Source organism: Nelumbo lutea, chromosome 3, assembly GCF_056320005.1.
Source record: "Nelumbo lutea isolate HS-2025 chromosome 3, American lotus-T2T, whole genome shotgun sequence".
In the NCBI taxonomy this organism is placed as follows: domain Eukaryota; kingdom Viridiplantae; phylum Streptophyta; class Magnoliopsida; order Proteales; family Nelumbonaceae; genus Nelumbo; species Nelumbo lutea.
The window spans coordinates 54,195,027-54,267,115 of NC_142686.1; the positions used below are offsets into that span (position 1 = coordinate 54,195,027).

General features: G+C 38.2%; 1 protein-coding gene across 1 annotated transcript; it reads left to right on the forward strand.

The window, feature by feature from the left end:
* Nucleotides 1-10,586: 10,586 nt before the first annotated feature.
* On the forward strand, nt 10,587-60,465 carry LOC148865028 (serine/threonine protein phosphatase 2A regulatory subunit B''beta-like). The gene is made up of 13 exons (XM_088977084.1): nt 10,587-11,335; nt 14,261-14,503; nt 14,643-14,748; nt 14,964-15,063; nt 18,730-18,835; nt 19,019-19,109; nt 32,174-32,315; nt 36,676-36,823; nt 36,919-37,028; nt 45,659-45,815; nt 45,904-46,029; nt 46,149-46,303; nt 59,777-60,465. The coding sequence occupies exons 1-12, from the start codon at nt 11,186-11,188 to the stop codon at nt 46,287-46,289; spliced, it is 1,620 nt and encodes a 539-aa protein (XP_088833210.1). The 5' UTR covers nt 10,587-11,185; the 3' UTR covers nt 46,290-46,303; nt 59,777-60,465.
* The last annotated feature ends 11,624 nt before the right edge of the window (nt 60,466-72,089 follow it).

The following is a 72,089-nucleotide window of genomic DNA, read 5'->3' on the forward strand; positions in this document are numbered from 1 at the left end:
ATCTCACAACTAAATAATAAAAATGAAAAATAGATAGAAATACTATAAGCTATAAAAAAATTTATTAAAAAATCAGGAGACATCCCTGATATTATATATAGATGCATCATATATGCAAAAAAAAAATAGGTGTCATAATTAAATAATAAAAAATTTAAATTAGATAGAAATATAAAAGATTATAGAAGAAATTAAAAAATCTAGACACATCTTTGATATTATTATTGTTATTATAATTATTACTAGTAGCAAACCCATGCAATGCACCGACAAAACAAAAATAAAATAAACATTTTTATTATTATTAACCGGCCCAAATGATCTTATTCATCTTCACAAGGTTTACCAAGAGTTTAAACACTCTCTTATTCTTCATTCACCTAGTTAATGTGGATACTAGCTAGATTTCTATTCTTTTGATTGAATGGTTGTAGAATAAAAGCCGAGAAGATAATGGCTAGGCCAAATTTTGTCCTCACTTTCATAAATTAAGATATACTTCCTAATACAAAATAAACCATGGAATCAATCTTCATTTTTAATAATGATAGATGAATAGTCAAGAGATTGTAAGGGGAAGCTTCTTTCTCTTTTTGTTCATACATATCTAAAACCTAAAGGCCCATAACATTGAATTAGTTTATCAAGTTTGTTTAGTAATGGAAAAAAAAAACAACTTGCTATAATAAACAATTGCACTTGCAAATAATAAAAGCAATCACTCCCAAGAACTACACATACAACCATAAGTTCTTCTCTAAGCCCAAAACTATCATGTTCTTTATTCCAATTTCAAAAACTGCCATAACTTCTTTCCATTGTAGTAATAAACTTTGTTTAAACTCTAACATTGGCTTTAAAGATACCAAGAGGAACAACAACAACTTCTTTTGTTAGAAATGTTCTACCATATTCAATTATGACTTTAACATATTATAACAACAAGGATTCCTTTAACCCTAGAGAGCAAAGACATGGATAAGTAAATATTACCTAAAAGAACTAAAGAAGCCATCAGCAGAATATTCAAACCAAAAGAACCAATGCATTAAATAGAGTGAGCAACTTATGTAACTCATTTGACCATAATTTTTTTTAAATAATGAATAAAGTGGCTTAAACAAAAACTAAGGTGAAGGCCAATTTTTCCCAATCAAAATAATTTAAGTTAAACCCAACACAACCTAGTATGGCTTGGGTAACTTTAGTTTGAATTAAGTAGCTCATTTAAATTTCAAAGTCTTCTCAGTAGGGGTGATGTGTATATCTTATATATTATATATGCATGTGTATACTATCATATATTATATAAATTTCAAAGTCTTCTATTCAACATCATTTATTATTTTTCCAAAAACTTTATTAAGTCTAGGATGAAATTGATGCTTTCCTATATATTAGTATATAAATAAGTAAGATGTTATGATATAATTGGGCCAAAAAATATAAAAACAAATCCAACTGATTTGTTTGCAGCTTTATCTAAAAGTTTTCTTCTACCCTCTAATCTAAGGAAACTACCACCAATCGAAAGGTAGAACTTATCAATGTGATTTGGTTTTACTGTTACAATGCTAAAATGTGTTTTATGCATGGTAAATTTGTTATTGTAATTGAATCATTATAGGTTATTGAGATTGTTTCTATTAATCATTGATGATATTTGTGCAAATAAAATCATGTAGTTTTATATATTGTATTTGCAAGATAAGAAGCAACGAATAAAAGTAGACAATCATCACGAGGAAGTCGTTGAGTACTCACCCAAGAAGTCAATAGAAGTTTGGTAAAATGATGGGTGTCGAGGCCGATCACATGATAAATCCTATTTTTCTCTTCTATGATATGACTTTTCAAATCTTTTTTTTTTTTTTTAGTATTCCTAAGTGCTTTAAAAAGAAGGAAAAATACCTTCTATCAATAAGCATTGCAAATTAGACACGAAAAACACACACATAGAGAGATTTGTAAATTTGAGAGGGATATGGGTAATAAACTCCATGGATAAGAAAGGAATGCTATAGGAATGGAAGAGAAAAAATAGATGAAAATTTTGAGAGTATATCAAAATAAAAAGGGAATAATACAAGAGTAGAGTGGGAGGAAAAAAAACAGACCAAATGAGAGGTGAATAAAAATTTGTCGGGGCACTTATGTTGTTAAAAGTTAATAACGATCCCTCATCATTAATAATATGAAAGCATCCATATAAAAATGGATGACCATTTTTGTCTTTTTGACCGCGTGTAAGAATTGAGAGGGAGAAGGGCACGTGTAAGTAATGTGGTGGGAGATACCTAGTCTCCACACTTTCCTCTTTCTTATATAAGTATAGATTATCTAAAATTGCCACATCCATTCCACATGAACATTTACTAATTTTAGCTTGAAATAACTAGTCATGGCATTTAGGGTGATGTTTGGCATTGATTCCAATTTCTCGATAATCGATTTCACGTCAGATCCACATTAGCATTTTAAAAATCAGTGATTATTTTCTATCTAGTTGGTCGATTATGCCATTTTTTAGGAAATCAATAGAAAATCAGTCCTAAGTGAGGGATCACCACTTTCAATGATTCCCCAATTTTCTTCTAATTTTGATTTTTTTAGGGTGATGTGGCATCCTATGTGGCAAGAGGATAGGTGATCCTATGCTTATCAGATTCACTCTTGCACCTTCATTTCTAAGGAAAAAAACCCTAATTTACTAGGCTTACAAACATAAACAAAGGTTGGAGATGTCATTACCCTGTTATGTTTGCAAATCGACCATTTTTCCATAGAATAACCACCATCCACATGTGAAAATAAACAATAACAGGTGGATATAATGATTTTTCACTATTTTTTCATCTATAAATGGAGCAAGCCACCACTGAAATGGATAGTTGGTGGCTTCCATATTCGTCCATAGAAATAGTTTTAAGTTCTAACATGTTCTGTTTTTTTTTTATACATGACTATTTTGGATGATCCTCCACCACCTATAAGTTCCAATTCTTCAAACATCTTCAATTTCCTATTCTTTTACACTTTGAAATATTCAATCCATGTATTCCATTGGTTTTTTTTTTTTAATAATGGCAATGTGCTCCTTCAATTAGTTTTAGGAATTATGGTAGTTGCTATCTTTATGACTCCAACTATGTATAAGCTTGACACAACTTAATTAAGCCTTAATCCCAATTATTTAGGACTGCTACATGAATTCTCTCCTGATATTATGAACTATTTAGAGAACTATGAAAAATCTGACTAGATAATATCAACATTAGTATGGGCTCTGAGTTTGGCTAATCTAATATATGCATAGAAAATTAGATTTCTAAAGCTTAGTACATGTACAACTAAGTCAAATTTTAAGTTGGCTATTCATCCATGTAATCTAGTTTATTGCTAGTCTCAATAGATGACAATGTTATTATAGTTTATCCTATTATTAATTAGATTGTCATCAATTAAATATATGATAAAATGACACAATATGAATGCAACTATGCAGGTGCAAAGAGTCTTGATACTATCAATTATTCTTTATGGTATCATAACTAATGGATATTGAATGCCTCGATTAGAAGGTAATATATTCAAACACACTTACCAACCTATTATTCTCATATTTAGCTATTAAGTTTAGTTTGAACCTAGTTTTTTACTTTCAAGCTAACATGAGAGCCTTCATATGCTATAATGCCGATGCAAATTTCTATTTTAACATTCATAAATTATCTTTTACTAGGAGTCATCAAAATATGTAATTTGTACATTTTTTTGTTGACCAAAAAATCACATAAATTGTTTAACAGTTAAATGAAATGAATATTGTACTTCAGAGGCAGTTACATTAAGCATATATAAGCATTCAAGTATTATAGTTAAACACCATAAGCAAGTTATACAATCAACTAATAGCACATTAGGACCAGCAGTTTGATCTTTACTAACATAAAAAAAAAAAGCTAAATGATACCACAAAAGAACCAATCAAGAATAACCAAATAGCTCAACAACAACACACCAATAACTCTAAGATCCTTAAAGTTAAACAAGAAAATATAATGACTATAACCACAATTTGAAAAAAGTTTCATCAAACTAAAAACACCCTTAAGAGTAGACAATCAAAACCAAAACTACTTGCATCAAAGATGAGGAAGTGAAGGGATTTCTAAAGAAATTAGAAATTAAGGAAAAAAACATTAATAGAGAGAACTCATGTTATCAAATTGAAAAAGAAAGTATAAAACTGAAAAGAACAACCCTTTTAAAGCAAAATTTTAAGCTCAAAATTCCATGCCCATATTAATTACAATAAAGACTCAATATTTGGATTAAAGGGCTATGATCAACTATTAATTTTCATAAAGAAACAAAGTTTCTGTAAAATTTCAACCACCAAATTTTACTTGATGAAAACAAAAACCACCAAATGGAGGAAACACAAAAAATGGAAATGAAGAAAAAAAATCAAATAAGCCATACTCCTACAGAAACCCTCTCCTACTTCTTAAGTCAATCGTTAATCCACCTACACTGCACCCTCCAAAATCCAAACCCTTGATGCTATGTTTGGTTTAAAGGAAAAATTTTGGAAAGGAAAGGAAAGTTAGGGAAACTTTTACAAACCTTGTATAAGTATTCGTACATTTCTTTTTATTTCCCTATATTTTCCCTCAAACCAAACATAGCCTTAATAAACACATCTCCTATACACACATTCACCATCCAAAGATTTATACTCTTGTTATCTTACATAGAGAAGATATGGACCATATTAAGCTCCAAAACCTTCCAACTTAAAGCATACTCAACAAAACTCTCTTCTTTAGAATTGTCATTCATTTCCTACTCTCACTCTCTATTATTTTTCTTCCTCATATTCTATACTTCATGGCTCTCTTTTTATCTCCATATATTCATTTTATTCTCATTCTAGCACTTCTTCAACTGCATTATTGACAGAAAATACATGTTCCTCCTTCCTCATATCCTATACTTCATGCTTTCCATCTTAAAGCAAATTTATCACTTCTTTCAATCAATTTAGATGGTTTGAAATATGAACATATAATTAATAAGATTTCTTTCTATTAGTGTGTCAAACAAGATAGAACTAAGTAATAATATTAATGATGGTAGTAAAGTGGTGGTGGATTCATCAACAATGTGGACTGACTTAGATGATGAAACATTTATCAAAATAATAATGGATACGATGAATGCCAATAATAGGCAATAATAGACCTACATCAAGCTTCAACAATGAGGATTTGACTCACATTATAGAAAACTTCAATGTCCAAATAAGACCTACACCCATATGCAATTCAAGAACAAATACAATCACTTGTACTAACATTTGCAACAAAATCATAAAATTTGTTCCCACACTACTATCATGGTAAACCCAATAATTGAAGTCAATTGCCAATGAGGATCTATGGCAGAACATATACGAGGCAAGTATGTCATTATACTCGATATAGTGTCCATGTTATATTAGTATAAATCTTAATTGTATGTTATTGTATGCAAAATCAAGTGAACAAAGAAGTTTAGGTCGAAGAATTACCAGTTTTTGGATGAGTTAGAATATATCTTTGGTTTAGATCTTTATGTTAAACTTCCATGTTTATTTTTACTTTATGGTTTATGTGGTATCACATGCTTTGGACAAATGTTAGATTCATACATTCATGTCAAAGTTAACTTGGTAGTTTGTTATTGAATTATTGTTTTTTTGCATTATATCCATCTAATAATATTTATAATTGATGATATTTGTATTAATTTATATATAGCCTTATAATGCAATTAACTTGGATGATATTAAAAATGTATATGTATGTCTTAATGCAGTAAAGGTGTATTCAAGTGATGATAGTTATGATAATTCATTTTTATCGAGTGAAAAAACGATAATGTATTGTATACTCCGTCTACTAGTAGAGTTATATATTCCACAGATTATTAAACAACTATGTATGACATCTTCTTTAAATGAACATACAGATTCTAAACAATGGTGTAAAAAGGCATAAGAAGCATACATTTGGAGGTGCACCCAAAATGCATAGAGGCGCATAAGAGAAGCATTTAGACACATGAAGTGTACACCTCATGTAGAGAGGCGTGTCCAAATGCATATGCTTTGACCATGCCTTGGATGAGAGGCATATGCCTCACATGTTTGGGATTTTAAACATTTTATAATTTTAATTATTTTAGTATTTTAAGTTTTAATTGGTAGGATCATGATTATATTATGGTTCCCATTGCATTTTATTATTGTTTAAATGTAAAAGGGAAAAAAAACCCTTCATCGATTCATATTGCAAGAAGAATTTATGGCTCGACTAAAACCTGCAAACCTACTCCACACTTTGATCAATCTCTCAAACTACAATAGTCAGGTTTTGTGTTTTTTTTTTATTTTTCTTTCTTCTTCTTCTTCAACGTCACATATGGGTATTTTTGTTTTTCTTTTTGTTCTTATTTGCAAATGAATAAAGGGCTTGAGTGAACCTGTATAGCTATGAAACTACAAACCTGCTGACTATTGTAAAATGTTAACTTTGACCATTAAGTTGTAATGGCCATGTATGGTTATTTTTATTCTTTTTTATTTTCTTTATTTATTATTTTTCTTTCATTCTTTTTCATTTTGATAGCTCTATTTTCAATCATGAGCTTGAACAATGCCACATGACTCTCTTCGGTCTCACACTTTTTTTCATTTTCTTATTTTTAAGACATTAAAATGACCAAACAGCTACACCACACTACTAACCGCAGCTTCAACCTTCAACTACAACTCATCAAGTAACTTTTATGTTCCATCTTCTCTTCTTTTAATAAATGAATATTTGATTGTGCTTTCATTGAGTGTGACTAAATAACAATTTCAATTTTTAAATTGGAATCACTAAACCTTAAACATGTTAATTTAATCTACTAACTATATTCTATTATTGATATAAATTATAAAAATTAAAATAATCTAGCAAAAACTTTTTGTATTTATTCTTTGTTTTATATATATATATATATGTATGTATATGTACATGTATATATATGTATGTATTTATGCATGTATATATCAATTTATCAATTATATATATATATATATATATATATATATATATAATTTATGTATATGTATGCACTAACTCATTTCATGTTTCTGAATTACTTGAATTTGAATGCTTGTAGAAAGTAGAAACTTGAAGTGATGGATTGAAGTATTTAACTCATACTTTTTTCTTATTTGATTAGGTGTTGCAATTTGATCATTTCTCTAACCTCTATTTTATCTAGAGCATGAATATCTATAAAGGATTTTGCATGTAAGTATGTTGAATAAGATGAGGGGGGAAAGGATATATTTATTATGCATGCATAAATCGATTAAAACATCATTTGGTTGGCATCAAATGTGGAATGGGTTAGTGCAAAGGATGCCCTAAAGGGGTAAAATTAAAATGTCCAAATGCACTAACTAGATTTCAAATGGACTAAAAGAAGAAGTCAAAATTTGTGTCTAGTATTGAGAGGTTTAATTGTACACCTTCTATGACTCCTCAACATGAAAGTTTTGTGACTCCTAATTCTAGATTTAAGGAATCTATTGTGGAAAGTGGAAGTTGAAGTAAGACTCACAATTGTTTCCACCATAACCAATGGACCCAATTGATCCATTTGTTTTAGTTGAGCCATGCCAACAAACATTAAATTCATAATGGAAACAAAAAACAAGAAAATAATGTTGATAGGACTATTAAAAGATGCTTTTATGCCAATGGTTTATCTCTCAATTTAGCAAATAGTTGTTATTTCAATAGTATGTATAAGGCAATTGTAAATTTTGGTTCAAGTTATAAGCCACCATCCATGCAATATCACACTGGGATCTTGAAATAATAAGTGAATAATATAGATTAATTGATGGAGTAATATAGGAAATCATGGAAGGAATATGGTTGCAAATTTATGTTTAATGGATGGACTGGTAGAAAAATAAATCCATTATCAATTTTTTTGTAAATAGTCTAAGTGGTACAATATTTTTTGAATCTATTAATGCATCAAATTCAATTAAAAATGGGGCGCTTCTTTTTAAATATCTTTATGATGTTGTTGAAGAAGTAAGAATGGATAATGTCATTCAAGTAATCACAAATAATCAGTCAATTTATGTTCTTGTTAGAAAAAAAAGTTGATGGAAGAGAGTTTGAAATTGTATTAGACTCCTTGTCTTGCACATTGTATAGATCTAATGCTAGAGTCCAATGAAAAGATGAACTTCTTGAGTGAAACAAATTAAAAGGCAAAGCAAGTCACAAAATTTATTTATGGATGGTCTTAAATTTAACGAGTTTCACAAAAAAAATGGAAGCCTTTATACCTACTAATTACTTAGTTTATCATTGTTTATTTGACATTGCAAAGCATTTATAAATAGAAGACAACCTCTTCAATCATTGTTTGCATTGTTCATTTTCTTATTCAATAAAAAACTATTTCATTTATATTAAAAGACCTTAAAACCCAAAATTAATGAAATATTTCATTATAAAGTCAAGCTTTCTCAAAAAAGCTCGAGCCGGGCTTGAAAAAAATCAGGCTTGGTGTTTTGGGCTTGAGCCCGAGCTTGCAGGCCTAAATTTATGTCCAAGCTTGACTTAGAACGAGTTGGGTCAGGCTAGCTTGTTGGGCTACCTATAGCCCATGAACATTTATAGTTCCAATACTACAAGGGTCTATCACTCTAAAGGCTTGTAAGAGAAAGAAGAAAAATATTGTTCAAGTTATAAAGCTCAAGTCCAAGTGGTTGGCAAGAAAGGGGAAAGTGCTTTAAGACCTCTCCAACTATAGATGATGAAAGTGTAAGAAAAAAGAAAAACAAACACCTAGATTTCATAGTACAAGATTGGTGTTCTTCAAATAAGTAGTTTATGTTTTAGGGAGAAAGAGTTGCTTAGAATCCGTTTGGTTCGCAACGAGAATCGAAGTTGAAATAGTCTATTCCCATTGTTTGTTTGGTTCAGACAGGAATGAGAATGTGATTTCATTCCCAAGGGAGGGGCAGTGAATGACCATTCCCTCAAATGGGGGAATGCCATTCCAGTAAGAATGGGAATGGGATTCCAATTCCGCTCAACCAAACAACTGGAATCGGAACAACTCGCTCCAATTCCAATTCCAAACCTTTATTCTCGCAAATGTGATTTCATTCCCAAGGGAGGGGCAGGGAATGGCCATTCCCTCAAATGGGGGAGTGCCATTCCAACAAGAATGGGAATGGGATTCCAATTCCGCTCAACCAAACAACTGGAATCGAAACAACTCGCTCCAATTCCAATTCCAAACCTTTATTCTCGCAAACCAAGCAGGGCCTTAGATTTTAACCTATTAAAACTGACAAAGAGTACGTACATAGTCATTGAAATTTGTGCTCCAACATTATATCATACCATTTAGGGTTATTTGAAATAAACCCATTTGGGGTTTGAATGTATTCTATTAATATAAAGAAAGCCCGACCTGACCCGACTTGTGAGTAGGTCTAATTAGAAGAATGAATTTTCATAATCTAAACTGCATAAAGTTGTAAGGCTTTGAATATACTTATATACCATTAGATCAAACCTTATGTTGAGTTTGTAATTATCATAAAAACACATGTGGAATTGATTCAAGATCAACAATACATGTACTTTAAGGCCTTGTTGGTTTTTCAAGATGCCACTTACTAGGTAAGCCAATGTTAGAATAGACAAACTTGTCCCATTATGTTTTGTAAACTTTCCTAGGCTAGAAAGTTACATACCCACCTATGACTAGGTATTATTTACTTGAATAAATGAAGAAACTAACTTTACCATGGGGTCCATAGTTTATGGAAAAAAGAACACCATAATCATTTTCCCATTCACCAACTTTCCCCCTCCTATTTATTCCTATTTATTGAAAAACGAACTAGGCCTAAATATTTTTTTATTGGTTGCTTTTTAATTTCACATTGAAATTTTGGATGCAATCAATGCATTAAAAGCAATAAAACAGATCTGGTCATTGCAGTGAAATACAATGCCTTAGATCTGAACCTTTCACTCAATATTTTAATGCAAAACTAACAAAAAAGGGACCTTTGGTAAACCCATACAAACCCATGCAAAACTAACAAAAAAGTTTTTAGAATGATATGGCAACAAACAATTGGAGGGTCCATGTAAAAGATGGTTCTAACGGGCTATAGAATGCAAACTCAATCGAATGTGCCCAAAGCCCAGGCCTGGTCCAGCCTAGACCCATACAGACCTAAGCCAGGGCTATAGCCCTTGTTATAGGTGCTAACTGCTAGGCCCAGGCCTTGCCCGCCCATGGTCTCACCCCTTGGGACTTTGGGTGGGACAACAAATACAACGCGCCAGGTACGGACTAGGGAGGTGCACTGGTGCCTGGTTGGTTGGTTGTATAATCGCCAGACCGTATATTATACGTCTGGCATAGAAGAGATATACGTAACTAATATAATAAAAAAAAAAGAAAAATGGAAGAGATGTACGTAAGTGCGTATGACTCGTCACTCGTGTGAACATTTATGAAGTTTCAGTTGTTATATAGTCTGTTTGTTTCGGGAAGTCGCATGTTAATTGGGTATTTATTTTTTCTGCTCTCTCGTAACAAGGGTTTCGAAGTCTCGATTCTCTGCTCAAAAATGGCAAAATCTCGGTGAAACCGCATCCGATCTCTTGAGAGAAATTCGGTGGAGTTCCTCCATTTCGATACCTCCATCATTATCTCTCCCTGTCAATTTTTCGTTCTGGAGAGGAAGATCGAAGAGTTCGGTTTTAATATATGAAGCATCGGAGCAGAATCAAAAGTGGTGGTTTTCGGAGGCATTGAAGATCTAGCTTTTGTTTAAGTTTGTAAGCTGGAAATCTGGGTTTTCTAGTAGGGGCTGTGTGGCTAGAATTTGAGGAAATGGATGATACTACTTTCATGGCGGTGAAGAAAAATGGGTTGAATTGTCGGAAGATATATTAATTTATTCTGAATTCCTGAGTTTGAAGAATTAGGTTTGTTTTTTTTGCCGGGATTTGTGATTTAGGCTGCGGTATTGAGATCTAGGGTTTCTGTTTTGTTGCGGCGGTTGTATGAGATACATAATTTTGTTCTTATGGATATGGAACTCGTAGGGGATGTGGAGTCCCTTGACCCAGACTTATTGCAGCTTCCGGAGGTGTCTCCTTTGGCACTTAAATCGAATCCTCTCATCGCAGAGGAGCTCTTTTCTCAGTGGCTTTCCCTTCCGGAAACTGGTCGACTGGTATTTGTTTTGCAATCCTTTTATTTCTTTTAAATTTTACAATGGTTTATACCACAAAAAAAAAAAAAATACAATGGCTATCCTGAGTTTTGGTTTTCGTTGGTTCTGCGGCACGTATGTCTTGCTCGATGCTCCATGTACTCCCTAGCTTATTTGTGGTGTTTAAGTTTGTTTTATGCTTTTTAGCCTCTGATGGCAATAAGATGAATTGCTTTTGGGAGTGAATTGTGAGAAAATTGCAATGATTGCATGATGACAGTGGTAACTATCAAATGAGTGTAGTAATTACAAAACGTTATATCAATTTACATATGCTCTTTGTTGTCCAATGAGCCAATCCGAAAAGAAAAAACGAAAACACTTTGATGAAGGAGCATCATTGTTCGTTATAATGTCAGCGAGATATGATGTATTTCGATTAGAATGTTGATGGATCTGACAATCCATTTCCAATTAGATTAGTCAATCAACTTGATGAAGTTGAGCTACTGTTGATATGTTCATGAGGTGTGTGGCATCATGTTCCTTACTGTTGCTGCATCTTGAAGTTTCAAAATAAGACTTGAGGCTACAGGGGGATAAACAGTGTAGTTCACCGAAAAGAAAAAAGAACATGGGAAAAAAGAAAGAGAGTTCAGCAGACTTATTTTAAAAGATACAACCAAAAAACTTTCCTTGGAGTCTGGTCCCAATTGTACCGGAAAACTCTAGATTTGGGATTCATTTGTTGAACCAATATGGTCTCCATCCCTCGTTTGATATTATTTCGGTGAATTCCTTCACATCTTGAAGTTTCAAAATAAGACTTGAGGCTACAGGGGGATAAACAGTGTAGTTCACCTAAAAGAAATAGAAGAAAAGAAAAAAGAAAATGGAAAAAAAAAGAGAGTTCAGCAGACTTATTTTAAAAGATACAACCAAAAAGCTTTCTTGGAGTCTGGTCCTAAATGTACCCGGAAAACTCTAGATTTGGGATTCATTTCTTGAAGCAATATGGTTTCCATCCGTGGGCGTAGTTTGATATTATTTTGGTGAATTCCTTCACATCCACACTTCACATTTTCAAGTTCCAAGAGCTAGGAATTTCCTATTCTTTTTGTCTTTCTCCAGAAAATATTGAAGTCATTTTTTTCATGGATCCTCAACAAAAGAGTGTAGTTTTACTGCCTCTAGGAAAGCAGTCAAAGCACAGGTGTTTTCTGTGAGCCCTGAAATGGGACCTTTGATCTAGTCTTGGGTATATAACTATTGATTTTTGAAGTCACAATATTTCTCTTAAGTGTTTAATTGTATTTCCTTGTTTCTTTTGTAGTTTTTATGGTTTATGATTGTAAATCGAAGCCATTGCCAAAGTATCTGATATGTACTTGTTGAGAGATCTGTACCATCTCAGTGCTTAAAAACAAGGTTTTTGTTGTTTGTAAAGTGGCAACCATGCAATTCTCAAGAAGGGAAAAGCCATGTAGAAGATTAGGAGCAAGGGTGGGTTCATGCTATTGATTTTGATGGTTCTTGTCTTTGTGGTTTGTAGTGTATATGGTGATAGATGTGTGCCATCTAGGTGCTTACTTGAATGCAAATTTTATTTGATGTGACATGTGTTGACAGACCTCAGACCTAGCAAGCTCATCAACAATTAAACTGGATTTCCTAATTTCCTTGGGATTGACCTAATGTAAGCTGGAATGAAGGTTCTTGTTTCTTTCATTTCATTTGAGCGGTGAAGAGAATTACACTCAACCTGAAGGTTTCAGCAATAATAAGAATGAAACATTGGAAGCAGGTCAGCTCTTTGAAAAAAAAAAAACTCGGTGCTAGAACTTGAAATGACTAACAGGAAGACTAATGATGTGCTGGAGCTTAAAGGATAATCTTGCAATTAGAAGATTTAAGAATCAGAAGAGACATCAAACAGTATTGGTGTCAAGTGTTTTTGCTAGACTAAAAGGAGGGCTATTTGGGCTCGGTCCAAGAAAGAAGGGTTTGAAATACAGGAAGTCAGGAAAAGCTAGAAAAAGAAAAAGAGAAAACTGATGCTGCTCTTATCTTATTCAGTTTGTGGGTGAGAAGTACTTGATCGGGGTCTTTGTCTTGTTTCTGGTCTGCTGGCTAGCCTTGGTTTGTGTACTGTTTCTGTTAAGATTGAAGGTGGGTTGTGGGTTTGTTATGTGTCTTGGGATGTTGGTTTTTTATTTCTGGGAAGAGTTTCTTTATGGACTCTTTTTTTTTTTTTTTTTGTATGGGGGAAATATGCTGGTAATTTGAGGGTGGGTTTGGTGTCTGTTTATTTTTCTTCTCTTTTGGCTGACTTCTGGCCTCCTTTCTTGTATTTTCTTTCTTTCTTTCTTTTATCTTAATAAATTTTATTTTATTACCTTAAACAAGAAAATATTTCCTAGGGTATTCCGGAAATGTGCCTATGTTTAAGCAGAGAAACTTAATGACTATGCTCAATGTTGTATAGGCTCAATCTTGAAAGTTGAAACCACCTTGGTTAGATGCATCTACCAGAGATGATTCCCCTTGCTAAAGCTCATGTGTTTTGATATTTAGATTCTGTAATTTGTGGTTATTTGAATATTTCATTTTAGCATTATTATTCCTCTTTGGTATTTGAATACTAGTATTACATCTTTGATCCTATATAGCATATTTTTTTTTTATCTTTTTATAATTAAAAAGAAAATGCATTAAATGAAAGAAAAGAGTACAGGGAGTATATGGGTGAGGGACCTTTTTTTAATTTCCTTCTTATGTTACTTCGAAAAGATTTATATTGTGCCATAATGTTTATGGCTCTATATGGATTGTAATGACTTAACAACATTTGTTATGTGAGCATCAAGTAAATTGCAATAAGGCCTGATGATTTTGTTGAAAGTTTTCTTATCCGAAATTATTTGTTTCTTTTGGAATTATATGCAGGTAAAATCTTTGCTTGATGATGCAAAGGCAGGTACTCCCTTAAATGTCCCAGGCAATTCCACTAGTGCAAATGCTGCTACAAGCAGTTCATTGCCTTCCATGTTTCCTGCTGGAAGTGCACCCCCACTTTCACCAAGAAGCACATCAGGTTCACCACGTCTTATGAAACAGAGGGCAGGCCCTTCTTCTTTAGCTTCTCCACTAAAATTAGTCAGTGAACCAGTAAGAGAAGTCATTCCTCAGGTAATGATTGAAATGAAGTGTTTCCACCTCCTTGATTTGGAAATACTGGATTTCTTTTTCTGCTTAATCTTATGAGGACCAGATTTCATGATATTATGTGTGGAGATAGGTTTTGATAGAGAACTTAAAATGATTGCAGTTCTACTTTCAAAATGGTCCTCCTCCTCCGAATGAACTAAAAGAGCAGTGTTTGTTTAGAATTAATCAGCTTTTCTTTGATCATATGGATGGACTGCAAAATCATGGTTAGTTGTGCACTTGGGTGTTGTTTTCCTTTTTTTCACTACTAAGTGCATTTTAAATTTGGTTCTTTTCTTTTGTTCTTAATCTTTTATTTTTTTTTTGGGGGGGGGGTGGCTTTGGGAGTTGAGGGTGTGAAGTTTGGGTGGTGGTCTTTTCTGATGAGGGATAAACTTCTTTTCTTTCTTTCTTTCTTTCTTTTTTTTTTTTTTAATGACAGAGTTCAAAGCAGTTACAAAGGAAATCTGCAAATTGCCTTCATTTTTCTCTAGTGCCCTTTTCAGAAAGATCGACACTGATTGCATTGGAATTGTAACAAGGTAATCCAGTATTCATTGAAAGTGTATGCTTTATGTAAATGGGTTTGGGTTTTTGTGCCAATTCTGTGCTTCCTTAAAGATTTCCAAGAAAGCTATCTGTTCTTTATTTATTTGCTTGAATATGTAATAACACAATTCTAACATTGTTTTGGAGCCACCTCCATGTATGGTAGGGGTCTAACATATTAAATAACTTTTCATTTCCACAATTGGGCTACTTGACCTCCTGGGGAAGAAAATCCAGCAATTGGAAATTCACTGAAATCAAACCAATAAATGAAGAAGTAAAACACGATGATAGAGCCCACTATGAAGCTTAGGAAATCATGAGAAAAGTCTAGGGTCAAGTGGATTAAGGAGGGGGATGGGAAGACAACTTTTTTTTATTTTATTTTATTTTATTTTTCATGTAGTTGCTAATGGGAACAGAAGAAAGAATTTTGTTTCAATGCTGGGATTGGAGAATGGGGTGGTTCCCAACAGGAAGACATAGCAAAAGATTTTGAGGATGACTTTAAATCAATTTATAGAAGGCCTTTAGATGGAAGATGGAATGTTGAGGGCCTATTTTGGCTTGTGGTACACAATAGTTATCGGGAGATGCTGGATAGAAGGTTTGAGTTAGAAGAGATTAAGGCAGCTGTATTCTCAATGGATAAATCAAGGGCTTCGGGCCCGGATGGATTCACTTTGGCATTATCAAGATTGTTGAGATGCACTCAAGGATGATTTATTCAAAGCTTTTAGGGAATTCCATAATTGTGGGATAATTAATAGGTGTCAATATAACTTTCTTACCCTTGATCCCTGAGAAGGTGGAGGCTCGCCATCCTACGGATTTCAGGTCTATTAGTTTAGTGACCAACATTTACAAAATCATTGCAAAGATCCTGTCCCTAAGAACTAAGAAGCTTCTTCTCTCTATTATCTCCCAGTTCCAAGGGGCCTTTGTTTATGAGAGAAATTATAGATCAGATCCTTATAGCAAATAAATGGGTGGAAGGGCAAAGAAGAATGGGAAGGAAAAGTGTCGTGATTAAGCTGGACTTGGAGAAGCCTTATGATCTTGTAGATTGGGACTTTTTGATTGAAGTTATGAGGAAAAGTGACCTTGGGGAGAGGTGGTGCAAATGGGTCAGGGGATGCTTACAAACTTGTGATATGTATACAAATGTGTGTATGCAAAATTAACACATACACATATGTATATAGTTGGGACGGGCTCAGGCTACCTAAGGGCTAGGCCCTAGCCTGGCCCGAGAAATAAAAAAGTCCAATTTCTTGGGCCCGAGCTCAGCCTGAGGGCTGAAAATCCAAGCCTAGCCCATGTAAAATTTTGGGCTGGGCTGGTTTGGGCTTGGGTTGGGCCCGCCCAAGTTGCACCCCTACAAGGGCGGCTATTTGTTGGACACTCTAGGAAGAAAGAAATCAAGAATTCCTTTAGAAAAAGAAAAAAAGTTGGGAGGCACTTGAAGCCATAACTAACGGAGTGGTTCATTGGGTGAAGACTTTGAAGCTGTTTGAAGATATTCCGGCTGGTGATTTGATGAGAAAGTGGAGGGAAGTAGTTGATTCTGCTCCTCTCAAGGAGATTCTTAGGCCATATTGGTCCCGACCTACAAGTGGCTTCATTAAGCTAAATTTTGACGGTAGCAGTGAAGGAAATCCAGGTCCTTTAGGCATTGGAGGAGTTTTCAGAAATGAGGAAGGAAGAATTATTGCTCATTACTCCAGTCCAATAGGGGTAGGTGATGCTTTCAGAGCTGAAATATTGGCTGTCATGGAAGGAATTCAAAAAGCAAAGGATTTGAATAATAGTAAGCTATCAATTGAGGGAGATTCAAAGTTACGTATTAGCTGGCTGCAAAAGGAAGCGGATGTGGAGTGGTGGGGCTACATGTATGAGAAGAGAAGAATCAAGTGGCTGCTACAAGGGATGGAGGTTACTCTAAAATGGGTTGAAAGGGATGCTAATTCTTTGACAAAACAAGGGGTGGGAAGAAATAGACTCTTTTGGGCTTGGTTGTAATTTTTCATCTTTCTTAGGGAGCGATAAGATATTTTATCTCTTCCTTTCTCTTCTTTGTACTCATTTCTCTTTTAATTAATGTATTCTCTTTCTGTTATTGATCAGGAAAAAAACACTTGTGATTCAAGAGTGAGTCTAGGGGGATATTGACTGCTGGAACATGGTTTAGGAATGATTAGAGGACTAAAGGTAGGTATTGCTTGGGATTGGAAAGTTCCTGGGTCAAACTGCTGATGCAGATTCTCTGTAGGGTTATAGAAAATTGAAAACAAATTTGTAGAGGTTGATTTTCAGTGAAAATTTATAGAGATGTTTAGTATGTTGGAGTGTATAAGGTGAGTTCATTTGAAGGCATTCTAAGCATGCTTTATAGAAAAAGACAAATAGTTCCCCAAGTTTGACTGTTTGAGAAACCACCAAAGTTCTGGAGACTAGGGATTTTGGGTGGAGTTTTAGGGTGAAATTTGGTAGGGTGGAAGGTGTAAGTACTTATGGGTGGTGACCTAATATGTGGGCATTTAGAAATGATTCCATATTAAAAGGTTGAAAACTAATGAAATGGAAACTTTGCTTGTTGAGGAAATGAGCAACACTTTTCTCTTCTTTCCATCCTCTTCTTTTTTTGGTAAGATGGAATTTTATTAGCGGAAAAGAACAGAAATGAGAGCAACATGATTTCTTAATACATGTGGAAGACACTGACAAGCCTCAAATGTACAATGAGCCACATACAATATAAGTGGAAAAGAAAATGAACAAAAAAAAGAGCTTAGAAAGGAAGTCCTCCAATATGACTAAGACCTACCAGCTACTCTTGGAAGAAAGTCGGCTGATCTAATGAGCAACTCTTATTGTTATCTTCTCAATGATGTTATTACTTCCAATTTTTTCTTTTAAGGTTATGGAATCCCTCTATTCTAGAGTATTTGATAAGATTATTCCTTGAGGGCTTCTCATCCTTCTTTATGGTAATACAAATACTTAACATTAAAAAAAGATTGTTGCTCTACATGAAAGTTTCTTGCTGTTTGATAAAAACAATAATATAACAACAATTACTAGAATATTTATAAAAAAACAACAATTACTAGAACTAAAACAAGAAAGGCAATAATGTTGTTAATGATAGCTAAAATCTCCAACTTATTATTATTGTGAGCATCCATATTGGCGGAGGTTAATGGTTTTAAGTTTTATGGGACCTAATAATTTTTTTATCCTCTTTTTGATGCGTACTTTCTTTCTTTTAAGATGTGTGCAGAAGCTGACTTTCTATAGTTGTTTATCTTTTTGTATGACTATGTTTTTGTATTCAATATTTAACACAATTACAATGGCTTCATCAATATCCATACAACATTAATAAGTTTATTTATTTTTATGAGAAATAGAGTTAATTCTGTTGTATGTGGACCCTTTCTTACTCATGCTAGAGGGATTTCCAGAGAACTGCAGTTAACTAGGTTTTTATCCAAGATTGTGGGTATTTTTAAGACTGAATTTCCATTTATGAAGTTTAGTAGGCGGCAGTGGAAAAAGGGATATTGGATGGTTAAGGTTTTCTTAAAACTCTTTGATAGTTTTATTCTCATGTAAGTACAAATTGTGCTGACTATGCCCTCCTAATATTTTTGTAGGGATGCATTTGTTGATTATTGGGTCAATAGGAACATGTTGACAATGGATATAGCAACCCTAATATTTACAATCTTAAAGCAACCAGATCACAAATACCTTACCCAGGTCCGTTTTTGTTTCTGCAAAACTGTGGTATTTTCACTTGCAATATATTGAACTTGGACCTATTTCTGTTTCAGTACAAAGGTTTCCTTTGGAACTTTACTTCTGATTTTGCAATTGTTTTTTGTATGTTTGATTTTGCCCCTATCTCTTTCTTGTATTTAAACTTACTTGTCTTGATTGCAGGATGATTTCAAACCAGTTCTTCGAGAACTTTTGGCCTCTCATCCAGGATTGGAATTCTTACAAAGCACGCCTGAGTTTCAGGAAAGATATGGTATGCCTTTTACTTTATTGACCATTTCTTATGCTGCAGTGCCAGTTATGCATTCTTTGAGTTGCCATTAGGAAATATAACCCTTTCTCATGTTCCCCCTCCCCTTAAAAGGTAACCTATAATATATATACCCATAATATATTCATTAGATAAACAAGTTAGTAATGCCAAAATTTTTGCTTTAACTGCATCTGTATCCCCAATCCAATAGGACCACAAGTGTACTAAAATGACATCTATTATGATCATTGAAGGCCCCTCTGCTCCTGGATGGACCTGTGTTACCAAGAGATGGTCAAAGTAAAGTGTAATCTATCTACCCAATCCAATAGGTAAAGGGGTTGATTGGGGAATGTATGATAGGTTTCTTTGTAGATCATAGAGCGAAATACCCATCTGTTTCTAGATTCCTCACATGACAGCATGTATAACTGCCTTCCAATATAGTTCTCCTCTGGTGCCTAACCCCAGAAATCTCCATTATTGAAGCGTGGAAATAGTTCCAGGGGCCTCTCATTCTGTCCCAATTAGACCCAAAAAGGAATGCTATAATGTTATTGTTACTTTGCAGTGAATGGGTAAATTTGGAGCAGTTTCTACATTCTTTAGACACATAATTTGAGGAGAGGTAAGAACATATGGATATCCTTCTCTTTTATTAATGAGTAAGTTAAAAAGTGGTGATCTTTCCTTTTACAGCCTTCCGCACACACATGCAATAAAAGGAAGCATACCCTAGGTGGAACAAGAAATACCATTTTTATGGTAACACGTGTTCCTTGAGGTTAGAAATCAATATATGGAAAAAAGATTTAAAGGAGAGTTGAACATGGAAATGCTGATATTTGAAGGTATTCCAGGATAGTGGTGGGATGGTTGACCTGGAGACTGTAATTTGAGCCTATAATTAGGGATGAATTCAAGAAATTCAAATGGTTAACTTAACTAGCAACATGACACTAAGGGTTACTCCATTGCGACCTGGGTGACCAGGGTTCAAATCTTGGAAACAGCCACTCTGTATGTGCAGGGGTAAGGCTGTGTACATCTGTCCCTCCCCAGACCCTGTATTGTTGGGTGCCTTGTCCACTGGGCTTCCCTTGCTTAATTAGCAACATGGCACTAAGGATACAATGGGTTTGAAGCTTGGCAAATGGGATGAGGAAAAGGTAAATAGGGAACAATTGTACTGGGTCAGTTAGTTTTTAAGATTTTTTGAGAGGTTGCACCTCAAAAAAATCTAAAGTTGACAAGGATGTTTGTATTGTATATATCTTTTGTTGCTTAATTAATAAAATCTAAAGTTGACAATCAGAAAAAAAAAAGATTTAGTTGTAAACGGACCTAATGATTGGAGCAATTAGGGGTAGGAGGGATAAGCAAACAACTTGCTCTGTCTCGACATTCCTAAAGGGGCATCTTAATGTAGCTTAGAGGGAAATCAAAGAAATTTGGTTTTCTGGCCATTACCAATCCCAGGTCCAATAAAAGAAGTGAAAGTAGGATATTTTTTTGAGCATCTCTCCACAACCGATGCCAAAATGGAGAGAATAATGCCAAAATGCTTAATTGCTCCCATGGAAGTCTCCACATCCACTTCCCCCAAAGAGCAGTTTTTTAGTGATTTACAGCCCAATCCAATACTTCCTTTTGCCTCTGCCCAAATAGGGTGGTTTCTTTTTTCTCTTCGTCTATTTCTATCCCATAAAAACTCCTTTGCAGTTGTTAAATAGGGTTCCTCACCTTAGTTGGTATTTGGAACACAGAAGGACAGTAAATCGGTACATTTGTCAAATCAGCCTTAATGAGTGCATTTTTCTCCTTCAGAGATGTAGTTCCTCTTTGACATGACATATACACAATCAAGAAAGGTGAAGGTATTATGGAAATGTAAGGGGTGCACCACTTTGGTGTATTTGAGGTGAAAGAAATGCAAGAATATTTGAAGGGAAAAATATGTATGTACAACAGCTGACAGATCTCATGGAGAGGAGTTTATTAAGCTGAACTTTGATGGGAGTAGCTGAGGTAACCCTGGACCTTCCGGTATAGGAGGTTTGCTGAGAAATAAAGCCCATAGCATTATATCTTTGTGTTCAGGTCCTGCGGGTGTGGGAGACTCTTTAAGGGCTGAATTACATGCTGCTGTACAAGGAATCCAGATTGCAAACCAGCTAGGAATAGAGCATCTGCTTATTGAAGGGGGGACTCCCAGGTGATAGTTGGTTGGTTGCATGATCCGGATTCTGTGATCTGGGGCTATAGAGATCACCTCAAAAAGTTTAAATGTATAACAAGGGATATGACAATTAGAGTTCAGTGGGTAGGCAGATCAGCAAACTCAATGGCTGACTCACTGCAAAACAGGGGGTTTATCGGGCTGCTTTATTCTTTGTAATTTCATTTGAACTTATAATTTTGTAACCAGTTTTAAAGGAAAGGTCGCATCTCGTGCCTTTCCCTGGGTTGCCTGTAACTCTTATTTGGTGGATTAATAAAATCTTACTCATTTATAAAAAAAAAGGGTGATAGAGCTCAAGATGAAGATAGCACATTGGGTTATGATTTTGGATGAGGTCAAAGGGGTATCTATGAATGATTTGTTGAGAGGGTGGCAACATATGGTGTCTGTGAGTAGAAGAAAGATGATCCAGAGAGCAGTGTGATTCCCTCTTGAAGATGGAAGTTAAAATTGGGTTTTGATGCTTGCAGGTTTGGCAACCCAGGTTCTTCAGGAGTTGAGGAGTATTGAGAGATGCTGGTGGGAAGATTCCACTGAGATACTCAGGCCCAGTTGGTTTTGGCAATGCATGGGGTGTGGAATTAATTTCAGTCTTGTAGGGTTTGAAACTATCAGCTTCTTGTAATCTGGATAATATCACCTCTGCTTGATCGAGAGGTGGAGTGTATACTGCTGCTCGACAAGCTAGAGAAAACTAAAATCTGTATAGCGAATGAAGATGGCTTGTGGTGAAAAGAGTGCAGGAATGGAAAGATTTCGGTGAAATCTTTCTACTTGGCTCTCATCAAAGAAGACATGGCCAGTGATCAAATAAGTGTGGTGTGGGGGAATCCAGTCCCTGCAAGAGTAGAAGCTTTTGCTTGGCTGGTCACTTTGGACAGTGTTCTCACATCAGAACACCTGAAAAACAGGGGATTCAGCATGGCTACATAGTCGGAGGAAGAAATTGCTTTTCACTTAAGGGTGTCAATGGACCGGTTTTGGATTAGACTCCATCCAGTCCAAAATCTATTTGGATGGATTGGACGGACCAGCAAGACATATTGGATTGAACCAGTCTGGTTCAAGATATTTATTAGATTGGATTGGACCTGGTCCATCCATAATAAATTTATATTGGATTGGGTGGGATTAAGCCAATGTCTGGTCCATTGATATAAGATAAGAATATAGGTGTCAATGGACCAGGTTTGGGTTGAAACCAATCTAAATCAAAATGGATTTAAACAGATTAGATGGTCCAGACATTGAATTGGACCAGTCCAAAATGGTCCAAAATATTCATTGGACTGAGTTGGACCTGGTCCATTTATAATGGACTCACATTGGACTGGATCGGATTGGACCAAATCCAGTCTAATTGACACCCCTGTTTTCGCTCATTCTTCTCTTGCAAGTGGGCAAACTTTATTTGGAGATATTACTCATTTCTTTTTGAAGTTCCCATTTTCCAGCCATCCTCGACAGCGGAGATATTTGTTTCATGGCCAAGGTTCAGAGGAAGCAAGAAAGCTAAAATTGTATGGAGTTGCATTCCATCTGCAGTGTGTTGGACACTTGGTGTGAGAGGAACAGGAGGTTTTTTGAGGAAAAAGGAAAGAATCTTGAAGCAGTGGTGGCTTTGGTTGGAAAGTACGTCACAAGCTGGGTCCTTTCTCTTCAAGAATTTGAGCAAACAAGCAATTCAGACTTCATAGAGAACTTCTGGGATCTTCTTGAGATTCAAGCTTGTATTGCAAATCTTTTTTTTTTTTTGATCAGAAAAGGTGATTTTATTAAGAAAAATGAGATGAGAATTAGTACAGAAATTGAGTAGCCTCGGCTACCCCATTAGACTTTTAAATTTCTACCTAAGATTTTGCTTTACAGCCTTACAACTGAGCCCAAAAACAATGTTCCCTATTAGCCCCTTGCTTTGCTGGCTGGTCCACAAACCAATTTGCTGCTCCTGGAGTCCACTGAAATAATAACTGCATGTCCTTGGTAATGTGATTAAGTTTCTTGATCTCATTTCTGAACACCCATGGAGTCTATCCATTCTGCTTTAGCCAGCTTATAATTACTTTGGAATCACCTTCTACAATCAGCTTTCTCACACCTATTTCCATGGCTTTTTGTATTCCAAAGACCACCGCTTTTAGCTCAGCTGTAATGGAGTCTCCCCATCCAATAGGGCTCGAATACTGCCCCTCTATTTTCCCCATGTCATCTCTTATGACCCACCAATTCCAGCCTCACCCGGGTTGCCAAAGCTGCTCCCATTAAAGTTTAATTTGAGAAATTCAGGAGGATCCCAATTTCTTAAAACCTTTTTTTTGCTGATGACGAGGATGCTACAATCCTCCAGTTCCTGATTATATCATCCACAGTAAAGTCTGAGATCAATCTCATAGATTTTACCCATGAGATCACTTTTATCATAATCCCTTCTATCTGTAATTCCTTACACCTTTTCTTTCCTTAAAAAATTCTCTGATTTCTTTCCTCCCATAACATCCAAAGCACTTCTGCCCGTGTGCATCTCCACAGAGTTCTTCCTACTTGTATTGCAAATCTTTTTAATTTGGACTGGTGTATTGGCGTTTCGCCTTGGCACCTGATCTGATTGTACTTGTTTTTCTTTTTAATAAAATCTTTTTATCCTTACTCTTCAAAAAAAAATGTTTAGGGGGGGCTGCCAAGTAGTGATTTTCTGTCTATGTTTAGGAAAAGAAACTCCATGGATCTTCAGGTATGCTGTCAGAGAAATTATATTTCTGGGGAATTAAATGAACAGCTCGTCCAAGTTTCCAACTGGATTGCTAAGAGTGCAAATGAGGTTGCGGATGAACTAGCCAGGGGCACCTCATGGAACTGTAAGAGTGTTTTTTTTTTTTTTGGCGGGGGGGGGGCACAGGAAACTGATCTGTAATTCATATGCTATTATTTTTCTGTTAGCTTATATGCTGTTGTATATTGTCTTTGGCATTTTTGTCAACAAGGTTTCTCACATTAATGAATGGATATCAGTTACTTAAAAAATGTAATTTCTTCCATGTTTCCTATCTTTTCTTGTAAGACTAGTAAAACAGCTAGGCTTACAAGAGATAAAAGTGGAAGGAGACTCAAAATTGGTTATTTGCTCGACAAGACAAATGAATTCAGCACCTTGGAGTTACAGGCACATTTTCAGGTAGATAGGTTACCTATCTTAGGAACTTAATGCCTACATTACATGGATTAGAAGAGCCACAAATGGGACAGCAGATGTATTAGAAAAACAAGGGGTTAACAGACATCAATTATTCTGGGAAAAATTGTAATATGTGGTATTTGGGTTTGGTTGGAATTTCCAACGTTGTACTAAACTTATAATTCTTTTCTAATGTAATAAATTTCTTCTGTTGATAAAACAAAAAAACTTCTTCTAATAGGTTGTGTCCTCGGTTTGTAACTTGTATTTTCCTTGGCTATCTGTCTACACAGATGTGAGATAAATTTTATGGCCTAGTGTTGCAAAAAGTGTACGTCTATGGATTTTACATTTTTTGAGCTCCATTCCTTTTTCCCTGCCTCCACTTATGGGGAGAAATGTGATAATAGTGAGAATGTGAGATGAGACAGTTTTTTCTCACTCTGCAGCCTTCACAACCTGAACTCTAGGTCTATAATCGTTTTCCTAAGAATTAGCCATAGACACATCAGCCCTCCTCTTCTTGAATCAGCTATATCTGAATTTATTCTTGGTGATATTGATTTACCTATTGTTCATTACGCTTCCACTTTTGCTTTGTCTCCTTTTTCATTTTTGATCAGCACTGTTGCTTTGTTGCTTTGTCTCCTTCCTATCATGCCTTTGTGTCTGCCATGTATAGTGTATCTATTCATAGAAGTGTTGCAGAGGTGTTGGAACTACCTAAATGGAAGATTGTAATGTATGAAGAGATTTATGCCCTTCATAAAAATCACGTGGGTTTTTGTTGATCTTCCAAAGGGAAATAAACTTGTAGGTTGCAATTGGGTTTCTTTGTGAAGCATTGTGTAGATAGGTCTATATAGAGATACAAGGCAAGGTTAATTGCAAAAGGGTTTCTTTAGATGCATGACATTTATCTAGTTGCTATGATGAACTCTATATGAGTTCTCTTATCTTTGGTTGTAAGTTTTTTATGGCCCTTTCATTATCTGTATGTGAAGAATGCTTTCTTGAATGGGGATCTAGATGAAAAAGTATATATGGTCTAGCTACTAGGTTTCCAACTCCAAGGCAGTGAGGGTAAAGTTTGTTACTTGAAGAAGTCTTTGTATGGCTTGAAACAATCTTCTATGGATTTGTTTAGGATATTTACCAAGGTGGTCCAATTGGTGGGTTTTAAATAGTTTCAAGTAGACCATATGTTATTTGTCAAGAGGATGGATGACCATGTAGCTATCTTGATTGTATATGTAGTTGACATAGTAATGACAGGAAATTGGGAGAAGGAATCCAAAAGTTAATGTATTTTATAGTATCTTAGTTTGAAGTTAAAGGATCTTGCCCCTTTGAAATACATCATTTGCATTGAAGTTGCAAGGCTGTAGAAGGGTATTTTTATCACTCAAAGGAATTACATCCTATATCTACTTAAGGACACAAGGAAGTTGGGGTGTAAGCCACCTGACACTTTTATGGATCTTCATAGACTTGGGGATAATAGCAGAGAAGCATTACTAAATCCATAGCAATGCCAGAGACTCATTGAGAGGCTGTTATACTTGTCTCTGTCTCGGTCAGATATTGCTTTTACAGTGAGTGTCCAATGCACTCACCTAAGGTCTCTCTCTTCACAGTTGTATAATGCGTCTTTGCTTCTTGAAAGTGAACCCAAGTAGAGGACTTATTTTCTAAAAACAGGGCCACAGTATAGTGGAAGGGTACACTAACACTGATTGGGCTGGATTTATTGAAGATAGGAGGTTCACCACAGGCTATTGCATCCTTGTGCGGGGAACTCTAGTCAGATGGAGGAGTAAGAGGCAAATCGTTGTAGTTAGATTGAGTGCAGAGACTGAATATGGGGTCATGGCACAAGGAGTAGCTGAAATCTTGTGGTAAAAAATCTTGTTGCTCAATTGAGTTTTCAAACATCAAGTTCAATTTCACAGTATTGCTATAATGAGGTAGTTAAAAGTAGTAATTTCATTGTATTGTGATATAGTGGTGATTTTGGCTAAGCAAAGAAGTAAGCGATTAGAACAAGGTTGGATAGGTTATTTGTTGGCATTTCAAGTTAAAAAGGCCAATAATAATTTCTCACTTCGACAAGCAAAGAGCTCTTTTGGATGTGCTTGATGAGCCTATTGTAGGTGTTGCTGAAACAATCTACACACATGGTGGTCAAGTAATGATCACTAAATGGTGCTCACTCTCAAAATTGAAGGAAATATTGTCAGGAGATGGAGTGACTGTAAGAGTTCTGGGTTTGCCTTTTAATCATTGGCAGGTGGAAACATTTTAATCGATTGCTTCTTTATGTGGGGTGGAGTTTTTGTTGAGGATCTCCACTCGAAAGCAATGAGATTAGTTAACGAGAAACCAGAATGTATTCCTAGAAAGATTGAGGTAATTTCATCCGAGATTTCTATGAATGTTTGGCCTGATGATGTCCATTGAAGTTGTCCTGTGGAGTGAAGGTTGTAGGAAGGGATATGAAGAGTTTGAAAGGTATGTGTTATGTGGCAAGCTTGGGTTGGCCTATTCAAATGAACAGGATCACAATGTTCAAGGAGCCCAACAATGGGTTGGAAATGAAGGTGAAGCGTGCCAAATAACCATATTGAGTATTTCTCAAAGTAATGTGGGACAACGCTTGGCATCGCTTTTGAATAGGAGCTAGCGAATGAAGTTGATGTCGCTTGTCCTGATGCAGAAAAGGATGGATTGGGGGATAAGGAGTTTAAAGAGGAATCTAGTGAGAAACTAGGGCATGTTTGATTGGATTCTTTAATTAACCAAGGCCAAACATGTGAGACCTTAAGTGGTCATATGTTTGGAGGAGATCTTAAGGGTGATTGAGAGTTGGATTCGAGGCTAAATACATCATGTGGGCTGTGGAGGCTTAAGTCACTTGGCAGGTGTAGTATTCATGTGCCAAGGTTTGGGCCTGGGCTTGTGTGGTTAAAAGATGGGCCAAATAGTAACAATAAAATGTCAAGGTCGATGTTTAAAGAAGGCTTAGGTGGAACTTTCATTAAATAATAAAGAAATAAGTACAAAGCAGAAGGGGAGAGGTAAAACCTCTTAACCTTCCCCTAGAGAGAAACCAACAATTTACAATATAGCCCAAAACAGATGTTCCCTTACCACCCCTTGTTTAGCAATATTATGCAAAGGAGTTAGTGCTTCTCTTTACCCACTGTAACTGAATTTCCAGGTCTTGTGCTAACTGATTATACAATTGTTTTTCATTAGCATACTTCCATAGACCACTATCTTCTTTTGCAGCCAGCCAATAACCAGTTTTGAATCTCTTTCACCAATAAGCTTGTGACAATTCAACTCCTTAGCATTCTTCATTCCTTCCATTACTGCTAAGATCTCAGCCCGAAGTGAGTCGCCAACACCAACAGAACCAGAAAATAGAGCAATGACTTTTCCTTCATCTCTAAAGTGTCCAACTATGCCAGATGGCCCCGGGCTACCTTCACTACTGCCATCAAAGTTCAATTTAATGAATCTAGGGGCTGGTGGAGACCAAAGGGGGGTCATTTTGGTCTTTGCAGGGGCTGAATCAGCCACATCCTTCCAGTTTCTTCTGCTCATATCTGTGGAGATACCTTCAAACAATTCCATAGATTGCACCCACTATTACCACTCTAATAGTAACTGCCTCAATAATGTCCTCCTTACTCCTTTCTTTGTTTGAAAAAATTATCGAGTTCCTTTCTTCCTAGACTGTCCTGCATATAGCAGCCCTAACACACCTCAATAGAGTTCTACTCCTCTTCCTTGGCTATCTGAAGAAAGAAGAGGCAAACAAGCTTTGTACATTCCAATGGGGGGTCATGTGCAATCAAATAAGGAGAGAAACCAAACTCAAGTATCTTAAACAAAGGAGCAATATATTAATAGGTGAAAGCAGCTCTCACCATTAGCCTTACAAAGGATACACCAATTGGGAGATAAGCACCGGTTAGGTCTTTTTCTTTGGAGCAAATCACAAGTGTTACACCTTCCCAGCAAAAAGCCCCAAACCTAGGAGGAATTGGTTTTCCCCAAACATCGAGAGACTGGAAAATTATTTCCAAGGCTATCAGAAGGCTGCACTAAGGCTTTGAAAATAGAGGCACAAGAAAAGACACCAGAAGAAATCAAAGTCCAAATCCTGCTATCCCCTCACCCCGGATTCAAAACCACCCCAGCCAATAACTGAATTAGAGCTGAAACAGAATGGATTTCAGAGTCCCTAAAACCCCTTCTAAAACCGAAGTCCCATTAAAAACCAAAACCTGAGTCAGAAGGGACCAAAAAATTGGACACTGGCTCATCTTTAAAGGAAGAAAGGGAATACAAAGAAGGGAATTGATCTTTCAAGCACACATCCCCCATCCACTTATGCTCCCAAAATTTCACCCAGTTACCAGAACAAAGATCATACTTGATATAAGCCAAAAAGGAAGGAAGAACAGCATGAATAGATTTCCATGGAGAAGCTCGTTTATCTCTAGCCAGGACTCCAGCATCCCAACCATCAGCTACTGCCCTTATCATCTTCCTTGGATAGTTTTAGTTTTCTTGATCATTTTTGTAAGATGATGGTAGAATGTTTGCTATGTTTTTGGGACCAATAGGAGTGGGAGACTCATTGAGAGTGGAGGCGATGCCTTTGCTTCAAGGTGTAAGATATGCCAAACAGTTGCGGTTGCATCAAATTGAGATAGAAGGAGACTCTAAATTTTTAATTAATCGGTTGCAATCAGATATATTGGGAGCCTGGATATAGACAACCTATAAGGTTGGTGCTTGCTTTAAGTGGACTAGAAGATCAGCTAATGGACTAGCTGATACCTTAGACAAACAAGGGACTATGAGGGCGAGTTTCTTCTGGGAAGTGTTGTAATAAAGATAACCTTGGGCTCAATACCCTACTTTTGGGGTTGACAGTTGTATCCCAATTTTATATTAATGAAGTTACAGTTTCCAATAAAAAAATCATTCTTGTTAGGCTTAGGTGGAAAGTCTGACTAGGGGCTACACATGGCAAGTGTCCAAGTATATTTACAAGGATCATGGGGTAGAGACAGGAAAAGATTGAAAGTCTGGCTAAGAAGGATGATAGAAAAGAAGAAAAAGAAGGGGAAGTTTTTGAAGTTGTAATCAACTGGAGATTTTAATCCTGGCTAGGTAAGCGTGCTAAAGTTAGAAGTGTTAGCTCTGGTATTTCTTCTGTTAATGGAGAATTTGGAGGTGATAGAGGGAATTTCTAGATTAAATAAAGTTTTAGGAAAAAACCCTGATGAACTGAGTTAGGATAGAGCAGGAAGTAATTTGGGTGAAATGGAAAAAGAAAGTGAGCTTTGCTCACAAGAATTGCAGATGTTAACTGAAAACTTCTAGGTTCAGAAGAGGTCTGGTTCTGGTGCTATTTGTGTAGGGGATATTGAGAAAGAAGTTGATGCTGAGACGGGAAGGGGGGGGAGGTGAAAAGAGAGGAGATGGGACTTCTCTGTCACTTTCCTATAAACTTTTGACTAAGAGATCTGGTTCTGGTATTTTAAGTTTCTTCCGTTGATGGAGAATTTGAAGGTGACAAAGAGGGAATTTCTAGATTAAATAAAGTTTTAGGAAAAACCTCTGAGGCAGTTGGAAGTGAAAGTGATGAGTGGTTAGAATCAAGTGAGGATGAGGTTATTTTTGATGAAGTTCATGAAGTTGGTAGCTCAATTCTGGGTCTTCGATTTATAGGGGGTGAAGTATATTCTATGAAGACTTTTAAGAGACTGTAGGAAAAATATCCATTGCATAAGGGACGGATGAAGAAGCTGAAAGAAATTGTTTGGAGGCTGGTGATAATCCTGCCGATCTTGTTTTGGATGGAGCTGTGGGGATGCTATTGGAGATGGTGGGACAGAGATGGTGTTGTGTTTCTGCCTTGAATTCCAGTTTATGACCTGCCTCGAATTATGGACCATGTAAATTTTCGTGTGTGCTTGAGTACTCTCTTGTTCTTTTTTTTTTTTTCTTCCTGTTTTGTCTACTTGCCAATCATATTTTCAGAACCTGAATTTTGTTCGTTCTGCAACACAACCCAACTTGAGGGGGAATGCCATGAGCATTTGTTTTATTCTATTTTAGGTGTAAGGGTAGTATCATCATTTTATCATTCTTTTTAAGACACTCTTAATATGGAAAGGTTGTGTCGTGCTGCTACATCCCTAATGATTGATTTCTCCTCACATTCTGTTTTCTTCTTCTTGCTGTCTTCTCTTTTTCTTAATCTTTCCATGACAGATGACAATTTGCTACAAGGATGCTATCTACAATTTGTCATGCACGAATGGAAGTGCTTTGCCTATATGCCACCAGCTTGCCAACGGCTTCTTTAAGATGAAAGGAGAGAACCTTGGCAATAATTTTATGGATCAATCCACTAGTCTAATCTGTCATAAGTGTTTGATTTCTGAGCCCCCCTTCTTTGAGATGAGAGTTAGAAATGTGGTCCCGTTTCCCATATTAACAATAGCAACACTGTAAAAGTATTCAAACACCTTTAGATGGCTCTTTTTAAAGCCATCCCAACATTAATGAAAAAAATCCATCAAAAAACCATATGTCCTTGGAGCTTTGTCATCAACCATTGAGAAAACTACCGTAAAACTGCCATTTCAATTCCCTATTCTTTAAACTGCTGTATTCATCTGCTCTTTTCTTCAGAATTTTTAGGGTGGGGCCTTAAGCTTCTTCCCAATGTGTAGAGATAGGTGAAAGAAGCTATGGGTCCTCTTGCAAGGACACTTTTCCTTTGCTTGGCCTTCAATGTGAATTGAATATTGGAAATAATGTACCTCCTGCAATTATCATAACTCTGGAAACATCTTCTGTTTCCGTCCCTTCTTCAATCCTTGCAGAGCATTTTCTCCAATGAATTTCTTCTTGGTGAATCAGCTTTTACCTCTCTTTGTTGTGGTCACTCCCTTCTTTTGCTCACTGTCAAGAATTTCAATCCATCTTTTTTTTTGTCCAAGCTGTCAATCTTGGGAACTTAGCTTCACTAATAAATCGAAAAACTTTTACATGGCTTGAATTTCCTTTTTTGTGGGCACAGTTGTAAATAGTCTAAAGTGAAAGGGGAGAGATAACAGGTTGTATCTCTCAAGGGATGATTGTATATTTGTACTTTTTACTGTTACTTCAATCTTAGTAAAGTTCATGGTTATTGATCAATAAAAAAATTCCTTCTTCATTTACTGGAGTTTGTTTCTATACCAAAATGCTATCCACCTATGATACCTGTATACCTGTACAAAGGGTGCTGTATCATAACAGATGCTTAAATTTTTAGTGCAAATATCCAATACTGTATTGATCTGTGTCCTTGCTGTATCTGGGTCTCTACCCTTCTCACAACTCTTTAATTAGATCATGAAACCTGTGCTGAAGAACCCAAAACTTATGAATCTGATTGGAGATCTCCTATTTGCTTATCCTATCTGAATGATGGGTATGGCACTGGCACGCAATAGATGTAATGATCTATAGTTCCTATAGGCCTATTTCCTCAAGTTTATTTTTCAATCTGATACCGTTACATTTTCAATCTATTTATGATGAAATCTAACCCAAATTCCCATCACAATGGGGCAGCTGAAACTGTCATATACAGAATATTTTATTACATAAATAGGTCAGGGAATGGCCATCTTACTCTCAGGGAGCTGAAACGTGGAAATCTTATTGCTGCAATGCAACATGCAGATGAGGAAGAGGATATTAACAAAGTTCTGAGGTAGGCCCCTATCATCTGAAAATTTTTCTAGTTATTTGCATTATGGAAGAGATTATTTTGACGTGGATTATAATGTTTGATTTTCCTTTTTCTTGTTTCAACTTACTCAGATTGTAATAGTCACATTGACTCAATTGCTTTTGAGGTTTGCCAGTTTCTTTCAATTGCTTTCTTGCATGCACAGCAGTCGTTAGCCTATGGGGTTAGTTCCTTAAGACCTAAAAGCACAGAGACAAGGTAGTAAGAGAATGGTTAATTTGAGCTTCTAGTTTTGGATTCAATATGGGCTAAAATGAGGCCTCTTGACTGGCTCATATTTGGGTGATAGTTAGCCTGCATCTCACTAAAGCCATGCCATGGGAACAATGGTCACTAAAGGCTGTCATGGGCCCAGTGTTATCAAAGCATTGACTTATCTACTGACTAGCCAATTTGGGGGGTTGCTGGATACATTGCTAACTAGTTGATTGATACCCTTGCTGTGGTCGCCTTGGCTGACTAAGCAATGAGTGGGTGAGTAGATGAACTGATGTATAGTTGACCCAGTCAACGAAAAAATTATTTGATCAATTTATAGAAAACGGCATGGAAAATGAAATGACAGTACTGCAAAATCAGATTTGAACACTATTGAAGATTTCTGCTTCTATTGTTTTTTCCTTTTTTTTTTTTTCTTTTGATCATTTGAAAGATTTGTATAGTATTCCCACTCTTAGGAAGATCTGCTTTGAGAATTATGCTTAAGCTTTGTAATCCATGTCTGGACTTACCTTGAATCTTTGTCCTTGGCATTGTATCTTTGTGGCTTCACTAGGTATTCAACTTTTTGACCGTGAAATTTTTTAATAAAAAATTTGACCACAAAAGCTGTTATGCGATAACTCCAGAATTAATGATATTACTTAATCCAAGGAAAATTATCATTTGGCACTGATTGGGATGTTCAAATGGGTGGTTGATGATTCTTTTGATGCATGTTGTCAATTTGATCTGTTGCAATTTATTCGCCATCAAATAGTTATTTCAATGATGTTGGCTTGTACTTATTTAAATTTTTGACACTCAGATTTAGCTGGAAAAGGTATCACCATATCTGACTAAGTTTACAGAAAACATTTTAGTATCCAGCATGGCATGGGACCCGTGTTCAGATATCTGAGTCATAAAATAAAATAATCCATTTTCTTAGGATCTTCTTGATAGAGTAAAATAAAATAAAGTTTGAAAATTTTTTATTATTCACTCGCTGGCTTAGAGCATTTGTTGTAGTTGTTTTTGATCAATGATAACCATTTTTATCCTTCACTTTTAAATCATGGATAGAAATTTAGAAGCAAGAGTTGCCTTTTCCTTCAATTGCTAAGCCTACATCCTTCAGATATTCATCAAGAGCTGTTGAAGAAGAATTTTCAGTGGTCTAATTCTTGTAACTTGTAGTTGTTACTCTTGTAAACATGGAAGTATCCACCATTATTTGTGGACATGTATCAAGATTGGCACCTGAATACACTCGGTTGCTGTTCCAAGTATAGTAGATCAATCACTCCATCCAAAAAGTCATCCTAGGGTAGGTACTCTATGGCAGGCTATACTCATTGAATGCTGACATGCATGAGCTTTTGATGGTCTCGTTGTCTTCGAATGGTCCTATCTGTAGTACAAGTAGAACAATTTGCAAGTACATGCATGTGGTGAAATCTGCAATTATATACAATCTCAAACTCTCTACTCTACTTGCTATACTTCGATTGCAGACTCCTCTTGATTCTTGCACTTCTGGATTCTTAGGTTTCATTTTCTGTTCCCACAACAAGTAATAGATGTACGGAAATTGCGAGTTAGAGTAGCAAGGCTGTAGTTCCATTTAACAAAGAGCAAACCATTCTGAAACTCAAGAACAAGAAGTAACAGAAGCAGCAATTGGTAGGTACAACTAATGAGAAAGTGAAGGTTAAATAAAACTAAGTAGAAAAGCAACAGAGATATTGTGTTGAATGAAGGTGAAACATCAAGTTGAATAAAAGGTTTCCTCAAAATATTGAAATTGCAGTTATTGAATTATTATTGAAAATATGCTTCTGGTTTTATTAGTAACAGAACAGTGGCTCTAAGAACGAGCTTCTGGTTTTATTAGTATGTGTGTGTGCATGTATTTGAGAAGAAAACTGCTTAATTGATAGGGGAAAAATGCATGTGAGAGACAAATAAAAAAATTATGCACATTAGATGATGATTGAATAAAAAAACCTTGCCCCTGGAATGAGCTTTTCATTTTTGTTAGACGTTTTTTTTGAGGTGGTAATGGTTATTTCGTTCAAAGACCCAAATTTGTTATATGTACATGTGAGGATGCACACTAGAATATAAAGACAATAAAGCCCAATTCCTTACTAAATCATGCAAGGTATAGAACTGTTGTTAAAGAAGATTGCCTTCCCTACAGCCATTAAGATAATGAGCAAGCTTCCAACTGCCTCAGATCATCCCATGCACTGATGAATGGTATTATTAGCTGAATCTCTTTATACGGCAATGTTGGATGGGTGGAGCCTCCTGGCTATAGACTTCGGTGAGAAATGGAAGGATCTTGGCTTTGGTAGAATCAGAATCACCAATAGGGCCACCAAAATCCAAGAATAATCTCCCATTATGATTAAAGAAAACTCCTCCAATGCATGCTGCAACTGGGTTCTGACAAGCACTACCATCAAACTGACATCTAATTTCACCTTCTGCAGGAGGGAGGACAGTCGTTGGGGGCTGTTGACAGGGACACTGAGGATCTCTCTGCCAAATTCTTTTGCAATTAACTTCGCAATATGATTTTAAATTCATCTCTTGCTAACATCCAAGAGTGCAGGAGAAATAAATTCTTAGTTGCAGATCTTCAAAGGAGAATATTTAATGAAAATAAAAGAGTATGCCTTTGGTGGATCTCATAGTCATGGGTAACACACCCTAATGTGCCCCCAGCTACATATTGAAGTTGACTTGTGAATAGAATTTTTGACCATCCGTAGAATGCACTTATACACAAGCGCCAGATGCATTTTTTGCTTGTCCAATTGTTCTGAAATTGTTTAGATGCCAATTGCTTCTATGACAAGCTGATAAGGAGTCAGTAAGCCACCCCCTTATCCATTATATTATCTGGAGGAACTTACCTGTCTGTCTGATATCTGGTTTCAAGTTCTTTAGTTCAGGATATATCTATGTCTATGTCTATGATCTTCTAACAATTGGTATAAAAGCCATTAGTTCTAAGACAAGAGGAGATGCTTAATGTGTGCTGGTATTTGAGACTTTACTAGAATAGTGAGAGCACTGTTGATAGTTTCACGGGTCTTCTAGTTAGTTATTATAATTATTAAATCCCCCCTACAGAGTGTTGATAGTTTCACCAAGGGTCTTCTAGTGAGAGCACCATTATGTGAAATTCTGTCGATAAAGATGCCTTTATAGATGGTATCATGGTAGTTAGACTAGCATATTCAAGAATCAAGATTGCTAAGATTTTGAGACTCGGTAAGAGAGGAGCTTTACTCATTGACTTGGGGCTTCAAATTATCGATATATATGGGTTGTCAGAGGTTTGTATTGACAGCAAGGTTGAGGCCAATAAGCTATTTTTTTATAACCTAGGGGTTTGCCCAGGGAAAACTCGGTGATGCTCAGTGGTAAAGCTAAGGCAATTTCTGTTATATTTTCCTTTTTCTTTTTGTTGGACAGACATATTACACTTGTAAGCTAAAATATGTATATTTTATTAATGCAATAAGTTTTGTATTAAAATTATTCTATATGAATGGGGTTCATGAGATAAAATGAGGAAGATTATTATATTGAAGGGTACTAAGGTTTCAAAGCAATAGGATTACTAGAGATATTCAACTTTAAGGATCATATATAATAATATAAGAAGGTACTTCTCCATTCTTAGATTTTTTCTTTGTTTCTCATTGGCTATACTGGTTCCTTCACCTTTTGCACTAGTATGAAATTCTGGGTATATTATTTTTGATTGGTAGTGATTGAGACAAACATAAACCTATGCGTTCCAACTCTTTGATCCTTGAACATTCTATCTACCCATCTATGCATACTTTCTCAGTTGAGAATTGATAACTGTTTTCCATCAGTATTTGTTTGTCCTTTCTAGGGTGATTTCTAGAAACTGAAAATTCATCGTGCATTTTGTCTCAAAGTTCAGGGTGACATCTAGAAAATAATCTTCATTGATATAGAGAAGCACGTAATTGTTAATTTTCAAAAAAGAAAAGAAGCATGTAATTGTTAGTTTTACACTTTAATTTTATCAAAGCACTTAAGCTTAAACTCTCCTGTTATTTTCTCTCTACAGGTACTTCTCTTATGAGCACTTTTATGTCATATACTGCAAGTTCTGGGAACTGGATACAGATCATGATTTTGTGATTGACAAGGAGAACCTTATTAGATATGGTAACCATGCTCTTACTTACAGGATTGTTGATAGAATTTTTTCACAGGTTTGTTCCCCCTCCAATCCTTGGTCCTCTGCCTGTTGACTACATGTATTATACCAATATATTTTTGTTTAAAGTTTATTCTTTAACGTTCTCAGATTCCAAGAAAGTTTACTAGCAAGGTTGAAGGGAAGATGGGTTATGAAGATTTTGTTTACTTTTTGCTGTCAGAGGAAGATAAGTCGTCTGAACCTAGCCTTGAGTATTGGTATGCCTATCCCACTTCCTGCAATATCATGTTGAGCTTTATTGCTTAATGGAATTGAAACTAATGAAGGATTAAATGCAAAATTAAGCTTATGGACAAATGCCTTGTAAACAGAGGTTTTAAAATAAGTAGGAGTAAAACGAAGTATATGACATGCAAATTTAGTAATATTAGAACTGTAAATCAAGATACACTTGGGCTTGGAGACCAATAGATAACTCAATGTGACCATTTCCAGTACCTTGGTTCAATAGTTCATAACAAGGGAGAGATTGAGGAGGATGTCATCCAAAGAATTAGAGTAGGTTGGGCAAAATGGAGGGGTGCATCTGGACTTTTACGTGGTAGGCGAATACCAGTTTGATTAAAAGGAAAAATTCTATAAAACAGTTACAAGGCCAGCCAAGTTGTATGGAGTGGAGTGTTGGGTAGTCAAGAAACAATATGTCCAAAAAATGAATGTGGCAGAAATGCAAACGCTAAGATGGATGAGTGAAAAAACTAAGATGGTTTGAGCACGTGCATAGAAGACCAACTGTGCTAACTAGAAGAAGTGATTTGTTACACATTGAAGGGGCTAGAAGAGCTTGGAATAGACCGAAAAGGAGATGGGTAGAAGTAGTAAGAAATGATTTAAGCACTACTTCACTAATGATTTAACAGCGGGCATGGCTTTAAATAGAATGGATTGACGAAACAGGATTGGTGTAGCCAACCCATATGATGACGGTGATGATATGATCCTTTTTTTTTCTTTATTTTCTTAGATGGATCCAAGAGACAGAGAAGGGAAGGACATCAATCATGAGAAACTATTGGGACTTGGCAAAAATCATTGATGTTCTCTTCTTAAAGCCTTTTTCCACTTATATTTGAAGGGAGATTGTTCTTAATAGGATTGGTGGATTGGCATCAGCCAGGATGGGCTTCATACTGCTGGTGTGTGGTATGTTGAAAAATGGGGTTACATTTTCTACTTAGGATTGATTCTCTGATACAGTCTTGAGAAAAACTTGTAAAACAGTGCTCCATAAACTGTTGTATGGGAAAAATACCCTAACTGTTCTCTTAGTATGAATACCATAACTTTATTTAGAAAACTGTGTTTATCTATTAGTAATGGATTCTGATACAACCTATGATCATCAGATAGTGCAAGTTGAATGTGATGTCTGATGCATATTTTCTACTTAGGAGACAAATATGGCTAAGCCCATGCAAGAAAAATTGAAGAAAATCTTAGCTAGTACTTACTTGAATTGTGCCATTCAAGTTCATAGACTTGTTTGAGACTGAAGAAGAGCTGCATAGTGCATGGGGTGATTCATGCATGATTACTAAGGTTCTAGTGGAATGCAGGTAATACCCATTTCATTTGATAAAATTGCAGCTTGGGAGAGCTGCATGCAGGACTTGGTAGTCACATTTTCTTTTGTTGGAGGGGTGGGGTGGGATCAAAAAACTAGTATTCAATCTAGTCATTAATGCTAGATCTTTTCTCTGATATATCAATGCCTTTCGTCCCCAAACTGGTGCTCTTTATGTTAAGTGAAGAGTGAGTACTGTCACCATTTGCTAACATCTTGCTTTTTTGCTTGCTAGTATTTGGATTTGGGTTTTAATGCTCTTTGGGTGCATGTGGAACTTGCCCTCTGAAGTAAATCTGCTCTTTGAACCGTTTGCCTTTGGGCTGACTGACAAAGAGAGGGAACTTAATGTGGAAGTGCATAAGAGCAGCTAGTTTGTGGACAATTTGGGAGGAGAGAAATGCTAGAATTTTTCAAGAGAAAGAGAGAAGTCTTGCTGAAGTAAAGGAGTGTACACTGACAAGGACAATTTTCTGGTTGAAAACTTCAGACCTGTTCGTGAACTTCTCTTACGATGATTTAAGGAGGAATCCACAGCTGCCACAAAGAACAGAATACAAGCTGAATGGAAGCCTCCTCCAGAAAGAGAGGTTAAACTAAATTTTGATGAAAGCAGCCAAGGTAATCCAGAGCCTTTGGGTATAGAATGTTGCTGTCTTGAGAGACAAGGACAGCAACATTCTATCCTTGTTCTCAGGACCAGCGGGGGTTGGAGATTCTAAGGGCTGAGATATTAGCAGTGGTGCAAGATATACAGGTTGCAAGCCAATTGGGAGTCGAGAACTTGATAGTTGAGGGGGACTTCAAGGTGGTAGTCGGCTGGCTATTGAATCCAGAAACTCTTTTGGGGTTACAAGGACCTTTTGGAGAAAGTTAATTGGCTGACAAAGAATATGGTAGTTAGCCTTATGTGGGTCAGCAGAATGGCAAATGCTATGGCTTATTCTTTGGCTAAACAAGGGGTATCAAGGGGTGATTTGTTTTGGGTTACCTTGTAATTGTAATTTCCAGTTAGAGTGTACTTTTTTCAGTGTTCAGCTCTAAGGGAGGTAACATCTTGTGCCTCCTTTTAGGCTGACGGTACACTTCTCCTATGCCTAGTAAAATACCTTCATTTATAAAAAAAAATCTTTAAGTACAAGGAAGGTGACCAAAAGTCACCCAAGAGAGAAAAACAAAACAAAATCACCCAAACTTCAATATCTCAAAAAAGAAAAAAAGCAGCAGCCACAGTACAAGTATTACACCCAAGCTCCCTACCTTTGACCCAGATGTCCAAACCTGGAAAATAGGAAATTCTAACCATCAAAACGAAATTCTTCACAACCAGGCTCTCACATAAAAGCACAGCAAAGCATCCCAGAAAAAATTGGCCACCGCATCGTGAAAAAAAGCAAAAAAAGATCAGAGCCCTCTATTCTTCTTTTGACCCTTGTATTTCATCACTTTTTTACTTGGTCCATCCCAAATAGCCCTCCTTCTAATATAGCAAAAACACTTGACATCAGAACTGGACAACAGTTTTTCTGATGTTTGAACCTTCTGACTGCCAGAAAATCCTTCCTAAATTCCAACAAGTCCGTAGTCTCCTTGTTAATTCTTTCTAGTTCCAGAACTGTATTCTTCTTGAACACTTGATCTGCTTCCAAGATTTCAATCTCATCATTACTGGCTGTTGTAGGTGCATCTTCTCTCTTCTCAGAACTTAATTCTTCGGATCTTGACATATTTTCTTCAGAGGACTAAGGAAATCTTCCTTCCGGTTCCTGAAACATCTTTCTAGTAAAAACCTCTCCACCTAAAACCAGTAAACCCAGAGCTTTGTTCACTTCAACTGCTTTACCCACTACTTTGCTCATATCAACTCTTTTATTAATCCAGTTGGTTTAATCTATATGAACTTCCTCCTTGCTTGAATCACTTATTCTTCCTTCTTCATTGGTTCCACTATCTTGTTCTTTTTCCTCCTCTGCTAGTGGCCTTGTTCGGTGAGAATGTTTCCTATTGTAATCTTTATCCCAGGAAGCCTTCGAATTTCTTTCTTTTTTTTTTTATTTGAAACAGTTACTTTCATTAAATCTTTAAGAAACTTAGCACAACTGTCACCTTCAAAAAACAAGGTGACCCCTCCACAGATTACAAACAGGCCCCAAAAAGATTCTGCCTACTAACTCCTTGCTTTGCTAAAGTATCAGCCATTGCATTGGCTGATCTCCTACTCCATTTAAACCTGACTTCAAGCTCTTTTGTTAGTTGCACAATCTCCCTTTCAGCTTGTCTAAGGGACCAGGCGCCTAAGCTGTTTGTTTGCATCCAACCTATTACCAGTTTCGAGTCTCCCTCCACTTCCAACTGCTGAAAATCCAGCTGTTTAGCCTGCTTGAGCCCTTGTAGGTGTGCCAAAACTTTTGCCCTAAGAGAGTCCCCCAGTCCTATCGGGCCAGAATAAAGGGCCAGGACATTTCCTCCCCCATCTCTAAAGACACCCCCAATTCCAGAGGGGCCTGGATTACCTATAGAACTGCCATCAAAGTTTAACTTGCATCCAAAGATAATGGGGGCGACCAGTCCTCTTGAATAGCTAAAGAGGGGTAGGAAGAAGCTGTCACCGCACTCCACCCTCTAATTAAGTCATCTACAGAGAAGTCCTTGTACAGATCCAGCGGTTTCAGCCAATGTATGATCTTGATGGTGATCCCTTCTATGACTTCATGCGTTGATTTTTCTTTCCCTTGAAAGATTCTGTTATTTCTCTCTTCCCACACTGCCCAAACAACTACTGTCCTCTTTGCTCTCGACATTACCCTTCCTCTTTTCTTTGACTGACGAAAAAAGCTAGATTCAAAAAGATCCACCACGCTTGTAGGAGGAACCCACCTACACCCAAAGAGAGAGGAAAACCAATCCCAAATAAGAGTAACAAAAGGACAACCTGTCTTTTTTTCAAGCAAAGGCTACAAACATGAGGGGGTAAGAACCAATTTGGTCTTTTTTTCTGAAGCAAGTCCAAAGTGTTGATTTTTTGGAAAACCACTTCCCAACAAAAAGCAGTGAAGAAAGAAGAGCATGAAAAACAACCGGAGGACTCTTTAGACCAAATTCTATTATCAGGACAAGAATGATCCAAAAACATCGAATTTAAAAGGGAGAAAAGATCATTTGCCAACCCTATTTTTGACTCCCTCAACCGTCTCCTGAACCCTAAATCCCATGCCTCATTGGAAACATGAAAGACAGAGATGACTTTAAATTTGTTAAAGGACAAGGAGTAGAGGGTCGGGTACCTATCCTTAAGAGGCTGGTCCCCAACCCAAACATCCTCCAAAAAATGGACCTCATTACCCAAACAAGCATTATACCTGATGAAAGTAGAAAAGGCGGGCAAGATACCAACAATGTCTTTCCACGGAGAGGAATGAGAAGCCCTTGGGTTGATACTAGCATCCCATCAATTTACCGCCAATCCATGTATGCTTTCTATCAAACCCCCACAACCACTTACCTAAGAGTGCTATGTTTCTTAGACAGATATTTCCAATCCCTAAACCCCCTTTGTCTTTTGTCCTAGAGACCATTTCCCACTTCACTCGGTGATCCTTTTTTGACTCCCTAGGTTCCCAGAGGAAATCTCTCATTACTTTTTCCAACTTATTTGCCACCTTGATAGGCACTTTGAAGGTAGACAGGAAGTACACTGGCAAAATTGCTAAAGTTGACTTAATTAAGGTGATTCTACCTCCTAAAAAGATGTAATTCTTCTTCCACCTTGCTAGTCTCTTTGTGAATATTTTCGAGACTGGGTACCATAAACTTTCTGACTTTGGGTTTCCCCCTAGGGGTAAACCCAAGTATTTTATAGGCCAATCACTCCACTCACAGCCTAACACTAGCCAAGGAAGACACCTCCTCATCTGATCTATTAATCCCGACCACACAACTTTTATTCCAATTCAGTCTCAAATTAGAGACCTTTTCCAAATCTTCTACCAACAATTTCAGTTTGATCATCTCCTCAGGCTTTCCCTCACAAAAGAGAATTATATCATTTGCAAATTGTAAATGAGTAACCACTACTTGCCTTCCTACTCTCCACCCATGAAAAATATTTTTGGAGTCATCTCTGGAGATCATAACACTCAAAACATCCACTATCAAGGTAAAAAGGAAGGGGGAAAGAGGGTCCCCTTGTCTTAGACCTCTCTTTGCAGGGAAAAAATCCCTAGCTACCCCATTCACCAAAATAGAGTAGTGGCATGAAGTCATACAACCTTTTACCCATCTACACCACCTTTCTCCAAAGCCTCTGTTTCTTAAAACTTCTAATAAAAAATCCCAATCTACCAAGTCATAAGCCTTTTCCAAATCAAGTTTGCAAATCAAGTTTGCGGTTTCTACAAAATCTTGGCTAAGGTTTTGGCTAAAAGAATGAAGTGTGTGTTAAGCAGTGTTATCTCTTGTAACCAAAGCGCCTCAACCCAGGTGTGCGCCTTTTTAAAATTTTGCGCTTTTTGCTTTTTTTTTTTTTGAGTCTAACGGTTAGGCCGGGGTTCCACCCCCAGACCCCTGACCATGCTCTTCAAGGCAAGCCCAAACAAGTCTATGTTAGGGTCTGAATTCTTGTTTCTCACATAAAAATAATGATTTTATAACTTTCATTGCCTTTTAAGAAGATATTTTATTGTAATGAATGAATGAATGAACAACATTAGCAAATGGGGGGTTCTACTCTACTCAGTTCACTCGCTCACTGAAGCTCCAAGAACCCCCCATTTGCTAATGTTCATTCATTCATTGCAATAAAATATCTTCTTAAACGGCAATTAAAGTTATAAAGTCATTATTTTTATGTGAGAAATAAGAATTTCAGATCCAAACGTAGACTTGCTCAGGCTTTCCTCGAGGGGCGTGGTACAAAGACGACTCATAGAATCAAGAATGCAATATGTTTTACGTCGCATTAGCTACTTGAAGCAATGCAATTAAGGAAAAAAAGAGATTGTGGGTTTTACATGCTTGAAAAATGCTTTATATGTTTGCTTTTATTTTTAAGTTTTCATTTGAATACGCTTTACATGTTATGTTTATGTGTTTTAATTTTAGATAATAGGCTTTTTAAAACATTTATTTTAAAATTTAAGTTTATATTTTTTATTAACATTGTTTAATATTTTTTGATTTTTTTGCATTTTTAAAACTTTTTTGGCGTTTCATTTTTGAAATTTCCGACATTTTTTTTGATTTTTTAGCATTTGTTTTTTGTATTTTTGCGCCTTGCTTCAAAAAGGCATGCACCTTGCCTTGCGCCTCAGGCGCAAATTGGTCCCTGTGCCTTGCGCTTTTAAAACACTGTTATCCCCACAAAAAGGAAGAGGATTCAATGTCTGATAGGGGTCAGAAAGAAAAGAAATACATGTCTCTGAGTCCAATAGAGCGGGTCAGGGATCTCAATGTCAGAATGCTGCAGGTTTTGCGATTGACAGTACAGAAAAAGTGGGTCATGTTCAATGCTCAATATTAGAAGATTTGATCATAAAGAGATGCATCAAATGATCTGGTTTATGAGATCAGGATTCACAGGTAAGAATGGAAGTATAGACAAACATAGAGAATGTGTTTGTAGAAGTGGTGTATGTGGGGAGGCGATTTTTCCTAGTTGATTGGTTGAGAAACAAGGGTGACAGTTGACAAGATACGCAGAGACAACTCTGAAACAGGCATTAAGTTTTATATTGAAGAGGGGGAGTGCAAGAGAGAAAACTCATTGGTCAGCTGTTTTTTTCTTTCTTTTTCACATGAAAAAAATGAATAAAGCTGCTTCATGTAAAACATTAGGAGGGAAGCCCATCATAAATAAAAATTATGAGGGAAGAGGTTTGAAGGACAACATTCATTCTAATGCACAATATTTGATGTGGCTGAAAATAGTTAATGAGACAAGGTGACTTAATGTGCTGATGTTGGAGTTCCTTTTGATAAAGGTTTTATAGTAAACAAGATGGATATGGAAGTGTTGATTGATAGAGAAGTTCAAGGTTTCATGCAGGTAAGAAGTTGGGGTTATTTTTTTGTATAGGAGTTTGCAAGAAAGGCATCATTGGAATTAGAAAAGAAATACGAGTGTGCAGACAATTTGGATCACCCCAATTCTTGGGAGTGAACTTTGTTGTTTGACAAGATGAAATTTTTCTGGGAAGAGCTGGGCTGTAGTTGTTCTGGTGGAAGGATTGAGAAGTTTAATGGGGTTGAAGTGTGGTGTAATTGATTCAGGTGGAGAAAGATGTTTTTTTGGTTTGATGGTTATTGATGGCCTGTCTGATATTGTTGGTTTGTTCATGCTTGGTGATTTTGTTTCTTCCATATGAATATATCTTTCTGTTTGGGGATTTCATGAATGGTGTTTTTCCAGTGCAGTTGGTGGAAGGGTTTTTGTTGGGTGTTGGTGTGGATGTTAATGGTATTACATTTAGTTTCTTCTTCCTCTGGTGGTTTCTTATCACTCATTCTGTGTTCTCTTTTTACTTTATTATCAAGGAAAAGTCAATGAAGATAAAATAATTAAGTGCAATTTTGTTAGTGTTGCATGGACATGGATAAGAGTATCATAATCTGACATGTGTCCAAGAGTATGACTCAGCAAGATGAAAACAAGAACTAAAAGTCGTGTTCAAACAAGGATAACTATTAAAGTAGTCCATGTCTTGTTGAATCTTTAACATCACATACCTATAGGAAATGCATTTCAAAGATTATCTCAGTTATTTTGATTATATTTTGTAGAAAAAGTGACGTTTGATGTGTACATTGATTGTTCATTAAGCAATTAAATAAAGAAAATTGTCATATAGAATAGTCCCTCAAGAATCCATGGAATGTCCAAGTCCCAAACACACACACATCATCATCATCGTTATCTAAGCATTGTCCCAATTATAAGAGGTCGGCTACATGAATGTATATATGTATGTATTGGATACATTCGTGCACACATGTATCATCATCATCATCATCTAAGCATTATCCCAATTATATGAGGTCGGCTATATGGATGTATATATGTATGTATTAGATACATACATACATGCATGCATGTTCATATACATGGTATTTTGTTTTGTGGTGGGATTTGTGGCACCAATACATGGTTGGATTTGTGGTACCAATATAATTTTATTTTGAGGCCTTTTCCTCTCTTGGTAGTTTTATTTGTTACATAGAAAGATTGTAAGTTGTGCACCATTTATCTCATCAACTTTTATTTTGCAGGTTCAAGTGTATAGATTTGGATGGAAATGGAATACTCACACCTAATGAAATGCAGTTCTTTTATGAGGAGCAGTTGCATAGAATGGAATGCATGGCACAAGAGCCTGTGCTCTTTGAGGACATTTTATGCCAGATGATTGACATGATTGGACCAGAGGTCACACCTTTCCTTTTGGTTGTTCTTGTTAAGTTGTGATTTAGCCGTAGGTGATTTCAATGTTTGTAACAGTCAGTTTTGTATGCAGAAAGAATCCTATTTAACACTGCTTGACTTCAAGCGGTGCAAATTATCTGGGAATGTTTTCAATATCCTTTTCAATCTTAATAAGTTCATGGCTTTTGAAACTCGTGATCCATTTCTTATTCGTCAGGTATATTTGCAGTCTTTTTGCTTTAATGCTGATCTGCCACTTACAAGATGTCAATGAATCATTAGCTGCTTCATTATCTGTTTTTTGATGTCAGCATTTCTGTTGCTATGTATGTACAGGAACGTGAGGATCCAACTTTGACAGAGTGGGATCGCTTTGCACATAGGGAATATATTAGGCTTTCCATGGAAGAAGATGGTGAAGATGCCTCCAATGGCAGTGCAGAAGTTTGGGATGAATCACTTGAGGCTCCATTTTGAGTTCAAATCAGTAGGTAAAATTTCCTGACCGTTTCATCTTGCTTCAATGGAGGGTTCCGTCTCTTCTTGTCTTCCACCCAAGCATTTCCTTCGTTGGTAAGCCTCTTCTGATCAATTGAAGAAGCCATTTAGGTTATAAAAGGGCATCCCAATGCATGAGGCTCCTGCCAATGCGGGGTCTGGGGAGAGACAGATGACACACCCTTACCCCTGCAATGGAGAGGCTGTTTCAAAACCCTGGTCACCCCAGTGTTTTAAAAGCGAAAGGCGCAGGCAAGGTGCAAGGGTCATTTTGCACCTGAGGCGCATGCCTTTTTAAAAAAGGCGCACAAAATAAAAAAAAAACTAAAAACTAGAAAAAATAGAAAAAAAACATGTAGAAATTCTAAGAAATCAGGAAAATATAAAAAAACTAAGTTAATTACTTAATTATTAGCTCAATTGGTTAGAATTAGATACTTAGATTATTAGAAATTACTCATTAGAGGTAATGTAATCAGCTTATCAGCAATCTGAATTCTAAAGTTAATGAATCAGGAAAATATGCAATCATCTTATCATCAATAATCAATCTGAATTAAGAAATCAGCATGATTAAATGTTAAATAGTTATAGAATATGCAAATGCAATATTGCAATCAGCATTAAATATAAAAGAATTAAAGAATATGCAATCAGCAATGATTCAATTGGTTTATCAGGAAAAGATGCAATAAGTACAGAATTAAGAAATCGGCACTAAATAATTAAAGGAGACTAGACTACAAAAAAATAATAATAACAGAACAGTATAACACATTCAAATTTCAATTTCAATGATTCAATATAAAAATATAAAATATAAATATAAAAGAATTAAGGAATATGACATATGAGCACAACCTATAGTCCTATTCAACATTAGATAATCAGCATTAATGAAGTTAACACTTAAAAGACACTTACCTCTTGGTATCAGTATCCTCTCCATTGCTCACACGTAACAAAATCAATATAAAAATTGATCATTTATTGTAATAAGCAAGTAAGGAATCAGATTTGAAAAATATTTCAAAAAACAAGCTATATATTAAGAGTCAAAAAAAGACATATAGATTATAGATAGAGTCATAGACAGTTTTCTACCCAAAAAATGAGTCAGAGACAATTTTCTACAAAACAAAATCATAGACAATTTTCTATATTAAAAACAAAAAGAGTCCAAGGTTTCAGTTCAGCCATTCTTCAAGGCTCAATGTCTCGATCAGCATCATCATCCTCTAATCGTTTTCATCTTCACTTGGAAGTTCAACTTCATCTTCATTGTCATCTGACTTGTAGTCATCAAAATCCTCTTCCATTTCTTCTTCAACATCAACTTCAACTTCTTCTTCCTTTTCTTCATCTTCCAATTGAAGCTGTCTTGGAGTTGGTCTTTTTTGCATTAGATTTTGTTGCTCTTGCTTGGGAAGTTGAAGCTCTAGGCCTTGTATACCTTAGTAGCTCTTCAACTTCAGAAGCACGGGCAACATCTCCCCATGTTAGTGTATCATCATCAAACACCAAATCAGCTTCTGCACCATCCTCATCACACCCTACCTCCCCATTAACCATTCATTGCTCTCATCTATATCTTTTAATGAAATGGGGTCATTGGTGCTATGTGAGTCAAAACTTTCTTTAAGCATCATCTGGTTGAATTTAACAAATACCAAGTCATTCAGTCGCTTCCGATCCAACCGATTTCTTTTCTTAGTATGGATCTGTTAATTCAAAAAAATAAATAAGTGTAAATTTAAGATAATTTATGCAAAAAAATGGAAGTATTGGAGTGTAGTAGTTTGGCATATATGCTCAAATACGCTCCAATTTCGCTCAGACCCCGATGCACTACATGCCAAACTTAGAACTTTCACTGCAATCTTTTGTGGATTTGGGGTAGAAGCACCAAATATGGTCCACCAATCAGCTGAAAAATATAAGTATTAACTATTAGTGATCATTGGACAAACTAAAAATATTAAGATAATCAAATATTGTATTAATTATTAAATCAATGTTATTTACTTGGTGCATTAATCTTCCTCTGGGAAATAGCCAAATCAAAACCAAAAATGCCTTCTGCATTCTTGTACTTGGATATTTCATCAGTGGTTACAATTCTCTTGTTCTTGTCCTTCTCAAGCATCTCAATTACTTTAAAAAGCCCCGTCATAACCTCTTAATCTGTTTCAATTCTCTCTTGATCATCATAATAAAATTGGGGGTTTAAAAGGTAATCAGCTGTATGCAATGGTTGGTGGAGTTGGCATTCCCACCTCTTATTAATAATTTAAAAAATTTCTTCATATTTTTCTTTCCTTCCACTAAATGCCTTGTCAATTTCCTCCTTTGCTCGATCCATAGCCTCATAAATATAACCCATGGAAGACTTGTTTTCACGATCCACCAACCTTAATACACGAACAAGAGGGCCACACACTTTAATAGTAAAGATGACATTATTCAACTTCATTCCTTTGAGTTGAATAAATCTCTCAAATTCTTTTTTTGTTTGTATGTACTCTGCAATGTGAGAAAGGAAGTACCAAAATGGGTTTTTGCTGGCCTAATCAATTCTCTCTGATTTGTGAACTTCCTCATCAAGTTCAATAAACCCGGATGGTTATAGATATAACCCGTAAGTGCAATTGCCCTCTCAATTGTTCTCTTCACAGTAGGCAACCTTCCAATGTCTTCCAATATCAAGTCCAAACAATGGGCAGCACATGGTGTCCATGTCTGATGAGGATGCTTTTCCATAAAAAACTTCCCTAATAATAAAAGAAAACAATTCAAGAAATAAGAATTAAGAAATGTGACTTTAACATGTCAAAAGACTAAAGTTAAATAGAAATAATTAATAACAAAGTATAAAACTCACCGGCTAGGACATAATTTGATGAATTGTCAGTAATAACTTGGAGAACATTTTTCTCACCAATTCTCTCCACCATCTTGTCAAGCAGTATAAATAACCTCTCAACTGTTTTTACTTCACTTGAACCATCAATGCTCTCTATAAACATTGTCCACACCTGGCTATAGACCAAAAAATTTGTGAGGGTCCTATCGTTTTTATCTGTCCACCCATTAGACATAAGAGAGCAGCCCCATTTTTCCCAAGACTCCTTATGGTGCTGAAGCAATGTTTTTGTATAATCAACCTCCTTCAAGAAAGGAACTCGCAAGTCATAGTAACTTGGGATTTTTAATCTCGGGCCAAATTGCCCTATTGCCTCTACCATTGCTTCAAAACTTTTCAAGTGTACGACATTACTTGAAAGAAGAAGAAGAACTGTTTACTGTATTATCGGTTTGAAGAGAGGAGAAAAGAAAGAAATGGTTCATTGCTGAATCATCTACTGCCCCATACACTCCGTTATTTATAGCTTTTAGGATCCTTACAAGAATAGTAAATAAACAAAAATTAGAAACAATAAGGCCACCCAATCCAACTTAACAGAAATTAGAAACTAAAGAAATTAGTAACTACTAAAAAGAAATTAGAAACTACTACTAAAAGAAATTAGAAACAACTAGGTGTGGGTATGAAACAACACACACTAGAGCCTAAGTGTGGGTATGGAACCCCACATTCGTGGCTAACCAACTATTTCTTCACTCCCCCTCAAGTTGGGAGTAGATATTTGTCATGCCCAACTTGTGTAGATCCGTCTCCAATTTGCCTTTTGTGTCTGCTTTGGTGAAGAGATCAGCTAACTGTATGTCTGGGGCAATGTAAGGAAGGCATACTTCTTGAGATGCGACTCGCTCTCGGATAAAATGTCTATTAACTTCGATATGCTTAGTCCTGTCATGTTGTATTGGGTTGTGGACAATATTAATTGTAGCTTGATTGTCACAAAACAACATCAGAGTCTTCTCATAATCAACCTCCAACTCATTAAGCAAGGATCTCAGCCATAACACTTCTGCAACACCATTAGCCATGGATCTGTATTCTGCTTCTGCACTGGAGAGAGCAACAACATTTTGTTTCTTTCTTCTCCAGAAAACAAGATCTCTCTCCACAAATGCAAAATATCCAAAGGTGGACCTCCTATCAGTAAGACATCCGGCCCAATCCACATCTGTATACACTTCTATTTTCATATGACCATTATTCTTGAAGAGTATACCTCTCCGTAGACATCTCTTTAAGTAGGTAAAGATCCTTTCTATTGCAAGGAGATGGGTGGTCCTAGGAGAATGCATGTATTGACCGACAACACTGACGGCATAAGAAATATCTGGTCGGGTTAAACAGAGATAAAGAAGTTTCCCAACCAGCCTTTGGTACATAGCCCTATCCTCAAGGAGTTCTCCACTTTCTGTACATATCTTATGGTTAGGCTCAATGGGAGTATCAGTAAGTTTCACTCCTAAATTGCCAGTTTCTTCTAGTAAGTCCAGAACATACTTCCTTTGGGAGATGAAAATGACATGCATTCTACATAGACTGCAAGTAGAATGCATTCGAATTTGTCCAAAGCCAATCTAAACCTATCAAACCAAGCTTTCGAGGATTGTTTCAGCCTGTACAAGGCTTTCTTTAAAAGGCAAACTTTCTTTCCTGCTTCTGTACTATAAAAACCAGAGGGTAACTTCATGTATACTTCCTCTTGCAAGTCTCCGTTGAGGAAGGCATTTTTAACATCTAGCTGAAATAGTGGCCATGAGAAGTTTGCAACAATGGATGGAAGAACTCTGATAGTGTTTATTTTTGCAACAGGTGCAAAGGTTTCTGTATAGTCTATGCCATAAGTTTGTGTGAATCCCCTTGCAACCAATCTGGCCTTATACCTCTCTACAGTACCATCATCATATTTCACAGTAAACACCCATTTGCATCTAACAGGTTTCTTTCCTTCAGGTTGGTTAATTAGTTCCCATGTGTTGTTTTTAACAAGAGCATCCATCTCTACTTGCATTGCTTATTTACATTCAGGTATCAAAAGAGCTTCTTGCACTTTTCTGGGTATAGGAATAGAAGAAATAGATGCCAAGTAAGATCTATAGGATTCTGAGAGACTATTATAGGAAGGGAACTTGGAGATGCAATGGGTAGTGGATGAGGTGCAACGACGCTTCCTTTTACCAATAACAATTGGAAGATCAAGGTCATCTATCGGTGAAGGATGAACCTCTGTAACAGTGGGATCAACAGTGAGAGCAATAATAGTGTCTGGAGCTGGAGCTGTAGAAGATGTTGGAATTGGCTTGGATTGCTGTTGAGTACGAGAATCAACCTGCCTCCACCACTTTCTGTGATGCACCCTCAACTCCTTGCATTTTGACAACCTTCTTCGCAACTCCCCCCCTCATTAACTGGGACAGGTAAAGGAACTCTTAGAGCTGAAACTGAAATCCCTTCCTCACTATTCTCCCCATGAGGAGAAGTCTTACGATAGTAGGGCATATCCTCAAAGAAGGTGACATCCATGGACATAAAGTGCTTCCCTAAAACTGGCTCGTAACATCAATATCCCTTTTGATTTTGTGCATACCCAAGGAAAATACACTTGGTGGCTTTGGGATCAAACTTGGAGCGTTGAGGTCGAAGGATTTGAACAAAACAAGTACACCCAAAAGTTTTGAGGGGAATAGTGAATAGGTCATTATCTGGATATAGAAGACTGAACTGGGTTTGAATGTTTAGGACCCGTGAACGAACCCTGTTAATGAGGTATATGGTTGTATGGATTGCATCTCCCCAAAAGCGTATGGGAACATTGGAGTTGAGCATGATGCTTCTAGCTACCTTTAAAATATGTTCATTTTTTCTTTCAGCAACCCCGTTTTGCTGAGGTGTGTGAGGACAGGTGCACTGGTGAATGATCCCATGATCAAGGAGATAGGATGCCAAGGGTTTTGCAAAGTATTCCTTGGCATTATTAAATCTAAGAGTTTTTATCGTGGTTTCAAATTGGGTTTGAACCATCTGATGGAAAGCTTGGGTCAGAAAAGGGACCTCCATGGTGGGAGTATGATATGGCCCCCAAACATCGGTATGCACAATCTCAAAAGGAAGGTTGTTTCTTTTATTACTATAAACGATAAGATGATTTACTGTGTTTTCCAAGCTCCCAACTTTCACATTTTAACCCAGACACTTCTATTGACTCAAACAAGTTTGGAAAAAGACTCTTTAAAGACCCAAAAGATAAATGACCCAAGCGGTTGTGCCAAAGCATAATCTTACTACAAGATTGAGAAACAAACAATTTCCCTGCTTCACTCTGCTCCCCCTGTGAATGTTCCAGCAGGTAGACTCCATTCATCTCACGGCCAATCCCAATCACATTTTTCGTTTCCAGATCAGGGAAAAAAGTTACCAAACAGTTTTGATTTTTAGTAATACTACTAACTGAAAGTAAGTTAGCACTAAGCTTGGGAATATGCAAAGCTGAGGATAGGGTGATGGTATCTAATAATCTGATGTCTCCCTTGCCAGAAATTGGTACAAGAGAGCCATCAACAATAGAAACTTTGTCTCTCCCAGAGGATAAATAATAGGTGCTAAATAGGGTAGATATGCTGGTCATATGATTTGAAGCACTTGAATCTATTACCTAGGAAGGTCTAGTATTACTTGGGACAGAAGCATGACAAGCAGTAGCTCTTGTACCTGTAGGAGCAAGGGTTGAAGTAGGCTGAGCTGAATTACTAAATTCATTTTCTAATTGAGTCAGAGCAGCTCGGACTGCAGCTAGGGTATTTAGAGGAGTGCCTCTTGTGCCTGATGAAGTTGTACTATCAGTGTTGACAGCCATATTAGCATTCTCTTTCTTATTTTTGAGCTTTGCTGGAACTAGATGGGGGTTCAAATTCCAACATGTGTCCTTAGTATGTTTAGGTTTCTTGCAGTGTTCACATACTAAGTTCTTTTTAGCTTCCTTCTCCTAATCCCCCCTAGATTTAGGTCTAACTGCTACCAAGGCTGATTCGGAGGGCTGTTGCTGCAGCATAACATTTCTCCTAGTTTCTTCACTATGTACTAGGGAATAAGCTTGTGATAAAGTCACACCATCTCGTCAACAATTGTTGTCTCACAATGTCATATTCAGAGTTTAGACCAGTTAGAAACTCAAAAACTTTGTTAGTTTCAACCTGCTTTCTATATGTTTGTGCATCTTTATGATTCTCCGACTCAATTTTTCAAGATGGCCAATTTCATGCCATAGGGATTTTAAGGTTGAAAAGTAAACAGAGACTTGCTTCTCTCCTTGCCTCATATTTTTAACCTCACATTTTAGCTCATAAGCCTTGGCAACATTAAGAGGCTGAGAGTAAGTTTCCTTCATAACATTCCCATATTTTCTTAGCTGTTTTGACCCACAAGTAGTTTCGGCTGATGTGTGGCTGCATAGAGTTGTACAACCATGTCATCACCAAAAAATTTTCTTGGACCCGCCTAGCATAAGTAGGGTCCCTCCTTGGAGGGTTCCTTCACATCCCCTAGCAAGAAGTTCAATTTTCCTCTACCCTTAATAGCCATAATGGCTGATTGGGCCCATCCCTAGTAATTTGATCCATCAAACTTAACAGTTGTAATCTGAAAGGTGTTTTCAGTCATGTTACCTGAACCACCAGTCCCAAAAGCATTTTACCCTTGGTTCTCGTACTCCATTCTAATTTCAGAAGAGGCTTTAAACTATTGTGACAAGAAAAAACTGTATTTTAAGGCTGATAACAGCTGACCTAGGACAATGATTTTGTAGTTAGATAACAGCCAACTACTGTCCTGGGATTGATATTAGTCCTGGTGAGATTTTCTATCCGTGCCTTTGAATGAATAACGAAGTCCTTTTGAGTATCAATCTCAAGAAAAGGTACTTTATGAAGAAAAAAGCCTAGAAAACTGATTGCGACCTTCAGTCTTCAAACTTGATCAATCGATTACTGTTAGCACCTTGAATTTTGATCAATGAACCAAAAAAAAAAAAACTGACCGGCACCTCCAATCTTGATCAAGAATCGATCTTGATCACTCAATTCCTGCCTGATTCTTCCTGATTACAAGAAGCTCTCTCCAATCATAGGACAGCCCTAAACAATTCTCATGTGGTTGGCTGAATTAAATCCACATGAGAAACCTTAGATCTAAGGCTTTGACACCAACTTGAAAGAAGAAGAAGAACTGTTTAATGTATTACAGGTTTGAAGAGAAGAAGAGAGAGAGAGAGAGAGAGAGAGAGAGAGAGAAGGGGTTCAGTGGCAAATCATCTGCTGCCCCATATACTCCTTTATTTATAGCTTTTAGGATCCTTACAAGAATAGAAAATAAACAAAAATTAAAAACAAGAAGGCCAGCTAACCCAACTTAACAGAAATTAGAAACTTCTAATAACAGAAATTAGAAACTACTAATAAAAGAAATTAGAAACAACTAGGTGTGGGTATGGAACCCCACACTCGTGGCTAACCAACTATTTTTTCAGTATTCAAGGGAATACCAGCTTGATAAAACCATCTAGCAATGCGTATGCATACTTGCTCTCTCCCCTTTTTATTATTATACGCATCACTAATAGTGGTTTGCTTCATCTTTCTCTGTTCTCTTCTCAAATTCACAATTTCTTTTGGGCTTGGAGTAGGAAAAAATTTATCAAAAGGCCCCTTTTTCCTTCTTATGGGGGCTGTTTAGAACTTCTTTTTGAACCTGAAGCAGAAGGAATATGATCACCACTTCCAACACCAAGAATTTCCACCTTGCCCCCAATCTCATCCTCATCTTCAATTGTGTTTTCAAAATCAACAAAATCAGGAATTCTGCCCTCTTGACTTCCAACTATGTCCTCTTTCATTGATTTTTTTTTTCTAGCATGTATGCTAATATCTCTTCTTTCACCTCTCTCGGGCATTTAGGACAGACTTTTACATTTCTTCTTCCACCAATCAAATGCTCCTTTGCTCTATATATCCCTCCATTTGTCACTTTGCCACAAAATTTGCAAGTGACAGAATTTGTATCCTTTGGATCTTGCAAATAGCATAATTTCCAGCCCGGGTCTTTCCTATTGCTTTCTTGAGTATTGCCGGACTTATCTCCCATCTCTTTACCCGGTTGGCAAAATTTCCTATTGGCAAATAACAAATTACAATTTGCAACTATCAATACTCATATTTGTGAACCTATCTTTGAAAATAAATAAACTATTCTAGTTCTACTTGATAATAACAGAAATAAATAAACTATATCCTACTTAATAATGAGAAAAACTGAATTGTTTTAACTCACTAAGAAGCAAACCTGTAATTCTGCAAGTATGCAAGTCTTTGTGTAAACTATAAAGAAGAATGGGCAGTAACGGCAGTTTTAAAATTTTAATGATAAAAACTAGAAGACAATGGGGTGGACTGTGGAGCCCCAATTTTAACGAGAAAAACTGAAAACAAATGGGGCGGATCCCCTGTTTTTATGATAAAAACTGAAAAGCAATATGTTTCAATTCAATGAGAAAAACTGAAAAAAAAAGGGGTGGATCCCCTGTTTTTATGATAACAACTGAAAAACAATGGGGCAGAGCCCCTGCTTTAATGAGAAAAACTGAAAAAAAAAGGAGGCGGATCCCTTGCTTTTATGACAAGAACTGAAAAAACAAATGGGGCATAGCCCCTGTTTGTGTAAGAAACAAGAAGAAGAAGAAGAAGAACAGGGTGGCTGAGGCGCATGCCTGTTTTGCTGGGCCGCCTGTCGCCTGGCCTGAGGCGCACACCTAGGTGCAAAGGCGAGCAACTGTGTTTCTGTGCCTTGGCCTGGGGGAGGCGCTCAGCCTGGAAAGTGCCTCTCCTCTGCACCTAGGTGTGCCTTTTAAAACACCGGTTCACCCAGGTTGCAATGGAGTAACCCAACCCTTGCACCAAGGCCTACCCACTGGCCATTAAGTTATCCTTAATGTAAATGTGAGGCTTTTAAAAGGTGGAGGACTAAATGGTCTTTTCATGTAAAATTTTGTTTCTAGCCCAAATTTATGAGTTGCTTTTGAATTGTGATATATGATCTCACACAACTATTTTATAATCTGAAAAATGATTAGTATGTACAGTTTGAATTGTATTAGGGCTGATTTTATATGAATCATATGATTCAAATTGTTAATCACACGATTTTAAAAACATTGGTCAGGAGGCCAGAGGCAAAGTTACAGATATATGTTGATGGTTCCACTATAATGAATGGTATGAATAATCTAAACATTTGCACATTTCTAATCATCAAAATTGAGAAAGCTTTAAAAAAACTGAGATACAAAATGAGGTACCTTCTTCTCAGTGTTTTAAAAGTGCATGGGTCTTTTTGCAGCTGAGGTGCAAGGTGAGATGTGCACCTTTTCTGAGATGAGGCTCAAAATTTTAAAATTTTAATAATACACAAAATGTAAAATTATTAAATTTTGCAAAAAAAAAAAATTAGCTTACTTAAATTTTAAGCCAAATGTTTTAAAAAGCTTATTAGCTCAAGATGAAATACATAAACATAACCATTTCAAAGTGAAAATGTAAAAATAAAATTAAAATAATATCTAAAACATATTTAAGCATTCAAGAATTCAAGCACGTGAAATTTTCAATCTATTTATTTCTTTCCCAATCACATTACTCTAGTTCTACCAGTCTCTTTGTACTGAGCTCGTTGGGGCAAGCCCAAACAAATCTTATCTTTTTTTTTTTGATAATTACCCAAACAAGTCTATCTTAGTGTCTTAAATACTTAATCCATGCTTATAAAATTGGTTTTATAATTTAGTTGTAGTTATGTTTTTCAAAATAAAATGTCTTTTATCAGGAAGAATAAATGAACATTTGCAAATGGGGGGTTCTGAAAGTTGATATCCCATCCCATCATGTGTGATGTATGAGAAACTCTGCCTATCTTTCTCTCCCATTAGCACTGCCATACTTGCCAGGTCAAGTATAGCTAGCCTTGCATCTCATTCTTAGCTTTTGGTTAGATAATGGAGTCTCAGACCATGACTGAGTCTTCAGATTTATTTGTCTTCCATTTACCATGTGCATTTCTAGTACATGGTCCAACTTGCATAACATGACCTCTCTCTCTCTCTCTCTCTCTCTCTCTCTCTCTCTACTTGTGTGGTTCAGTGATTTAAAAGGTGCACCTAGGCACTCAGGCAAGGTGCATTTTAAGGTATGTGCTTTGCCTAGGTCCTAGGCACAGCACTTTCAAAAGGCCCAAGCCTGGTGTGCCTTGTACTCCGAGAATCCCATATTTGCTATCATTGTTCATTCATTCATCCTAGTAAAATATCTTCTTAAAAGGTGTGGTTTGTTGGAGAGCAGTCATAGGGGCTCCATCCTATATCTTTTTTTTTTTTCTTAATTTTGTTCTTATGAATGATTGAAACAAGTTTTACATTGTTGTCCTTGTATGGTTGTGTTGTAAATTTGAAATAGGGGCTTTCCCTACTTTCCATTATCTGATTTGCTGTTGTTTTGGGAGGGGAACCCAGGTTATTTTTCTTTTTCCTTTATCTCTTCCCTTTCTGATACTTTTTTCCTTCTGCTTCTCTTCAAACAGATCTGGCCCCTCTCTTCTACTGGTACCTTCTATAACTATGCTGCATGGAGCAGAGTGTTGGGATGTTAAGAAAAACAAAGTCCAGAAAATGGGGTGGCAGAAATGTGAATGCCTAGATGGGTGGGGGTAAAACTAGAAAGGACAGATTTAGAAATGAAGTCATATGAAGGAACCTAGGAGTAGCTCCAATAGGTGATAAAATGAGAGAAATTAGATTGAGATGGTTTGGTCATGTGCATAGAAGGCCATCTACAGCACCTGTTCCGATAAGTCATCAGTTACAAGTTTAAGGGGCTAGAAGAGTTAGGGCAGACCATAAAGGACTTGGGTGGAACTAATAAGAAATGATTAAGTGTCCATAATTGATATGGCACTGGACAGAATGGAAGGGTGAAACAGTATTCATGTGTTTGAGCCCATATGGTTGGGACAAGGCTTAGATGGTGATGATGATGAAAGGAATTCATTGTTTCAGGAGGGACTGATGATAAGGTAAAAGCTGTCTCTTGAAGAATTCTATTTAAGAAGGGGAAGGTGAAAAATGAGGGGCAAAGATGAACTCTTCTAAAAATTAAAATTTAAAGAAATCTTCTGGGAAGATCTTTATGTAGAATCTCCATTGGTGGCTCTAGTTTTCTGCTTTACTTTAGTTCCATTATCTCCCTTTTATGTTGATTAGTGGTATAAGCATAAAACCCTTGTAATAGAGGAGATTTTACGTGATTTTAAGAGGTTGGGCTATCATTGACATCCAAGTCCCTTTTAAGGTGGGCCTGGTTTTGTGCATGGCACCCTGATATTGCAACAATATATTAGCACCTAATGATTATTTTTCATGATTGATTGGCAGAAAGGGTTTGTGACAAGCAAAACACTGAAAGATTGTAAGGTGATTCCCTGATAGAAAAGTGTGGAGTCTCTTGACTTTAGAAGTGTTATCTTGGTCACTCTAAATATGGAAGAGTTGTAAACCTTAAATGTACTTTTGGCAATTTTGATTTGATGTATGCAAAACATTTTAATTATAGATGATGAATTAATTGGATTGTCAGACCTAAAACGGGTGGCAGATACTTTAAACTGATCAATGACAAGATCTGTTAGAACTCGCATGGTTTCTAGACCCATTAAGATTTGATATGCACAGCTTTTTTTTTTTGACAATTACCAATGAATAAATTGGTTTGTCAGGCTCAGATCAGATGATGGAGCATTTTCAGACTGTTAAACCATACAAGAAAACTAATAATGCTTAACATTGTAGACATAATTGAGATAAGGGATGGTTCTGGATCTTGTCTGGATGTGTTTAAATAACAAAATAGAAGCCCTTCTAACATGTTTGGTTTAAGCTTTTATTTTCTTTTTTCCTTTTTGAATATATTAAATCAAGAAAAAGTGTATGGTATTCATGGTCCTCTACAAGGAAATTTGTACAGTATATACACAGCATTGATGATCCCCAAAAAAGTCTATTTTCAAAAAAGAACAATCCTCTCCACTAAAAGATTTGAGAGTAGACAACTGGCTTTTAATCATTTGTATTGCAAAATTGATTACAGTTTCCTCTGGATTTGCCTTCTACTCAAGGATTCTATGTTGCCTAAAGCTAATGGGCATTTGCTTTCACTCAGATGTTCTTTGCGTAGCTGTTCTTCTGAACAGCTTCATTCATATGTGTTATATGAATAGTTCCATATCTCTCTTTCTCTCTCTCTCTCTCTCTCACACACACACACACATTGTTGTTTTCTTTCCTTCTGCTACATTCAGTGATATTATTAGTACTTTTCTGTTGATCTCTTGAGATGGTATATGACCAAAACAAAAGAATATACAATTTGATTCTGTTAACTGTTCACGCCAAAGAAATGATCTGAAGCCTTTATCCATCCTTATGCGTAACATTTTATGGCTTCACTTGCAGGGACCTAGACAAATTCAGCATGCTTATTTGAACCTGGGTTATTGAATGAAGAAGCCATCATCTCTCTTTTGAATGAAGTTAGCCACAGCATCCAGCATCAACAGTGGAAATTTTGAGCTTGGCTAAGTGAAATGCATCTCTGATGCGCATGATCTTCTGGTGGGTGATATTCTGGCCATTGAGAAAATGAATTGAACCACACCGAGGAATGTTACAGTGGAAGTTTCTTTTTTGGAAATAGCAAATGCTTCCTTGGTGTAGGACGGGCGGTTACTGACCTGTGATTAATCATATCATCCAGGTAAAATAGTTGCAGAGTATGGTTAGTCAAACTTTTCCTTTTGTTTTTAAGGAAATCAATTCCATGTCATATTGCATTTTTCTTACCCGTCCACCGTAGTGGGTTCTGGAAGTATGGGCAGGCGTTTGTCTTTCATCTTAATGGCATTCTGTTTTCCGGCTTGGGGGTGTCTTGGTCTTATTTTGTTGGTTTCTCTTCGGAGTTCACATGTTATCTTATTGGACTTGTGATGAAAGGGAAAAAAATTAATCATTGTATTTTGTTTTTCTTTGAAATGGCATGTCTTCTATTGTCTAATAAAGACGGTAGAGTAATTTTCAATATCTGATAAAAGGAATTAGTGTCAATATCTGAATTTTCAATAGTAGAATTTGATGTCATTCAAATATATTATGGCAGAATAAACGTTATGCTGATTACAATGTTAAGTTCTCACATGCTTTGAGTTTTATTGCCTGTATGCCAACAGGCTGAATGAATGTTTCAATGGTACTGACTGCTTTTAGAACTTTGGAGATAACTTGTAGATACTCTTTCGGTAGCTTACCCATTTGAGACGTGTTATTTAGAAATTCTTTTGAAAGGTCTTCTGGAAGATCTGGCAGTCATACGACGTAGTGAGCTTTTATATAAAGATCTTGATAGTCTACAGACCGTTTGGTTGGAGGTGCATCTTTCAATGCGAAAATGAGATGAAAAAAAAGGCGAGAAGCTTCATTTCTACTTTTCCGAAATAAAGCTTGAAGCGAGTTTCTCACATTTTTTCTGGGCGGAGTCTTTTGGCAGTTAGATCTTTTCCCAATCAAATGGGAAAAAGAATGTGGATTTCCGGGCTTCTAAACAGCCAACAGCCCACACAGAAAGACATGTGCAACAGGGCTATATGGGTTGAAGTACTAATAAATGATTTAAGCACTTTTTTTTTTGTTTTTGTAAAAAAGGTAAGGTAGCTTTTATTAGAAAAAAAAGCATTATGCAAAAAGAATGCAAAAAACTGCAGCCCCCAGAAACACCTAGCCCATACAACAAAGCTAGGGCCTAAGACCACAATCCAAGATGACACCAAACTAGCCAAACACCCAAGATAGGACCAGCACACGACTTCCACCAACCCAACCCAACTTCGAAGATCAATTGCGGCCAAAAAAAAAAGGTAGGACTTCTATAAACACTAGCTGGCCAAGTTGCCCTTGCCTATACCTCTTGTACCCCTCGCCTTCGGAGATCACATTACCTGGGAGGATGCGACCGTGGCACGCCAGTTGAAATTTTATTTCAAACACTGACATGTTTGCATTTCACTGGCGACCTGGGTCGCAGGTAATGTTTTCTCTCCCCACCGTGCTGTGTACCCCTCGGGAAGGGTGGATCATCGACCAGCACATCATAACAGTCCCTCAACAGTAGGGACTTGCTACTCCCAAGAGGAAACATCGGAGGATAAGAAGAGTAGCTCGATCACAATCTTTATATTTCTACCTCTACATCCATCTCGGAGCAAAAGTCATCTTGAGGAGGATGGGCTTCACGCTTTCCCAAAAGTAATTGCTTTATCCACTTGATTTGCAACAACCACCTGTGCGGGGTACACTTCCCCCCTCTTACATCTTAGACAAAGGCACAGCCATCAAATTCCTAGAAGAACAAGGCTCACTTTGGGCCGAAGACGTAGCCGTACCTAACTGCCAATCAGTGTGGCATTTAAGAATGGCTTCCTCTTGGGCTTTGCTGCTGAAAGATGGATCTTGGAGAAGAAGGTTCCCGCCAGTCCACCACTGAACGGGGCCTCCTTAATACTTTCAAGCTACTGCCAAACGGAACTCAATGGAACTAATCCTTGGGAAAACACAGACTGATTGGGCTTCAACGCCACTCGAGACAAGCCCTACCCAGTCTCTTGGCTGTTAGGCGAAGGGGAAACTGAGATCAGGTTGACCTACAATAGTTGAACCGGGTTCCAAGCCGGAAATGCAAATCATCTAAAACTTCCCCAGTCCACATTAAAACTTTCAACATCGTAAAACTTGAAAAGCCTGCCAAAATAAGCAAACGTTGCGATGAGGAGGCCGTTGTGCCTGTAATCTCTGATGACCCATCACCCAACAACACAAGATCTAGCATAACTCCAAGTGGCAACGGGGTCCTGTCTGAATTCCTTCCCGTCAATTTTGACTGGCAATGGGGAAAAATCTCTGATTCAATTTCCACCGGAGCAAGGATCGGCTGAATCTCCCTTCCTCTTGCCTCTCCATTAACACCAAGGTGAGGAGCTTGTAGCTTCTTCCTTTTTCTGCTTCTGCATTGGCGCTTCCAAATGACAATAGCAGAGGTACCCTGCACCCAACAGGAAATCCAATGTTGCCCCTAGATACAATCCTAGAAACCAGACCAGGGGACGGTGGAAAAAAACGAGCCATGTTCTAAAGTTGTGACTTGAGGCGACAGTGGAGTCTAGACCCATTTGTTGCAGCACGGAGGTCGGCCATCAATTGGGTGCAATCCTCAAGAAATAACTAATGCCCCCCACAACAAGAATTGTAGTTTGGGGATGTCACGAACTGCCCTGCTCCATACAAATAAACGAAGAGCGATTTGGCATATAAGATGAATCTAGATATGCTGACTACAAGCAAATATTTTTATCACTGATATTCCCAATGTGCAACTGGGTGAATGAGGCCAGCAATGTGTTGTAGTCAGTAGCAGATCTGAACTCATCCGATATTCATCTATAAGTATATACTTAAATCACTGGGAAGGTGTACAACGGCATTTGGAGGTTGAAGTGTGATATGCTTTTGGCCTGACAGACATATTCTAAATTATTGACGTGTTTTTCCCACCCTTCCTTTAATCTCTCATCTCTCTCTCTTCTCTTACATCCCTCTTTACTCTAGAACTCAAAAATTACAAGAATGCCACATATAAGACAAATCTCTCTATATAATTGATTCTATAATATTTGAAAATTACAAAAATGTTACATATAAGACAAATACACCTTCTTTACCTTGCCATGTAATTGTCTTTATTATATTCAAAAACTACAAGAGTGCCACATATAATACAAGCCTTCTTATGTAATTGACTCAATGACATTCGAAAGTTAAATGAGTGCCACATACAATTATTTATGATTATGCCATCTTATAAATAAAATGCCATCCCTCTTCTTTATCAGTTCTCTCTCTCTCTCTCTCTCTCTCCTCCTATTCTTTGTCTCAGATTTTATTTATTTTGTTATTATTATTATTCTTATTATTATTATCTAAACATTTATTTATTTAATAAAATTAAATAAATTATCTATTTTAATAAAATAAATTAGTAAAATCAAGGAGATGCGACATTATATATATATATATATATATATATATATATATATATATATATATATATTTATAGTAGGACAGTCAATGGGTTGAGTTTGGTTTGAGATGGCCTATACCAGTTCTATTCCAATAAAATTTTATTTATTTATTTTACTAAAATTAATAAATTATTATATAAACATTAATTTATTTAAGAAAAACTAGGGTTGAACCAATGGGTTGGGTCTATCCTGATGGATCTAAATTTATTAAATATAATTGATGGTGCGCAATCCGATCACTCCTGGCTGGCACTTGCGTGGCTCCTGAAAGGTACTTGAGATGAAGAAGATGAAGAATCCCCGGGAGCTTGCCCGGCGGGAACACTCCGACGCTTAAGTTAGAGTTTTGTGAAAGATGCAAGAAGAGAGGAAGAAAGCTAAGAGTGCAGATAGCGCAAGTATATGGAAGTTACCTTTGTCACTTGGGATTGGGCTACTTATAACAAAACTTTGTCGAATCAGGCCCACCTGCCTCTGACAGGGCAGGTATAACCGCCACTGTCGTCCTGTCGTAGCCATTATAGCCAGGGTTGAGGTGGCACATGCGGGGCCGTCCTTTTCTTTCCGTGTTATCATGTCGTCTAGTGTAGATAGCCTTATCGATGAGCCCGAGGTGGGTACCTTGGCTCAGGGTGGCTCTTCTGCCGCCCAGCCGTCTGACGTACGGGTGGCTTCAGGTTATTTGGCATCCACATCCCGCTGAGGTCGGGTGCCAGATCAGTTCGACCCTTCCACTGTGACTCCGGAGAGACTCCAAGACCTCATTCAGAGGTTCCACCTTCCTAGGGAGTACTCTTACAATCTTCCTACCAGCAGCTTTCCATGGGAGCACGGTCCCGATGAGATCGTGGTCTTCAGGGAGCAACTGGTCGCCGGGCTCCTCTTTCTCTTCATCCTCTAATTGTTGAGGTGTTGGTGCACTTTAACATTACCTTGGACCAGCTTCACTCGAATTCCATATGGAATGTGGTTGGGTCCATTTTCATCTGCTTCGACTGCTCCTTCCCCATTGACCTAAATGTCCTCAGTACCATCTTGGCAATAAAAAAGAGCGCTTCAGGCACTCTCCCCGGGCACAGGTGGGCTTATTATCTGTCTCCCTGCCCGGGTTTTAAATTAATGCATAAGCTCTCAATTAAAGTCCCAGCCTGGAAGCGTGACTACTTTGTAGTTCAGAGCAGCACAGAGTGGTCATTCCCTACTGACTGGAGGGTGGCCGTTCAAGACCCCAGTGCTATCCTCGATGGGAAGACTAAGAAGTCACTTCAGTCGTGGGCTCAGCTCGGGTTGAATTACAAGGACTTCACAGCCGAGGAGAAGCTCATCCAAGCTAGCTTGAGCCTAGGTAGGTCTTGTCTTTACTTCGACATTTTTGTTCGCATACTTGTTTCAGGGTTACTAACACCGAGCTTCGTTGCAGGTCCCATGGAGGCGGAAAGGATAGACGGTCAGAGACTCTTCCACCAGATGAAGAGAAAGAAGTGCGTAGCCAAGAAGGCGCACGTCGAGTTCTTGCAGGCCTCTGCCGAGGTTCAGCCTCCGCATGCCTCAGCTCCGGAGCCCGAGCTCCCCGGTGCTTAGCCTGTCATCGACTTGGAGGGAGATGTGGCGCCTCAGGGGCCTGAGATGGCGGCAGAGCCCATCGCCGAGTCTGTCGGGACTATTGCCAGGGATGCCACTGAAGATGCCGTTGAGGCTCGCCCCGCAGAGGCTACAGCTGGGGCTTGTCTTGTGGGTGCCGTCGTTGAAGATTCCGAGGAGTCCACCCATGCGGAAGAGATGTCAGTATCCAGCTCGGGGAGTCAGGAGGGTCAAAGCATTATGAACCTCCATTGCAGCCTTCAGAAGAGTAAGGAGGCTGCGTACCTGGAGGAGGTCACAGAATGGGCCGATCTCACTTCTGGTCAGCTCAGTACCTGAGCTACTTCTCATACCATGGGGGTGAGTTCCCTATGAAAGATTCTCTTTCTTTCTTTCTCTTCTCCCTCATTTTTTTTGACTGGTCTCCTTTTTGCAGGTGAACTCAGCCGTGCGTGCCTTGACCTTTAAATCTGATCGGCATCTGAAACGGGCTTTGGAAGTTGAGAAGTCATCTCGCACAGCCCATACTAAACTAAGGGCAGCTCACGGTCAGATCCACCGCCTGCAGAATGATGCCTCAGCTCAGAAGAGCTTCATCGAGGTGCTGTTGGCAGAGAAGAGCTAGCTGGCCTGAGACAAGGACAGATTGAGGGCCGAGGTGAATGGGTTTAAGGTTGGCCAAGAGGCCTTGAGGCTCGAGATGGACAGCCTCAAGGCAGAGCAGGATGCTTTGAAGCTTGAGGTGCAAGGCCTTAAGGGAGCGAAAGGAAAGCTAGAGCACGAGGTGGAGTACCTCAGAGCTGACCTCAAAGAGAAGACCGAGATCTTTGAAGATGCCCTCAAGGAGACCAAGGTCCAGGCCGTCATTGACTATGTTAAGTCTTTGAGGTTCGACGACGTGATGACCAAGGCCTACCGCAAAGGTTTCAAGCTCAGCCGGTGGTTAATTAGGCACATCTACCCCGGTCTAGATACAAGTGCCATCACTACTTCACGGATCACTAATGACATAGTGCGCCAGTTAGCGGATGATTCAGACTCTGAGGACGAAGGCGCCAATGATGATGGAGAGGCCACTGACCTGGTTAATGCCCCTGAGGAGGTCCCTAGTAAAGGCGATGAGCCTTCGAAGTAGTTCAGCCCCTGTACTTGCGAGCTTGATCTTTTTTCTTCTCTTGTAACAAACCTTTTGTAATGAAATATGTGCAATGAAAATACACTTTGCTAATTGTCGTGAAATTTTACTTTATTTGTCGAATTGATTATTTTACCCCGAACTGTTAAGCTATTGAGCTAAGTACCCGAAGTGGGGGTTTCTCAACTGTCGTCACCCTGAACTGTCTTCCAGGACTTAGTAGGGGTAACCCCAAGTGCACCGAGGTGAGTAAAATAGTAGGGTATATGCCCGACCTGTTTGCACCTGGGTTAAGTTGACATCGGTTGTCCTTAACGGGTTCAACCTGTTGTATGCCAGGGCAGGCTATGCATCACGAGGTTTGTACCTGAGTTGCCTGCGCCTTAGGCATTACAAGTACTTAAACTATGCTGGTGAGGCAGCTAGGTCTTATATGGTGCTGAGGTCTTTCATTAGCTTGGTGTTTTAGCCCTTAGGATGGGGGGTGGCTTATAGTCTGCTCTCCTGGAGTTCACTCGTGCCGAAGAGGTGACATGATCTTATAGCGCCGAGGTCATGTTAGCTCGGCATTTTTGGCCCTTAGGCTCTGGGAGTGACTCGTAGTCCACTCAGTTGTTACAGGTAATACTGTCTTAAGTTGACAATATTCCATGCCCGAGGTACTTGTCTCCCTTCGAGGGTTTTGAGCTCGTATGTTCCTTCCCCGAGTACTCATTTCAGTCGGTAAGGTCCTTCCCAGTTGGTCCCGAGCTTGCCTGTGTTGGGCTTTGGTACCATAACTTTACGAAGGACCAGGTCACTGACGCGGAGGTTCCGCTTCTTGACCTTGGCGTTATAGTACTAAGCTACTCTTTCTTGGTAAAGTATTGTCCTGATGTACGCGAGGTCCCTTACTTCGTCGAGTTGATCGAGGTTGGTATGCAGTTCATCTTCATTTGTCTTGTCATTATATGCTTCCAGTCACAGCGTAGGTACTTCAATCTCTACTGGGATGACTGCTTCGGTGCTATAGGTGAGGTTGAAGGGAGTCTTTTCTGTAGCGGTTTTCTTCGTGGTTCGGTAATCCCATAGAACACTGGGTAGCTCGTCTGTCCACAATCCTTTAGCTTGGTCCAAACGTGCCTTCAATCCACGGAGGATGGCTTTGTTTGTGACTTATGCTTGACCGTTTGCTTAAGGGTGCGCGGTTGAAGTGAAATTCTGTCGTATCCCTATATCTTGGCACCGGTTCTGGAACTTGATGTCCTTGAACTACTTGCCATTGTTAGAAATTAGTACCCAAGGTAGCCTGAAGTGGCACACAATGTACTTCCAAAAGAAATTTTGGATGTTCTGGGCTGTGATCGTTACAAGAGGTTCAACTTCTACCCACTTGGTGAAGTAATCCACTGCTACTACTAAGAACTTCCTCTGGCTTGACGTTAGTGGGAATGGTCCAAGTATGTTGATGCCCATTGTGCGAAAGGCCATGGACTGGTAAGATACTTGAGGTCGGCAGCAGGCTTATGGTGAATGTTGGCTTGCTTTTGGCATTTGTCACATTTTCTGACGAGCTCGATTGCATCTGCCTTCTTTGTTGGCCAATAATACCCCTGTTGTAGTGCTTTTTGGGCGAGGGCCCTGCCCCCCAAGTGTTCGCCGCACAGACCCTCATGAGTGTAACAGAGTACGAGCTCTGCTTCAGTAGGTCGCAAGCAGCGCAGGTAGGGGAGCGTGTAGGATCTTCGATACAGTCGTTCGTCTATTATGAGGCATTTGGCTGCCTAGCGCTCTACCTTTCTAGCCGCATTGCGATTTGCAGGGAGGGTCCCATGTAGCAAGAAGCTCACGAGCGGGTCGATCCTGCTCGGCTCTGCTTGAACGACGGGAGCGACCTCCTCTGCACCCCCGAGAATGCTAGGCCGAGGCAGGTCCTCTATGTACACGGTTCTCATGGTGATATCGCTGGTGCTGGCCAACCGGGATAGGGCATCAGCCTTAGCGTTCTTCGACCTTGGGATTTGCATGATGAAGTGTGACTGGAAGTTAAGCAGAGCCTCTCTTACTTTGGCTAAGTAAGCAACCATGGTTGGTTCACAAGCTTCATAATCTCCTGTGACTTGGTTGACTACGAGTTGGGAGTCGTTGCAGATGACGATGTGCTTGGCTTTTACTTCTCTGGCTAAAGCTAGTCTAGCTATCAACGCTTCATATTCCGCCTCATTGTTGGATGTCGCAAACTCGAAATGTAGTGTGTACTCCAATTTCGTGTCGCTTGGGCTGTACAGGACTATTCCGGCTCCATTGCCCTGCTGGTTTGAGGAGCCATCTACGTGAAGGATCAAGGGCTCCTCATCCCAGTTCACGCTTGGCCTAACTAGGAGAGATTCCACACCGGTTGCTACTTTACGGGGCTTGGACTCAACTGGCCTGGGAGCTCCGGGCCCACCCGAACTGGGGGCCTCGTGCTCAACCGGCCTGGGGACTTCGGAGTTGAAAGTGCATTCGACAATGAAATCTGCTAAGGCTTGGGCCTTAATAGCAGTTCACGGCTTGTATTGGAGGTCATACTCGTTGAGCTCAACGACCCACTTCGTCAATTGACCAGAGACCTTGGGATTAAGTAAGACTTGCCTTAGAGGTTTGTTGGTGAGGACGATAATAGTATGAGCCTGAAAGTATGGACGGAGCTTCCAAGCTGCGATGACCAGTGCGCAGGCTAGCTTCTCTATCTCTAGATATCTCATCTCTGCTCCCTGCAATACTTTACTAACATAATAGATGGGTCGTTGGACCCGATTTACTTTATCAGTATCGACCTGACCACCTTGTCACTTACCAAGAGGTACAACTCTAAAACATCGCCCTCTTTGGGCCGGGTTAAGATTGACACACTAGCGAGATATTTTTTGAGCTCGTCAAATGCGAGTTGGCAGTATTGGGTCCATTCGAACCCTTTGCTTTTAATTGCCTTAATGAAAGGCAGACAGCGGTCCGCTGACTTGGACATAAAGTGGTTCAGGGCAGCTACGCGACCATTCAACCTCTGAACCTCCTTCAACTTTCGGGGTGGTCTCATATCTAAGATGGCCTTAATCATATCCGGGTTGGCCTCGATACCGCGTCGGTTAACGTTGTATCCTAGGAATTTGCCCAAGGTGACACCAAAGACACACTTGTTTGGATTCAACTTCATGTTAAATTGTCGCAGAATTTGAAAGACAGAATGCAAGTCTTGTATTAATTTGTGTGAGAACTGAGTTTTGACGACCATGTCGTCTACATAACATTCTATTTTTTTGCCAATTAATGGCTCAAATAATTTATTTACAAACCTTTGAAAGGTTGCCTCAACATTTTTTAACCCGAAGGGCATAACCTTGTAACAATATAGACTGAACTCTGTGATGAAGGTAGTATTTTCTTAATCGGCCGGGTCCATCCTGATCTGGTTATACCCCAAATAGGCATCTAAGAAACTTAGCAACTCGTGCCCCGAGGTCGCATCCACTAAGCAGTCGATTCTGGGGAGGGGGAAGCAGCCTTTTGGGCAGGCTCGGTTTAGGTCGGTGTAGTTGACGCACATGCACCACTTGCTGTTAGCCTTCTTTACCAGAACGGGGTTGGCTACCCAGATCGGGGAATGGACTTCTCTTATGAAGTCGGCTACGAGGAGCTTCGCGACCTCCTCGTTGACTGCTTTCCATCACTCTGGGGATAGGTTGCATTTCTTCTGTCTAACGGGCCTAACTACAGGATTAATATTAAGCTTGTGAGTTATAAAACTAGGGTCTATACCGGGCATCTCTGTCGCGGACCATGCAAAAACATCTAGTTTTGAAGTAGGAAACTTACTAGTTCGGATCGCCGGGGTTCCTGGACGAAAGCACCGATCTGAAGTGTCCGAGCTGGATATGCTGTTGAAGTTAGAACATCAACTATTTCTTCCATGGGTGCAGCTCGTTCTTCGCCTTGCTCCGTAGGTTGCTCCAGTTCGAGGTTGTCGGTCACATTGGTCTTTCCCTTGATGGCGGCGACATAGCACTTGCGAGACTCAAGCTGGTCGCCCCGTGCTACCCCTACTCCGAAGTTTGTAGGGAACTTCATCGCCAAATGATAAGTGGAGACCACCGCCCGTAGTACATGGGTGATCGGCCAGCCTATTATGGCATTGTACGAGGAGGGGGTCGTGACCACCAAGAAGTCATGGTTGAGTCTGACTACACTGGGCCATGTGCCGACTTCCACAGGTACAGTTATTTTCCTGAGGGGCCTGACTTCTTCTCTACTGAAGCCCACCAAAGGAGTATTAGCGGGCCTCAAGTCACTTCCTTGCAACTGAAGCTGGTCGAACGCGGCTTTGAAGAGGATATCTGCCGAGCTTCCTGAGTCAACGAGGACACGCCTGACCTCGAAATCATTGATCCTTACCTTTATGACGAGCGCGTCATCGTGGGGGTAGTGGATCCCGTGCGCATCGTCCTCTGTGAAGAAGATCGGTTCCTTTGTCTTTGGCCATTTCGGAGGATTTTGTTCTCCCCTGGTAGCTTCACGAACTGATGTCCGAGCTGCTGCCGAGGTATAGCCTGCGACGGTCGAGCCTCCAACTATCATGTGGATGGTGCCCCAAACTGGCCTCTCTTCCGGAGGCTGCCTCTGTGACTGCTCTCCCGGCCTACTGTTGGACTCGGGAGCATCCTTATCGTGCTCCCCTTGTCGACTTGCTTTATTATTATTATTATTATTCTTGTTATTCTATACAAAATTTCTTAGATATCCGTGACGAATGAGTTCCTCTATCTCATCGCGGAGATTCTTGCAGTTCTCGGTACTATGACCGTGGTCTCTATGAAAACTACACTACAGTTTTTTATTTCTTTCATTGGGATTCCCCCTCAAGCGTGGTGGTCACTTCACGTATGGGGCGTCCTTGATGTCCATCAGGATTTTGGCCTGCTTCGCGTTCATTAGGGTGTAATCAGTTCGGTCCGCTACAGGAGCTCAGAGCGGCTGACCCAGCTTTACCCCCTGAGCTACGTCCTTCTTCTTTTGACTGTCCCCTTAGATGAAAGATTCTCCTTCTCTCTTTCTCTTCTCGGGCGCGCTCTCGCCCTTATGGTTGATCTCTTCTTCTGTGGCTATGAACCTGTCCGCAAGCTTGAGGAATTCAATTATGGTCACCGACTGGTTGACAACCATGTGCCACTTGAATTCTTTGTGCGTCACACCCTTCTTGGCTGTTGCAAGGCGCACTGTGGGATCCAGGCGCGGTATTTACATGCATGCATCTTTGAACCGCTTGATATAGCTCCGGATGGACTCTCCCTCTCTCTAGACTATGCTGAGAAGGCTTTTCTCCGTTTGTGGGCACCGCTTGATGGTGACGAAGTGGGACGTGAAGGCTTGCATGAACTGCGCCCAACTTCTTATAGATCTGGGTGCAAGGTTCCAATACCACATGCGGGCCGCTCCTCTAAAAGTGGTGGAGAAGGCCACACACATGCAAGACTCACTGGCCTTGGCCAGGTGCATCTATGACTGGAAAGCGTCTACATGATCATTCGGGTCGAACGACCCATCATACTTGTCGAGAGGGGGGAGCTTGAAGTCCTTGGGCATTGGAACAGCTAGGAGCTCGGGAGACAGGGGGGATGAAACAGAAAGGAGGGGAGCTTTAACTTCACCCGAGCTTACCTCTTCCCTACCTCTAAGCTTGGGCAAGTTGTGGGAGGTAGTTTGGCGAGCTTGGCGGCGACGTCTTTACTTCTTGGTGGGCTCCGCATTGGTGCTTCTCACCTTCGTACTGTCAGGAATAGTTTGCGCAGGAAGCAGCTCGGGCTGCTGGTGATGGTTGCGGACAGAGGGGTTCTCAAACCGGTTCTCCAGAAGCGAGGATTCGAACTTCGATTGCTGAGGTGACGTAGACCTGGCGAGCTGGGGTCCT

Coding starts and splice junctions, on each gene's coding strand:
- LOC148865028 (XM_088977084.1), top strand. CDS start 11,186: ATGGATATGGAACTCGTAGGGGATGTGGAGTCCCTTGACCCAGACTTA. Junction 37,029..45,658: donor GAACCTAGCCTTGAGTATTG/GTATGCCTATCC, acceptor TTTATTTTGCAG/GTTCAAGTGTATAGATTTGG. Junction 46,030..46,148: donor ATCCATTTCTTATTCGTCAG/GTATATTTGCAG, acceptor ATGTATGTACAG/GAACGTGAGGATCCAACTTT.